Here is a 72,089-nt window from a genome sequence, read left to right on the forward strand (position 1 = left end):
AAACTTCTTCGTGGTATTTTTGTCAATTTATAAACAATCATTTAGAGACCTCTAGTGAGCTTTCCTTTTTCACAGCACTGCCAGTTTTATGAACTTCTGCAAACCAGTCCAGTTGCCTTTGGATCAAGCTCAGAACTGCTGCAAGGCACAAAATTCTCCTCATAAGAAACTGAGTATACGCTTTGAGGTGAAACCTGGGGATTTTTGTGATTATCATCAGCTGAAGGTCATGGCTCATTCTTCTTTATTTGTGGTGGATGATAACATACACGTCGTCTCCTTTGGGCCATTACTCAGAAAAAAAGTTCTCCCATCATTCTCTGCCCGGCATGCATATTTTAGTAAAAGATAGAAGGCTTGGCTGCTCACTAAAAGTCTGGGTTTAAACATTGATGGCTTGATAAGACTTTTACCCCACAGAAATGTTTTAATCAGAGAGCCCAGAAAGTCTTGTAAAGATAATGCTTTAAGGCCAGTTTCAGTTAATTCAAAGTTTTGAAATGTTTTCAGAAGTGTTGGTAAAGTTTTGTTCTTAAAAAGCCAGAGAAACAAATGATATCATTGTCATTTCAGAACAAGAACTACAGAAACTAAACTTATCTTGGTGGACAGAAAGCCTCTTAACAGTCACTGAACCATCTGAAGTTAAAGTAAACAAAAAATACAAAAATTGATCAGAGAAGCTGCTCGGTACAACTTCAGCACATATAATTACAGTTTTCTTGACTCTTGACCTGCCACACACCAACAAAGTCATTTTATGGCTTAGAGTCCCTCCCACCTACTCAGAAGTGTGTATACAGTGGACTCGGGACACTGTACAGACACAGACTACAGAGCAGACTATGGCTGCAGCTGCTGAGTGCTAGAAATGTAAACCTGTCTGAATGTATGGGATTAGAGATACTCCCTCAATGCCCGCCTGGCCTGGTGAAATATCCACTCAAATAAACACGCTCAGTCTCCAGTCTTCATTATATATCAGTTTTATTGTACGGAGAGAAATTATACAGTTTAAGAATGTGAAACGTTCCTCGCCTGACAAACGAGGAGCCAGACAGGAAATAAACGTGTAAAAGAGGAATAGAAGCAGGGAGGTGGTTGGGTAGATGGATGCACAGAGGGGGGATATGCTGGACCAACATGCTGAAATCTCACTTCTTGTGATGCCTGAGAAGAGAATAAAAAATATTTAGATTTAATTTTAATAACCCAAACCTTCCCACCAAAATAAGTTGATACATATAAGAGAATAAGAAAACTTCTGGTTATCAAGGATTCTTTAGTAAGAGAGGTTCCTGTAGCTGGCAGAATCTAATGCTCTACTGTGCACCTCTATGTTGCCAAATCAATGCAGATTATTTATCCCCCGTTATGACTTGTTTGCAATATATGACACATAAAGGCAGAAAGGTTCTGCCAATTGCTCAGCTATTATTGGAGCACAAATCAAATAGAGGTGGGATTCAGAAACAGTCGATTGGGCTTTTGAAGTCCCTGCACGTCCACACAGGTGTAACTTTTGGGGGAGTTAGTGAATATAAACAATCCTGAAAAGGCCTCTTGTTAGTGAAGGGCTTAGGGACAAGAGAACAAATATGCAATAAACAATGTGGCTTATGAACACTTTTCCTTGATGGGAACAGTGACCCTCTGCATGGACTCGGTCTCCCTAAGCACTTCGGCTTCCGAGTTGTTTTTTTACACGCAGACTTTAGCCATGGGCTTAGCCTGACAAAGATCTCTGCAGTGTTTAATCTGTCACACAGCACTTGAACCTCATAAAGACATGACAGAGTGTGCACAAGGGCCTAATTTGGTCATTGACACCTCATTGCACTCATCACAAACAGCATCATGGGAGGGAGGCTGCAGTCAATCCAACACTAACACAATAAGCAGCCAGGAACCGTTAAGAATCCTGCTTCAACTTCCAAGTGTAGTGAGAGGGTTTGCCCACTGAGACGGCAGCTCAGTTTAAATTCCTTTATGTCAGTGACGAGTGGAACTGGGTTATGCTTGGAATCAGCAGAACAGACCTGCATTGTGTGTTATCAGTAATCCCACGTTATTTCCACTACACTCTGACAGCCTGTTGGATTTTATTAAAACCAGAGAACAATCTGAAGATATGTCACCTGAAGTGTACTTTTAAATTGTGAGCAGTTTGATTTGCTAGCTGTGAATTAATGCCATACGACCTTTGAGAACACAATAGAAAGAATGTATAGAGTGAGAAAAGTGGCAGCTCTGGTTAACTCTGTTAGAACAAAACAGCTGCCGTGTTTTCTTAGAAAGAATCACTAGGCTGAGATGTGATCTCTGTTGGTATACCTTTGCTCTGAGAAGAAGTTCTACTCATCAATGTACTCAAAGGGCTCAGGGGGCTCTGGTTCCTGCTCTTCCTCCTCGATTTTGGGGCCGTGGGCTGAGACGGGCTCCACCAGCTCCTCCTCCTCCTCACTGGTGTCCTTCATGATGATGATGCCACCAGTGTGGAGCTGATAACAGAAAGGTGGGGGGGAGGGGGGGGGGAGAAAGGGGACTCTCATTAGAACAGAACTGCTGATGTACTGCAGGTATTTATGTTTTAAGTGTCCTTCCTTGAAGTCAAAGGAACACACTGCACTGTATTTGTTTATATATATCTCTTAAATGTGACAAGAAACTTGATGCTTATGTAACAGCTGGAAAGAAGGTGAAGTCAGCAGTTACATCGACTGCTGACTTCACTCAGATTGGCTGAATGACCAAGCAGAAAATAAGAAGGTAGAACTGGACATTTTCTAAACCCAAAATTCTCCAGTCCTTCTGGAACCAATCAACATTTTCTATACCAAGGGCCAGAGAAAGCCTCAAAAGAGCAAATGTTTTTGTTGGACCCCCCCGATAACCCGACTGTACCTCAGGTTTTCATGCATTGTGTGCGGATTAGTTTGTCTTGAGTAACTTTGGGGTACATCTAACAAAACTCTAAATGCTTCTAGAGTCAAATCATTTCAACCTTAGTCAATAACCTACAATTAAGAAAAATACGAAGCTAAATAAACCTTAAAGAAATATTAATGTTGAGGCACAATCCAGATCCTATTCAACATTTCAATACAGTTTCATGGAACAAAGATTAAAGAAAAAAAAAAAGTGGACAAATAAAGAAAAGTCTGAGAAATGATTCAGTTTCAATAAAAGTTCTTTCACACAATAAGCTTTCTATAAAACGGATTCCAAGAGGAGTCTATAAAACCTTTTCACTTCCTAAACTCATCTTTGAAGGTTAAAAGGAAAGTATCCTAACACGTTTAGAGACACAGACACCATATTGTCACTTCATACTATATGTTGTACACTGCAGTACTCCAACCTTAGCCTGCTAGACTTAAAATCATAGAGTACTTCCTCTCTACAGGACTGAGGTGAGCGCTTATTGGGTGACTGCACATCGTCCTGCAGTTTACTGCGGAACACTGTCAACATTTACGGCAGGGCAGCCGGCAGTCTGTTTATAGACTTGAAGAGAGGAGTTTCTGAGCTTGGAGACGTTCCAGAGAGGCCAAAATTAACCAGCAGGTTCAGATAATTCACATAAAGTATGATTTCTTATAAAGTAAAAAACACATTTCAAAGATACTTTTTTTTTTTACATTATTAAATGGAGTTTTAGAGCATGTTAAGATGATGAGTATAGTCTAAAGTTAGGAATATGTCACTATTATGCTAGAATCAAATTATCACACTGCTATAGTAAAGTGGTCTGGTAATGTAATGCTGTTGTTACCGGTTTGAAGGGCTGGTAGCGGCAAGTCTCTGGCATGTTGAGGACTTTGAGCTGAGCGGGCATCACTCTGGCCGGGTTCTCAAGGAGCTGGAAGTTTGGCTCTGCTTCTTTCTTCTTCTCTTTCTCCTTCTCTTCGTCCTTTTTCTCCTTTTCTCCCTCCTGGACTTCCTGTGACAGAGAGGAAGCATTTTCTACATTAGGTCAGAAATCTTTTGGTGTGTTATTTTCTGTTGTGATTCAGTGCTTCATCTCGCGTGTATGTGCTGTTTTAATAACATAAGTGCTGATAACAGTCAATGGAATAAAATAAGATTATCATTATTTATAATGAGGGAGGATAAGATTAGCATTTCCAACACACCACTTCCATCTTCTCCTCCTCCTTTTCCTTCTTCTCCTTCTCCTTCTTCTTGGCTTTGGCTGTGATGGACAGAACAGCCGTGGATACCTAAAGTGTAGAGATAGAGAGGACATCTCATTTTATCTTACTATCTACAAACAAGGCTTCAAATACAAATACAAGGCTACTGAGAGAAAAAAAGGCCAGAGATGACAACATCATAAATATATAATTATAAGTCTGATAGGAAGGGCTCACATTATTCACAAGTTTATATGGAGAGAGGTGAACTTTCCCAACTAAAAGTATAGAAGAAAAGAAGTGAAAGAAAGAGGAAAGGCAATGCCAATGAAGCTGATGTATTGTGGTGCCTCAGCCCCTCAGCTCTCACCTTCTCCTTCTCTTTCTCTTTGGGGACCTCCAGAGCGGGTGGGTAGGCGAAGGTGGAGGGCTTACAGTTGGATCTGTACTGCACCTTCGGCATCTGAACAGAGAGACAAGAGGAGTTTTTACAGATTTTCACCTTGTTCTGATCTACCTCAGAAGGAACAGATCTCTTAAGCCATGCTTAAGGTACCGTCTCTTTAAAACACCTTTATATCGTAGAAACTGATTTTAGATTCTGCTTCTCTCTGCCAGTCATTTCCACTTAATATGAAAATGAATGTATCAACATAACAGCTGTACACCTCTTTCACACCCGGTTCTGTGTTATCTGAGCAGGTGTTCAGAGTTTTCCTTGTGGAGTTTACTTGAAATTCATTGAAACTATTCCAGTCCTGCCAGTATCATCAACAGCATGCACACAAGTGAAATGTTGATATGGCAGACAGAACTTCCTTCAGGTGCACACTAAACTTAAGACAAGTGCTGCGAAGAGAGCGGCCACTGAAAATGCTGTACAGCTTGGTTCGTTTTAAAGTTTACATTTATGTAGAACTGGTGACACAAAAAAGGGAAGCGCTTTTCCCAACACCTCTTTGCTTCACATATAAATGAGAAAGTGCTCCGTCATGATTACTCTGACATGCATAAAAGATCTCCAGTCAGCGCAGCAGCCTAAACCTCCTGTTTAGTGTGAGCTTTCACACCTTAACAGCGTTCTGAAACCAAGGGACAAAACAGTCCCTACGATCAGAGAGGAGCACAAAATGTGACGAGGGGGGACTTCATTTTTTTTTTATCACCTCATAATTCAGTCTATTAACTGCAGAGTGGAAGCAGAAAGAGGAGCTGTGAAGTGAAACCTGTATTCTGTTAGAAACGTACCTAAAAGTTTGCTTGCTAAAACTCAACTGGTAAAAGAGGAGGATACTTTTGGTGCTTAAATGAAAAAAAAAGGTGCTAACAGGTGCTGACAAGCTCTGAGAGCAGCACAAAGTCTGTTAAACCCTGCTGTTCCCATCTCCTTCTGCACTCTATCCGAGGGGTATTGTTTGGGGGTTTTACTGGAAGTCATTTCTCCAGATTATTGTTAAACAGGGGGTGCACAGCTGCCACACTTTCATTTGCATCACGGCTTTTTAAAATGTTAGAAACTCAGGTATACAGATTTCAAGACACAATATTATATTCTTAGAAATGCACTCATTAGGTATATTCTAGAAAACTCTCTTTGGTGGTAAAAAACATGCATGATAAAAAGATTTATCTTTGCTGGGTACTCATCACAGAATGTAATATTAAATTACATTTGATACCAAACATAAACAAGAAATCCAGCATTTTACAACTTATTTTGCTGGAAAGAATCCCTTATTTTATTCTTTTCTCTTACCTGGTGTTGAAAAAGGGGTCTTGTTATGTGGTCTTAATCTCACATATACACAAACACACACACACCAGTCTATAGCCTTGTTAGTTACCTTGAGGTCCTTGTTGAGACCAATTATGGCAGTTGGTGTAAAGGCCAGTGACAAGAAGTGTGAGAGGGGGAACCAGAACCAGAACTGGGTGAAGACCAGCAGGCCAACCATCGAGGGCATGTGTGTGTGACCGGTCCTAGACTGCAGAGAGATGGTCACATTACGTCCACCTGGACAACAGAGGACAGAAAAGGTTCAGAGGGTTTTAAAAATAGTCATAAGACCTTCAAAACAAATTATTCTGTGATTAAGTTAGGTCTTTGTTTGGTGTTTTCAGTGTATTTGTGCGTTTGTTATGTTGGGTGTAGAGTGTGTGTGTGTGTGTGTGTGTATCATACTGAACAGATTTAAAAACGCAGGTCAACTTGGCATAAGAATTGTTAGATAAAAGAGTTGGAGGTTAATTAGGGCACAGACCAGGATGGTCGCCACCCTTCAAATGTCGTCTTTTGGCTTCAACTTATCTGATCTTTGATACCAGGAAGGATTTATATTACAGGGACAAAACAGTGTGTCAGCTAAACCCAGGAATGCATTGTCTACAGCATCCTGCATTTAAAATTAAAACTAAACCTTATTCATTATCATGAGATGTGAGCGACACAACTGATGTAACTTATTCACCTATGTGTACCTAATAAACAAACTAAGAAAACCCGTCCATTTAAAAAAAAATAATAATAATTTGGGCCATTTTTGCTTTTATTGGATAGGACAGCTGAAGAGAAGACAGAAACATATTGGGACAAAAGAGTATGGAATGACATGCAGCAAAGGGGCCAAGGTCAGATTCGCACATGGGGCCCACGATATAAGCGCCAGGCCACCCGGTGCCATTTTAAGCTTCTGTTCCTGGTTTGTCATCTCATTTGATCAATTTGCTCATTCATTTGCTTTGAAAAGAAGGTGATGAACAGGGGACAGGGTTGCTTCTTGTAGGAGTACAAAATAAATTACAAGGTTGAATTTCTGGGACAAACGGTAAAGGGTGTTGGCAGAAGGGAAGACAGAGGGAGGGGGAGGAAGAACAGATACGAGATAAACAGGACCACTCTAACATTTTTACAGGATTGAATAGAAAACTTTCCGTTGAACAAAGTTATGTTACCAGGGAGTAGCCCTTCCATCTAAAAACTGAGACAATACCAGTTAAAATCATTGTTTTCCACTGATGATTTAGTAACGGGGTGACATCTGAACCAGTGTTGAAACCATTCCAGCCCCACTGATTGAACATTCGCCAGAATGAGTCACAAGTTTCGTTCTCAGCATCTGTACTTATGGGTCTCTTTAAAACTTGACAAAAGGTTGAGAGCACTTGACAGAGGGGTTCCCCCAGGCCTGCTGTTTTTGCCAAGTTTGGCGTGCAAATTTTCATTGAAAGGAGTTGGCTAGGGAGGCCGGGGAAGAGGAGTGATTTCTCAATGTTGTGATGAAAGGACAGACATAAACCTGCTTGCTGTGTCTTTTTGAAAAGACAAAATGACTGAATACAAGTATCTAGATAAGGCATGTTTTATTACATAATGAGAGCGAGGGACAGCTAATCAGTGCTAATTAATGTATGATATGAATTATTGAGGGGAAAGTCTGTTAAATGCAGCCTGAGAGCATGTACGGATAAGATGGAGAGAGTGTGAGAGAACCAGCAACAGAGACGGATATTTCCTGTGTAATGAGCCCTAATTGCTTCCGCCCGTCAAATTAAATACAATTACCTGTGCACCTCAAAAATGCTCAGTCTAGAAGAACGAGGAAAACGTTCACAATGTGAGAGCATTAACATCGCTGACATTCAAACAGCAGCGGCAACTGTCCTGCCTGAATGTTTCAAACTGTACGCTGCACACAGAACTGTCCCGAAAACATTTGTAACTGGTAGCCAGAGTTCAGAGCGAGGGTGGGGGTGGGGTGTGTGGGCGGGCGGGTGGGTCTCCTGGTTGCAAAATCGCATCGTGGGCAAGGAGTCGTCTGGATGGTCTCACGCAGAGTCATCTTAGCATCTTGGCTAAGTTAATTACAGCTTTAACACCTGATTTGATAAATGATTCAGGTTCTGTCTGTCATCAACATGGTTAACCTAATCATAACAGAAAAAATATTAAATAGTTCTTCAGGAGGCCATTTTATAATTCCATGATTAACACACTGAAGTGATGCAAACACTCCACTTTGTGCAAGTTAACCACACCTGGTAGTGTATTTAGACAGGAGTGTAAACAGAGCTGGTTTCTCTCTTGTTAAACACACAGGGTTTTTATATTAGTGCATGAAAACTGGTTTCATGTCATACCTGCATTTAGAGTTTGTATAAATATGTGATGAAAATGTGTGTGTGTGTGTCTAGCTCTCTACGTGATGATGTGCAGGTCTTAAGGACCTCACACACATACAAAAACACGCAGCATGCTTGTATCCACAAACACTAGCGCAGACACACAAACACAGAGATTATCGGACAAACAGCAATCACTAGGGGGAGACCGACAGGCCATATGGCCCCCGAGCAGAGCAGAGGTGAGGTAACAACATCTGCTAATGTACCTTAGCATGATCTGTTCCAGAGACACAATGCACGGGGGTGGTCAACCAAAGAGGGATACTGTGTTTGCTAGAGCTTTGAGGAACTCTAATTAAGACACAATCGCACAAACCCACAACACAGTAATGGCAGTTAACATTTTTCATAATTTCTGTATTATTGCTTCGCTCCTGAGGGCTAAATGATCACAGGCAGGCAGGACTGCGTACCAGATTGAACTCCTTTGACTTGGTGACAGACTTTTGCCTACTGAGGAGATCGAGCTGTTGACTTTCAACGTAAGAGTAAACCAGTTAGCGAGCAATCAAACTAATAATTACATTTTGTGACATCATGTTAGGGGACTCACCTGCATCAAGAATTCCCTGGGCAAGGATGGCGCCAAACTTTGCCATAACATCATCGTGCTTGTCATTTATCACCTTTGAATAAAGCTGCCTGAACTGGTTCACCTAAAACAGTGGGTATAGATAAAAGTGTTAAAGTCCAGTATATTCCAGCAACCCTCTGTTTTTTCATTTACATTTTACATGAAAATTTAATGATGTGAAAATGTAAACTTTAACATGAACATGATTTACAACAATGGTTCTTTATCTTAAAATAAGTCCTGTCCTCAACAGCCTTGTACCTGTGCATTTAAACATGCAAAATAAAATAACTGGGTGTAAAGCTCAACTCTGGGGAGCTCAGCTGAATCAAACATCTTTAAGTGCGTAGTAGTATTTTTCATTGTGACTCCATTATGTGAATTGTATTAGTAAGCATCTCTTCTGGCTTTTAAATACTGCAGAGAGGGTGTATGGTGGCATCTTTTCTCCTCCTGAGCGTCTTTGTCAGAGAATTTTTCATCTTCAGGAAACATTACATAAGTGATCTAAGCTGTCAGCCCGATCATGATGTTGCGTGAGTGGAAACACTACCAGCAAATGTTAAACTTTGAATAAACATTGCTGGGTAGTTATTGGCTTAATCGGCCCAATTTACCACCATAAAACTAGAGGCCTCAGATGTCTGTATTCAGCTGTGAGGCATATTTCAAAGTGAAGAGGTCTGCTGCTTTGAAATGAACAGACATGGATGTCATACCACCTCACATTCCAGTATTTGTAAAAAAAAAACAAAAAAAACAGCCTCTTGCACAATCTAGCATACCGATTTGAGCTTTACGAAGTGTTGCTGAGCAGATGAGGAGTCTGAAAACGTGTCTGGCAAAGCTTAACCTTCTATGAGAAAGCAAGAGGGGCTCTGAGGCTGCTATGAGTGCATGCCTGGACTTTTCCCACTCCAGTCTTCTGTGACAGATGGCTTTCCCCCTGCATTTACAGGTCTGGGGCCTTTTGTTTTAGTCAAGTCTTTGCCCTGTCCCCTTTTTCTTTCTTTCATGCCTAACTTGCTCAAAGCACTGGTCTCAGTGGTATGAAGCATGATTTTAAGAGTCACTGAGGCATGGTGTTATTCTACAGACAGTCAACTTGCCACTTAAACAAAAAACTAAGCAGCACCTCTTTGGCTTCATACATTTTTACAAACTGCTTTTTATTTAAAAAGAAAAAGAAAAAAAAAACAACAACATTTTCTGTTCTGTCCTAAACCTCTAAAAGAGGCCAAAAAGGCTGGTAAGAGAAATAAAGGGATATTGCACTTACCTTGGGACAAGTGACTTCAGTCTGCTGGATCATGATGAGGGCAGAGGCGATGAGGGCGCCCTGTCTCACATAATTCACTGGGTCGTTGGTCATAGGCTCCAGCAAATTGATGGCCTCCTGAAGAGGGAAAGACAAGCCAAAACAAAAAAGGAATTGTTGCTTAAAGTTATGCTTTCTCCGACGGTTATTTACATGGATTAACCCTGTTTTGCTGGTAAACAATCATCTACTGACACATTCCCAGCCAAATTAGGAGACAATTAATAATATAATGTTTTATTGATTTGGAGCAGAAAAAGTTTTGTCTGGTGTAAAGGATAAAGGGTAAAGGACTGCTTTTAACTCCTTTAAAGTAAGTTTTTGTAGTTGGGAAGTTTGTTGTTTTGGCACAAGATCAAAGTAAGCGTGGGTCTGCTATTTAGATTTTTCATCTCAAACACGTTTTACATTTTCTATTTGCAACAGTGCTGATCAGTTCAACAAGGGTATTTTCATTTGAAGAATAACAGGAAGACAGATTATCAACAGAGGCAACCAGACCACACAAATTAATGACATTAGTGTCATCCATATCTGGTTGCCCGGGACAACTGCCTAACAGTTATGACAAGCCCTGCCAGTTTCCTCCCATGAAGCAAATGATGTGAATGTAAGGAGTAAGGGAGGAGCCACTGTTTCCTCCTTGTATTCTGCTCTCTCCTCCGTTCTCAGCTGAGCAGTAATGGCCGTAAACCACACCAGGAGACTCAGAGGGAGGCGTCAGTCCCGCCAGGGAAAGACAAACAAACTAGGATGATGACAGTGGAGGTAAAATAAACCATGTTTCATCAGTGCTCTCAGCCCAGCTGGCTGAGACAGCCGTGTACTGGGAAGAGAAGTCAGAGTGTAAAGCCAACACCAGCCAACCACATCCTGTTCCTGATTGGCTGTCGGGGAGTTTAATTGAGAGTATTTACTGTCAGGCCCAATCAACAGTGCAGGTCGACACATAATGCAGCTGCTTAAGATCCTCTTAATCCATGTTCAGTTGTTTTCCTTCAGACTTATAACTCAGCATGAGATGAAGTTTAAATTGGCTTCAATTCAGCACCGCTATGAACAGCCAAAAAGCTTGTGAAAACAAACTCAAACAGTGTAGAAACCGTGTTACCACCGCATCATTTTCATGTTCAAACAAATGTAAAAAACTGTACCAACTGATGCTATTCTGAATGGTTCTTGGTATCTATTTATCGCAGATATTTGGTAAATATATTTTCAGTCCCATTTGATTCTTAACATTTTTCCCTGCATTTATGCACACCCATTTTTAATCAGCATAAAACAGAAAGAATGGGCCAATAATACAGCTTTCCTCTTTTGTTTTTATGTTGAAAATAATAAGTACTATCAAGTTCATCCATCCAGTTAAAATATGCAAAGCCCAGAGTTTATGGATGATGGGAAAGGAATGCTCTGAATAAATAGGTGACCCACTTATCTTGCCACAACAACATTACTCTGACTAAGGACCTAATGGGTTTGAAAGGTTTGATCATGGTAAAAAACAAGCAGTGAGAGTTTTGGATCTCCGTACCATACCTCGGCCTTATCTCATTAAAACAGTCACTTTTGAACTTCAAGGCTCAGGATGCAATGAAAGACTCTGATTGGGCTTCACCACCTGAGACCTGATCAGCTGCATACAGACTCCAATGAAGCTAACTGGGATGACAGGGTATGGAAAGGTGACTGTCTCCTCATTTGGACCTTTTTTTTAAGCTAATCTCTCAAGAAAATTACAAAAACGTATGAGCTCTACGGTGCTGACAACTATTACACTAAGAGATCTTTAATCTAACTGCAACGTATTAGCTAAGCCTTATTGTACACAACCAGGAGGAATATTCATTATATTCATACTAAGTAATGATTCCAACAGAAGTATGCTGTTGTGCATACAACTAGTAAAATACATACAAAATATATATATTTTCATCTTGGAACTAGGATTATTACAGAAAAGCCTAAACCTATTTATATGGTTGGTTTATACACGGCTTGTTGAACAGAGTTAAAGGTATTAATAGATTGTTTTTGGATTATGAGACAATGCTTTGTCGGAAAACGAATAACATGAGCTTTAAAGCGCAAGACGAATGGGCTAGGTAAGGTACCTGTACCTTGTGATAAAGGGGAGGTACTCACCTTGTTGCCTGACCCAGCACAGCAGATGCCTAGAGCCATGGCAGCCCCACAACGCACATGAGGGTTGTAGCTCTCTGACAGAAGAGACACCACACTGGGACACTGCTCAGGGGTCCTGAAGAGACACAAAGTGAAGGAGATAAGAAATGTATTAATTAGACAGAGTAAAAACATGACCAAAGAAAAGAAAGAGAAGAAGGGTTATAACAGCATGAGTATGAAATGCAGGGCTTCGTCTTATTGCGGACATTTGTTAAGTCCTTAAAGCAGTTTCTCTCAGTGGTGCTGTTGGATAACAGGGGGAATGAAATATCTTAGCCAAACCATTTAAGACAAATCTTTGTGTCAAGATTGCAATATTGCAAATGCTTAGGTTTCACATGACATACAGAAATTAGAAAAAACTGTCCAAAACAACATTTGTCTTTTAAGCACTGAGTAAGGTTGTGAGTGAAGTTGCTAAGATACACGGACCACAATCATTTGGCACTTGAAGTGGCCTTGAAGTGCCAAATTGATTTCAACAAAAACATTTGAAATATTTAATAGTTAAGCCTTGAGCTGTCTATACATTTTACAGATACTTTTGGAAGAAAGGCAAAACAAAATAACAAACAGGATTGGAGTAAACTCATACTTTCACAAAAAGTTTTGATCTTCCTGAGAAGGCTTTTTGGAGTAAAGAATTTAACAAATAAGGAAAGCAATTATAAAAGTCTCCCAATTAGAGTTTTGCGGAATCAGTCAAGAAAACAACATATGAAGAGGCAGCTAAAATCACAGTAGATGGGATACTTGTTTATAAATCCAAGATAATCCCAATTTATGTTGTGGAGGGGTTACAGAAACTACAAAGGTTTGTGCTAAACCTCCATCTGATTTGAACCAATAAATAGCCTCAATAAAGCCCAGAAAACAATGTCTTAATGAGCAGAAGCTTCCCTGGGTTTTGTGTTCAGTCCTTTACAAATATATAAAGCAGCATGTTCTCAAAACATAATCTCTCCTCGCTTGATTATCCATTTGTTATCTGAATAATCCAAATACCCTATTTGAGCTGAGGTTCTGTGTCCAGTCTTCGGGGGATTTAGATCACTTTTTCAATTATACCCACAGGGATAGTTTAGTCTATTCTGGTGGTAAAATGATGCGCTTCAATTCATACCTTAATGTGGATCAGATCCTGAAGCAATGAAACAATGTAATCTTTAGGCTTTATCTGTAGAACTGACTTCATCTGATCAAGATCTTGTTTGTGAGTTTGAGTTCATTAAGTCTCTAATAGCCTGCCTTTGCAGCTAAAGCATAGCATGAAGTCCATTCATTTATTTTTAAACAGTGCAGCTTTTGAGGCTTTCTGTGGTAGTCTATTCAATCATGCCATACTCAAATCAGATCTGAGGACCAAGAATAATAAATGAGCTAAGAGTCCAATATGACCAATCCACAAGAATCACAACAATATCTTCTTTGAATGCCAAACAGTACCAATAGCTTCAACAGTTAGGGTCGATTAAAGGCAAAGAGGATACAGGTGTGTGCCTAGGGCACCACATTCAGGAAGGGTGCTGCTTAAAAACCCAAATGTTTCACAGAATCCCCCTACATGATGTTACATACAGTATAAGCAACTTCTTTGCTTTGTCTCTTTTTGTCTTGCACGACCACTTGCTCACTACGCAGCGTCCGACACAACTGCAGCAGGAGAAGAAATGGCCGAGAGCCTTCAGATACAAGAGGGACTAAAACTATGAAGAAAAGAGTGGGTAAGGAGTCAGCTTCTATAGTAACTACTCAAGACTGAGAAGTTGCTATAGAGGCTGATTGTAATGCCTAGATTGCGCTTCATCGTGATCATTTGTTCTGTTGATTCACGGGCCAAAATATGTCTGATCCCACTGCAATCCAATATGTTTTGCTGACAGATAGAAAGACAGGCAGAAGGGTTTGAAGGTGATGAATGCCGTAGAGAAAGTGACAGTTGGTTCGACTTTTACAGTGCAGCATGACATTGCATGGCCTGTATCTGAAAATGTGTATTTTGTTTAATAAATACATTTTATTTGTTTTAAAAAAAAAAGGGGGGGGGGGGGGTCAGGACAAAGTCTGGTGGTTTTAAAAAGTGGTTTTAAAAAAAGTGTTTTTAAAAAAGTCCCTGAAAAAGTCCCTTGGGTATCTGGTAGCATAGTGGTTAGTGGGCATATGGAGGCTATAGTTGTTGGGTGGGGGTTGTTGCCGCTGTATAAATTCAATGATGAAATCGTTAAACAGACTGTGGATTATAACGCGGTTTAATCGGTCGAGGTCAGACAGTTGTAACAGAACACAATTTGTTAACACTCACGAACCGACAAAGTTTCTATGTTCACAGACTTGCTTATATTCTGCTAGAAGGTACATCCTACAAATTCTTGGCTACTTTGGTACATCTCAATAAGGCAAGAAAGAAGACATCTGCTTGACTCATTCTTAGCAAATATTCGCTTACAACAGACAGTTGGCTCCAAACCAAATATAACTCTGCTGCCATGAGATGCCTTACATAGATATGGTTACATCTTGAACCTGAGAGAAGAGTTACTCTTAGATGGTAAAGACAGATTTAAATGGTTCATTCACAAGCTACCAAAATGTATTCATATCTGTTCAAATATGAATTCATGAAAATTCGTACTATCAATAGTCCTCAAAGCTTCTTCACGCATGTCATTCCCAACTTTCGCTATCCCTGATTACCGACTCTACCCCCTATCCTTTCTTTAAAATAAAACTATAAAATCTGGTAACAAATTAGAATTTCCCTTGCTACTCCCTTATCGTAACAGGTGAGCCTTGTGGGGGTAAGGCGTTTTATAATGAGGCAGCCAAAACCATCTGAACAAAACCATTTTTTTTAAAGCTTGAAGGCTCATAACTAGAGAGCAGGAATCTCTCTCTCTCATGAGCTCCTGCAGAGCAGTTTCAAAATAAGCTTAGACTAAATAATCAGGTACCTTGCAATGTAGGTACAAGCCTTTTCTATATTCATATGGAAATATTAATCTTTTTAAAAATATATTTCTATGTCATTATTATTTTTTCTAACCATAAGAGACTTGAACACTTGCACTCAAAGACTTGAGACTTGACTTGGACATGCAATATGTGACTTGTGCCCATCTCTTGGATGAAAAACCCATCTATCAAGACAATTAACCTTTTCACAGTGCACCGTGTAGGTCCTGTACTTGTACCCTTGTTTTATATGTACACATTGTAAGATTTTATCATTATTTACCTAAGGGATCCAAATACACAAAGCTTTCACCAGAATGGTTAATGTACTGTATAACCACAAGTGCATGCCTCATATTTATTTATTATGATGTGAGTGATACAGCTGCAACTTAATAACTCCCTCTGTCTGCAGGTCCCAGGCAATAGTCTGAGAAGTAACACACACATGAAAAGGTCCGTGAAAGAAGCAGGGAAAGCAAAAATACAGATAAACTAAATCAATTGTAGCTGTATTTTGACACATGAAATGTGATTGCAACAGTTAAAAAACTAAAACATTCACACCGTAAGCAGACCTAATCTGTTTGCATCCTGTCTGTTACAGTCACACACAAAAAGGGAAACAAAGGGACATTGAAATACAATTGTTTTCTTTAATTATTCAAATTTAACAAATGCCATGATTACGTAATATAACCTATAACCACTTGCCAAAGCAGCTTAAAAATGTGCAAAACTATAAAATCTGAGATCTAGAGTTGCAATCTGCAACCAGCAAGAAATTGGTATCATTCAAATATGTGTGGCATGCATTTAATGTCAGAAGTCAGCATACAGTAAGCAACACAATTTTTGCTGGGCAATTTCTTTGTGAGAAAATGACCCATGGTAGAATAATCACAAAGTCCTGGGATTAAAGATACTACAATTTTGAGTGGAGCCAAGACAGGACAGAGTATCTTGCGATAGTATTCGTTGCCCAATTGTATTCAAGAGCAAGTTTGTTTCTCTCTTTACTGGGAGAGTTATAGGCACAGGAATCCAAGTTGCGGATTACTGGCTGCATTTCTCACATTTTCTTGTGAAGAGAAGAATCACTCACCATCATCTGGTTACTGTAAACTCCAGGGATTGCTTATTTCTAAGTCTTTAAATATCATAAGCAGAACAATGAGTGCACAATGGAGGAAGAATACATTTTGACTTGTTAAGGCAGGGAATTTCAAGAAAAAAATCATAATGCTCTGAATTTAACCTTGAAATAACGATTGTTTCTAGCGACGTTCTCTTTGGTGTACAAGTGACTTTTTTTGAGAGCCATACCACATGGAAGGTTTCACACCATATACCAATTCTACTGCCCCCACCACTGCTGGCTTCGTATGGAGAACAGAAAGTGACAAATATAAACAGTGGGACGGCTGTGTTGAGGGAAATTACCTCCCAGAACCACTGGCATGTTGCCAGCACCAAGACATTCATCTGTTTTGTACAGACTGACTCACAGGCAAGACAGAGGGAAGGGAGGGGGGAAAAGTCAGAACTGAACAGGACTGGAAAGAGTGTGAGCTGCTCACAGTCTGCGTGCAAGGGGCAGCAGATGGGAATGGGAGAGAGGCAGAGGAGCCACAGCAGCTGAAAGATTTAAACCTGTGACCACGGTATTTGATGCGAAGCAAGACTGGGGGTTCCTCCAACATGTGGAAGTAAAACAATTTCCACATCATGGACTGCTTCAGCCAGAGACAGATTTAGATTTTGCAGCTGAGGGGAGGCATTCCCTGTCACGTTCTTATTTGGATAGAGAGGAAATTATGGAGTTTATTAGGAGTTTATAAGATAAACTACGGAGGTGTGCTAAGTTCTAAATGCATCGGATAACAAGCTGTACTGTTCCTCCAGCACAAAACACTGCTGTAGTGTTTATGGAAGTTGAGACGTGGCGGCTTGGAAAATTACTCCAAATGACAACCAAGAACTTGAATGTTCAACAGACGTTGCCTTCTGGAGCAGGTAAGAAACTTAAGTAGCATTAGGATATGGCTAATTTATTTTGTGTAATGTAAAGTGATAAACATCTTTGTGGAGTGTATGTGTGCAATAAGTTGAGAATGTGTGGGTTAACCATGCATCTCACATCTTTCCCTTTTGAAACTTAACATGTCTTTGTCTACTTTCTAAAAATCAATCTTACATTTTAAATATCAGAATCAAAAAATTATCACTCAACAGTTTACTACTTGATTAAATTAAATGTCTCATTATTTTGCTATCAAAAAAATGTAATCAAAGAGTAACACTTTTCCTTTGACATCTGTTTGTTCTTTAAAGTTGACGTGGTGGATGAAAAGAGGTTCCAGCCCCTCAGAAGTTGAGGACCCCTGCTAACATTTCCCTCTGGAGATATAGATCGCGTTGGGATTATTACCACCAGTGGACTTGAACCTTTTTTTCTTTTTTCTACTTTTCTTTTTTAATTCACTGTATGTCAGCTATTACACTTGGTTTGAACACGGCACAAAGGATGAAGCATCCTGTGCACTGATCAGTCCTACCCTGTGTCCTTGCCAGCGGGACCCAGTGACCATGCTGGCCGAGTGTCCATCACCAGAAAGATCAGAGACCCAACCAACGCTACAGCCTGCTGTAAGCTCTGCAGCACCATGTCTCAAGCAGTCGCTGCTCCTCTCCAGGCTAACAGCTCACAGTCTGGAGAAGTGCCCGGGGCTCAGCTGAAATGGGCTGCCTTGCTTATTATCATGGTCATCATCCCAACAATTGGAGGAAACATCCTGGTCATTCTCGCTGTGTCACTAGAAAGGAAGCTGCAAAACGCAACCAACTACTTTCTGATGTCCCTTGCCATGGCTGATCTGTTGGTGGGACTTCTAGTGATGCCCATCGCTCTTGTCACTATTCTCTACAGTAAGTTTAGTAAATGACCTGTGTTGGACTAACTGTATCTCTGAAACAAGTCTGTGCAATCAAAAAACAATAAATGGTTGACTCTACAGGGAAAATAGCCCATGGCCATGAGATTAATAGAACCAAGTAATCCACTTCTTACAGATGCCAGAGAAACGATTTGTGAGTGTGAGTGTAAAAGCAAATAAGAGGGGGCATAACAAACTAAGAATGTTTCATGAGAAGTTTCTCCATTTCAATGTAAAATGTATCAGCCTTCCTAATCTACAGAGAAAAACAAACTGACAGGTAGCAAAGGAGGATAATAATAGTGTGTAGACAGCACCAGATACAATCGGCATTATCTTTAAACAAATTATTCAAGATGAAATATAACAAGATGGTTGACAATAAACATCCTACTTCCTCTCATAGGACTATTGTAGCAGTTGCACATGCCCTGATTTTCGTGTATAGGGGATCATTATCAATAGGCATAATTGAAAATAAAAACTTTCGATGAACAGTCGGGCAAATAATAACCCGGATAAGATTTATGTCTCGGGTAACATAACATTGGAGTGTATTGTGGCACAAGGCTTTTAATGATTTCTCTCTCAAAAATCTATTTTTGCATGAGAACACTTACGGCCAGCACAAGTCAACATTCTCACAGGTCCTGATTTCATCCAAGTTTTGCAGTAGCTCTGCAATTAATTTACTATTACACTTTCCTAATAATAGTTCTATGACTATGTCTTGAACAAATTAAGTACAAACTTCTCTACTGTTGTCCAGACAGCAGACAGAACATAAATTACATCAACGTTCAGGAATAAAACCCCAACAGACAAAGATGAAAACACTTCCATTGTATCAAATGTATTCTGTAAGCAGGAACATATCCCGTGGTTACTGGCATCAAAGGTATTCAAATGGGGGTTTAACAGGGAAATCATGAAACTAACTTTGCTGTAGGCTGAAAGGAGTGTTGTAAGGAGGATTGTTCTGTTGTTGCAATGACGTGAAACCAACTTGGCAGGGGATTGAAAGACATTTGTTATAATTGTGGGTTATGTGTTTTAAAGATAATAAATCAGTGATTAAGTTGTTACAAAAATTCAGAATGCATTACATTAAATAAATCTCTATATTAGACCTACAGAGTAAGATAGAAAAACAAAAAATGATTACAGTACCACTTGTATTGACTGCCAGTTGTTTCCACATCTGTTTGACAGATGAATTCAAAGCAAACGGAGAAAACACTCAAAATGTAAAAGATCTGCTTGTTTAGAATATGAAAACACTGCTGTAAACTTAAAATCTAGAGCTGCGTGACTAAGACCATTTAAGAAGATGCTTTTTTAAGCCAGACAATTTGGTATTGCTAACCCAAAGTGATCACCATCATTACACGGCCAAGTCTCAGTTTATATCCCTCCACAAGCCAAATTAAACATCCATTTTCACCACGTTTTTATTTTCTTCTGTTTCTTTGGGATAATTGTAGGTCAGAGTTGTGCTATGAAGTGTTCTGCATGCTTATACGACAATGATTTTTATAGATACAGAAAAGCAAACAATAAGAAAATATTTTGAATAAGAATACAGTGGTGCAGAATTGTAACATTCTCAGATCTCTTTTGAAAGAAAATTTAAAAAAATTACTTTTTGACTTTAGGAATAATAATAACTTTGTTATAATTGTACTTAATAAAACTAAAGTAAATTTTCTATAATTGTAATACACTACCCTGCTTTAAACCATTACTATATGATGAGAATTGTTGAAAAAAATTTTTTTCCAAAGTAAATCGTAACAATAAGTGTTGGGCAATGGCTCTGAATCTGCACACAGTTTACTGTGATGGAAGGAGACATGGGTGAGAGAAGGGGAAGGCAGCGTAATGCCAGAAAGTTTCTTGCTAATTCTGTTAACGTTTCCTTCTACAGCTACTTGCAAGTTACACTATTTATTGAATTTGGCATGGGACTGCCTCTGCTTTGAGAAGGAATTAAGTATTTGTCAATGAATAAGTCGTCCAGAAGGAACCTCAAAGTAAACTATGACTCAAAATTTCCCTCAAGTGCGAAAGTGGGGCAAGGGTTAGAAGAGAGGCTTTAAAGATATTCTTTTTAAGATGAATATTTCCAACAAACAATCTTTTGCAATCTTAATGTTCAACAGGACAAAAGCCAGGATAATTCCTTGCCTTTTTTTTTTTAATTTTTTTTTTTTATCTGGAACTTAAAATAAACACTGTTTGGAGAAAAGTCTCCAGCACATCTTCAAAAAGAGTTTTGACCTCCATAAACAGCCAGTGAAGCATACTTTTTTCCATTGAGCATTCCTTTAAGGGATAAACAAACGCCAATCTTTTGCTCCTTTATCTGGTCCATCTCCCTAAACTGATAGTGTGGAAGATCAAATTATTTTTTTAGAGTGAAAATTGGTTATTTTTCATGTATTAAATTACAAGTTACTCAGAGTAAAAAGAAACAGCAACAGTTCTCTGTGTAACTGGACTTTTTTTCCTTCTTATCTTCTCTTTAGACTCTGACTGGCCTCTTCCAGAGTCCCTCTGCCCCATCTGGCTGTTCCTTGATGTGCTGTTTTCTACAGCATCCATCATGCACCTATGTGCCATTTCACTGGACCGCTACATTGCCATCAAGAAACCAATCCAGCACAGCCAGTACAAATCTAGAGCCAAAGCAATGCTAAAAATTGCACTAGTGTGGCTCATATCTATAGGTAAGCAAAAAGACTTCCTCCGTGAAACACATATTGTCTCAGCTCTGCAGTCATCTTTATTTAATAATAATAATTCAGAGTTTTCTTTTCTAGACACTGGATCCACAGCAGGCCTTGCCTATAGACAGAATTATTTGAGGACACAATAAAAGCAGGGAATAATCAGTAAATACACAGAAGACTGCCTGCTATAGTGTATTTAGGGAGGAAAAGATCGGGCTGGACAGTAACAATACTTAAATGCTGTCATTAAATCAAATTAGAGATACCACTAAGATTCCCTTAGGAGAGACTGGAGTTTGTCAAGAGCAATATGGCTTATATATCTAAAGCAAGCTGCACTACTGCTTTGGCTTTTAGGTGTATAGCACATACACCAAACACAGTTTGTTACCGGAGGCAAAACTTAGTCACCACTAAATAGGACTAAAAACAAGTGCTAAACATCTACTGCTACAATTGTGGTTATGGCAGGCTTGTTCCATGCCCGTTTTGTTAATAAATTAGAAAAACGCAGAAGACAGCTGATAAAATGTAAAACAGAGTGCAAATGAGTGTTGGATCCAACTGTAATGATGGTCACATGAAGTTCTTACATGAGTGTTCGTGATTTTTTTCGGATATACCAATTATTTGAGTTTAAGCAATCGGAAAACTAAAAATACACATCTTTATTATGTTCAACTTAAAAGATTAAAGTGTGTCCAGCACTCAGACCAATAAAGGTACAGTGTGTTTGTCTGGTGGGTTTGGTTTCATTTGACCTTCATGTCAAGATCAAAGCCAGAAGATCATTAGGAAGGAAGAAAGCAGCACTTAATTCACTGAATGCACAAGAGTTTTTATTGTAACTGTATACGGGAGTGCAGTTTAAGAGAGTTCAAGGCAGGCCATGGGTGAAGAGGATATGCTGCAATCAGAATTTGCCTCTTTATTACTGACACTATCCTTTCATCAACTAGGATTTATTTTCTCTTACTCAAACCCAGGTATGTCTTTCCTCAGATAAAAAACAGGGCTATTGTAGATGTTGTTAAAAAAAATTCATCTGTCAGACTCAGGAGTTCATTTATGTCCCTAAAAAATAAATTTTTCTGATACCAATGGTTCCTGTTATTTTACAGGTATTGCAATCCCGATCCCGATTAAGGGGCTTAAGAACCAGTATCATCCCAACAACATCACCTTCAACGGTAACCACACGTGCCTGCTGAAAACAGACACCTTCCGGGAGTTCATCATGTTTGGCTCCTTGGTGGCCTTCTTCATCCCTCTGACCATCATGATGGTCATCTACCTTCTTACTGTTCAGGTGCTGCGCAAAAAGGTTTATTTGCTCAAGTCAAAGGTGGCTCAGCGCTTTAACTACCAAACAGTCTCCACAGTTTTTAAAAGGGAACCGGCTTTTACTCTGCCTGAAGCTGCAGAGCTGAACATGCTAGATAACAACATTTCATGGATGCGAGAAAAAACTAATTCAGGAACAACACACTCTCCCACAAGAGATGAATTGTGCTTTCGGAGAATGTCAACAATGGGCAAGAAGTCGATGCAGACTCTGAGCAATGAGCAGCGCGCCTCAAAGGTGCTGGGCATCGTCTTCCTCCTGTTCGTAGTCATGTGGTGCCCTTTCTTTATAACTAATATCACCTCTGTGCTTTGCACCAGCTGTGACGCACATTTAATTTCCCGACTGATGGAAATATTTGTTTGGGTAGGTTATGTGTCATCAGGTATCAACCCGCTGGTCTACACCTTATTCAACAAAACATTCAGGGAAGCGTTCACACGTTACATTACCTGTAACTACAAGACCTGTGCTAATAATGAGCCAGGAAGGCACCCATGGGCAGCAAGTACAGATCGGACCTTTTCAAGGATTTCATTCAGATCTTCCATGGCAGAAAACTCTAAACTGTTCATGAAGCGGGGAATGAAAAATGGAATTGGAGCAGTGGGCTACCAAAGTCCCCTCAGGTGCCAGCAAGAACCTGTACAGTCACCCAGTGGTGTCATGTTAGGCACAATGCTTCTGACGGAGAATGTAACCCAGAGGCATGAGGAACATGTTAGCTGTGTGTAGTAACGACAGACAAAAGAATCCAGGTTAAAAAGGGAGAAAATATTTCAGATCTACAATGTCAGAGTTTTTTTCTCAGTACAGACAAAAGGCTAGCCCCTCGACTATTATTAAATAAATACTATCAAAATACAAGATGGCAATCTGTTTTCGATCTCAATTTGACTGACAAATTCTGAATACTGGTGCAAGGACAATATCTAACCTGCTGCTGTCTTATTCTGCTGCTGTTTGTTTACAGCAGTCATTTATTTTATATGAGAGCAAAAGAGGACAATGTTTTCAAATAAAATCTGAAAAATAAAGACGTACAAATTGCTCCTCTTTTTCCAACTCCTCAATAATAAAGACAACTAAACAATATTAGTAATCAGTAGACAGCAAAAAGTTTGAGTTTCAAGTGCTATAAAACTCTATGAAAGAGTCAACGTTGAAACGTTCCCGTCATAGGACAAAATGTTACGAGTGAAAACAAGATGATAACCTGGAAGATGAAACTCTGAACACAGTAAAGAGTATTTTTCTATATTGCTGCATTGCTCTTGAAAATCCTGAACATGTCGTCAACATTCTCAGACTCAGAAGCTTCTTTTTTTTTTTTTAATTCTACCTTTCAAATCTCTCCTGCAGCAGAAACACAATCTTGTGCACTTTTGAAACAATAATTCTTATACATGTTGGACCATTGGAAAACACTCTTGCATGTGTATTGCAGCATTAATGTTTTGATATGTTTAAAAGTTTTGGATTAAAAGACTGTATATAAGAAAGAACAATATTCAAATCAAATGTAAATCTGAAAATGTTTAATAAAGTTGTTTCTTTGTTTCTGAACTGACAGAAAACTCTAAGCATGAAAGCTTGTTTAATGCTGACACCTACACTTGTTTGCTATTTCTCTTCTCATGACCCAACTTTGACAAAAGCACTACACAACAGCCAATGAACCACAAGAATGAGAGCCTAAAAAGGTCGACAAATACCAGAATAACAGACATTATAGACAATGAGGGAAAGTGTAGTCTTAGTACTTCCTTTAACTGTCGCTTTATGATAAAACAATGGCAGTTTGTATGCTTTGCAAAGAGTACTGCAGATATCCACATTTTTAGGTTAGGTGAGGAAGGCAAGATATATGAGATTTGGATGAGACAATGTTGGTATGTGGGTTTGGAGTGTTGCAGGGTTTAATTGTTGTCTAGACTGACCCTGTCTCCCTGTCTGTTGATCTTGGAAGAATAGCAGAGACATGAGAAGTTTGAACTCAGAGCTGTCTGCATTATGACATTCAAGGATGCATGTTAGAGGAATGGAGGGATTTATCATTTAGTCATTAGGCTGGGAGGTAGGAGGAGAAAGCAAACTGAATTGTTATGGTTCAGAAGTCTTTCTAAACACAGTGAAGATTTACACAAAGTTTATCTAACGGCCAATTGACACCGCAGCATATCACACAGCTTTTTCTGGGCTTAAAATTGGTACCCTACAACAGTTTTTTAAACAAGGAGGTTTCAAAGGTTCACAAAAAAGCATTGCTGTGTGCACATTGTCCAGCTGAAGTCATGATTATCATTTGTTATAGACTAAACATATGGACCATCAAAGTATCATCCATGATTTAAGAGTTTAAGATGTAAAAAATACAATTAAAAACCCATGAGGTTACACTGAATATTATATCATAAACTCAAATGTTGATGTCTAATAACCCTTTAATTGTTTGTTAAAGCAGTGTGAAATAGTTTAGGGGGAGATAAATAAACCTGAACTTTTGTCCAAGAACTGAATGCTTTAAAGAGAGGAAGACCCCTGTTCCTTGTAAATAAACTTAAAGAATTTAATGATAAAGTGATAGTGTGGTCCTTACCTGAACAAGATGAAGCCGATGGACTCCACGGCAGCCCTTCTGACATCATCGTTAACGTCACTAACCTGAATAAAGAGCCAAGCAGTCAAACAACCAACATTTACAATGCAACTTGTCAAACCTGCAATAAACTTGAATGATGTTGCTTCTTTGCTGTTCACAGTAAAAGGAGAACAGTGCACTCCGACACCATGAAATAACTTAGGCTTGTGTAAGACGCCACCCACAGGACAATAATTTAAATCACACTTATGTGCCTTCAGTGGCTTAATTTGAAAATTCAATAGACTTCATTGAATGGCATATTCGTACATGTCATCATCTTCATTTTCAATTTGTTATGTTTGCAAAGTTAGCCTGACTTTGAATACATGCAGAAATAATAATAATAATTGGTATCCCTTTATTTAAAAGATGACCGAGTTAAATGGATTGAGAGGATTTGGTACAACTTCAGGCAGGTTTATAAAACAAAAAAAAAAACCTATGCGCTACGTTAGCCCTGGCTACCAGTATCTGCTTCACTGGCAGCATGATAAACCTGTCTTACCAACAGTGACTTAATGTGTTGAGAAGAGAGCCAAACAGGAAACACTCACAGCGACATGAAGCAGACGTCGGATGGCCTTGTTGTTCCCGGAGCCACAGTAGGCCATACCCACTGTGTACATACCAGAGCGCCGCAGGATGGGATCCTGCCATAGACAATGAGGGAAAGCAGAGCATTGAGACTTTGAGTCTGGAAAAACAACTACGATCAACATAGCTAGTTCTTACAGAGTGATTCCTGATACATGGTACAGAGAAATAGTCTTACTTTTAAGATGAACTACATACCCTCACCAGCAACAAATAAAGCGTTCAAACTCCCCATTATGCCCCTTAACTTTAAGATTTTTTAATTTCCTTCATACCTGGTAGGGTAATATATCTGTTGTTTTATCATATGCATAGGCTACATCAATGTCATAAAAAGAAAGAACTGCAACCTTCTGTTTGAAAATAAATCAGCCCTGAGCATATTGTATATGTGGCATGCTTTCTAATGGCTTTTCAGCCTTACCTTGTCTCTGCAGAGGCTTTCAATAAGGGCATCAGCCTCCTCCATGCGTCCATACATGACCAGAGCAATTCCAACTGCCAGACCGCGCAAGATCTTCTCATGCTGCGTCTCCTGAGCATAGCCTACCATGTCCTCAATGGCCTGGGCAGACTTGGAGCCCAGCATGACAAGACCCAGGGCCAGGCCTGCAGCTTCACCTAAGGGGTTACACATTATTCAGTAAAGCTTGTGTTGTGATATCCAGTAAACAGAGTACAGACTTTTTAGACTCACTGCAATTGGGAAACATTTTGTTTGAGGCCTACTCACCAGTAACAGCATCATCCTGGTACAGGTTTGACTTGAGGAGGTCATAAACATCTTGTCTAGCGGTGCCCAACGCAGCCAAACCAAGGCCAAGAGCACCACCATGACGGACAATCTGTGAAAGATTGTAAGAAGAAAACAGGTTAGGAGAGATGAATCCTTAGAACATTTATTTACGCACTGCCAGAGACTTAGACTAGCTGCTGGAGTCAGCCAGAAACTTCAATTTGAAGCTTTTAATAGCTTTCCTCTCATAGTAGACATACATTGTTTTGGACAAATGTCTTGAATGAACCAGCATTTAAATACATGTGAAATACTCACATCATTGCTGGCGTTTTTGAGCTGACTGAGCAGGTAGTCGATGATGTCCCCTCCATGGTTGGCATGAATGAGTCCTAGGGCATATAAGCCTCCTCCTTCCTGGTAGGCTGAGCCAGGGGAGGTGTCTTTTGGCAAATAGGTTGCCATTAACTGGAGAGCCTCCTTCTCGTGACCCTGGAAAAAAAGCATTTAATGTTCAAAATCGAATATGGTATAAAACTATAACTGATGAATTACTTTTCGGATCTGCAATATTTTATTATTTGATCACAGCAGCATAAATTTACCTTGTGTATGACACCCAGGCTTGCTGTGGCTGTGAACTTTGCCCAGTTGGTGGCTCTTGCAAGCCATTCCAAGTTTTCTCTGAAAGGTCCAACAAAATGTTTGCATACATTTCACTCCTGAGTATGTATGTCTTTCATTATCTTAATGCAGTCTATGAAGAACACATTCCCATTCTAACATCACATTTACAGTACCTGAGGAATTGGTCGCTTGTGGTTCCTGTGTGCATGAAAGAGTTTGCTATTACTGTGGCTGTGTGGCACACCGAATTTCGGACTGCATCCTGGAGTAAAAAAAAAAATGTAAGTGAGTTTCAAGTAAATGAAAGAGTAAAGCAGTAAGCCATGAAAGAAAATACAGTGAGCATGCAACCTGCAGCTCATCTGATTGTGAACAATGGTCATTTCCCTAGCCAACATTACCTTTGTGTTTTTGAGGATCATCAGATCTGTGTTGTTATTTCGGATTAGGAATTGCAAGTGCAGCTCAATGGCCATCTCCCCGCTAAGGATTTTGATCATCTTGGCGTTCTGATCTTTAGGTTCATCTTTCTGCAAAAAAACAGAGAAGCAATATGATGAACTGAAACTGAAAGACAAAGTTTTCTCTACTTCGAGAAATATAACATGCACATTGTATAACACAAAAGGGCTAGGGTAAAAAACTATTTAAAAAATCAAGAGCTTACAGTTTCTGTTTGCTTTCCAGCAGGGGAGCTGCCAGCTTTTTCATCTGTCTCCATTGCATCACTGTAAGACATAAAACATATTTTGTCATTTCTGAATAATTTTATCAGAAGTAAATACGAGGATGACTCAAATAAGCGATTGTACAGCTTCTGCTAGCTAGTCCAGGTCTCCTAACCTAATCACTGTAAATGTGTGTTAGTTTCAAACTCTTCCATTCACTTGTTTAGTGAAGCACTGTTTTCCACACACACAGGAAAACAGTGCTTACACCAAACCTTCTTCCTGACTTAAAGTTTCACAGAAAGTTAAAACAGATGTTTTCTGCAGTTTTTAATCAAAATAATTTCACAGTAAGAAAGCTGATATGATCTGTGTCAGTAAAACCAGGCACACTGCTTCAGGCTAAGTATTAGTGTGCCCTTTTGTTTCTCTCCTGCCCACCTGTCTTTGTCTGGTGTGGGCACAGTGCCTGTGTTTGTAGAGCCTGGGACTGAAGGGATGGGTGTTCCAACGGTTCTCAGGTTCTGGATGACAGAAGACAGGAACTGCTGGCTGGCGCTCTCGTACAGATCAAAGCAGATCTGATAAGCCATCAGCAGGTTGTCCTCCTTGACTAGCTTCTCCAAGATGTCACTCACAGCCTGCGGGTCATCCAGGAATATCAGGCACTAAAGAGGCGAGGAAAAAATAACAGTTATTCAAAGGGGATTTGTGCTTCTGGTAAATTCAGAAAATGTAGAGCTCAGGTTTGATCAGCACTCTTTTCAGCTGCCTAATAGGATGTAGAGTATTGAGACTTTTTCCCCCCGTAGTTTCTGTATAAAGTTGAAGATTTCATGCAGGCCTGTGCCAAGTTCAGTAGCCATTATTTTAGGTTCACCTGACTCAACTTGAGCAGTGTGTCCTTAAATAACATGCAACATTTTAGACATGTTCAGTTCTTCTTCAGGGAGGTTTTAGTTGGACTTTTCAACCACTGGAGGATATTGTTTTGGATGCTGTTATACTGTACTGCATTATTGAGAGATGTGTTTCAGTTATTTAGCCTACATGTATTTGTAACTTTAGTCATTAAGTAATTGAGCTGATTAATTTAGTGTTCTAAAGGTTGTTACCTGACAGACGTTGATGAAATCAGGCTTCTCCAAGTTCATGTAGAGCTTGACCAGCACACGCAACACCTCATTGCGGAACTTCTTGTTCTGCATCAAAGACATGCAGACCTTCAGGCTGTAAGCAAGAAGGCCACTCACGTCGTTCTGCATGAAAGGTGAAAGAAGAAAAATTATACATTGTGCAGAAAAGGAATTATACACCAGGGCAGTTGCAGGGATTTAAACGTAATGTTTTAAAAAATATGGTCATATTGTACTGTGATTAAGTTAATTTAACCACAAAAACATGAAGTGTATTTTACTGAAGTGGTTCTCTACTCATCTCTGAATCACAATAGTGGCTTACCGACTCCAAAATGGTCTTCTCAAACATATCAAGCCTCCTGGTCTCCAGGGCGATGCCAATGGCCTGCTTGTACTTGTGATTGTCTAGGCAACGCAGGAACATCTTGTTGACAATACCCTCAAGACGGGGGTCGATGCTTTTCTTCTCCTCGTCCTCTGGCAGCTCGGCATTCTCCACCCGCAGTTTGGTGTAGTGGTCGATACATTTGGCTAGAACAAAAATAAAAACCATGTAAAAAGAAGATTCCATTCACTTCTGAATACAAGAACGTAATTTAAGTTAGCACCACAGAAAAGCCCCAGTAGGTTTGCACACATCAATTACAAAAACATTTGTTTTTCATGTAAGTTAATTACTGACATCCAATCAAAGTATTAGGGTCTGGTGTTTAAAAAAACACACATCCGAAATATCAAATGATAACTAACAAAACAGAAATGAAAAGGTCAAGTGTTTCCTATTAGCAACTCACCAATGATGGTCTCCACATATTCTGAGTCATCTGTGACATTGAACAGATCTCCAGCTCCAAGAGCATAATTCAGTGATTCCTCAAAGGCTCCAAGATGGTAGAAAACCTTAGAGGCCACCAGGGCAGCAAATGCTCTGCTTTGAAAGGTCTCATCCTCATACAGGACCTCACTGTGAGAAGAAAACATGTGAATTAAAGAGACTGAAAATCATGTTTATACTGTCTTGAATAGTTCAACACTTGAAAGCACAGTTTAATGTGTTGCACATCGGGTATACTTTGAGTTAAATTAAAAATGAAAATATCAGATGACGTCAAGATTTAAAAAAAATAACTAGGAGATTAAAACTTTTGGTAAAAAGTAATATTCTTATATTGATGCCTATCAACAATACTTACATTTTATCAACTGATCCTGATATCTCAGCCCAGAAGTCATTCACAATGGAGTCTAGCTTGTGAAGAGCAAACTCCTGCAAGTGAAAGACATTTTTTGCAGACACACATTAGACAATATTTCTGTATTTACCATCATTCATAAGATGTACAGTTATAGTCAACTATGTTTGGGAGCAACAGTTTAAACAGCTCTTTTTCCAAAAAATGGACTGTGGTGTGTATTGCATTAACCCTAAAAGTTCACTTAACATTTTCAGAGTAATTAGTAATATCTATCACAGGAGTCTCCAACAGGTAGCTCGGGAGCTACTGGTAGCTCACGGGCAGGTTTTCAGTAACTCGCCTATAGGTTGACCGACTGTATTAAAAATAAAAATCTGAGGACGGTAAATGCACCTCTTCCCACTATTCATATATTTAGCCCATAAAAATGAAGTACTAATGTTTTCTTGGAGATTGATGTGAATTTAAGATTATTGATAAGCATTGGCTTATTGCAATGTCACACATGTACAAACAGCAGCTTAATTCAGCTGAGCTGTGTAAATAAATGCAAGCGATTTGATGCAAGTAGCTCTTGGCCACTTTCATTTTTTGAAAGTAGCTCTCAGATGAAAAAAGGTTGGAGACCCCTGATCTAAAGAGTAACCAGTGACTTACAAGTGTGTGCATATACAAATAAACAAAAAGCTGTTTGACATGATATTTAATTGTTTCTAGCCAATTACAAAGTGGTAAACACGCTGCATGGGGGTCTCACCTTGAGCTGTGGCTCCTCCTCATCGAGGAGAGAAATAATTCCAGCTTTAAAAAAGAAAAGAAAACAGAATTAAATCACAGGTTTTAGTTAATATCCATTCTTCATTATCCAAAGATTAATGCAGATAAAAACAACATCTAGCTGTGTGTTACATTTCTATACTGACATGAGAAGAGATTCACTTATTACATGATAAATACACCATAACAGGAAAGTGTTATACTTCAGGTTCCATTCATGTATTTGGACATTATCATCATCAATACACAGATGTGATTTATTTTGTAATTTATGAGCTCAAAGTTAAGCTTTCAAACTCAATCAAAGCAGGATTATTATTTTGGGACAAAGAATATAGTGAAATAATTGTGTTTGATTGTCTGTGTTTTCTCCGTAATGAGCAGTCACTCTTTTGTTTTAGTTGAACTTGAACGCACCACTTTTGTATCTGAATAACAAGGAAACTACAAACTACGATGTTTAGTGCTGCGTTACATTAAACAGAATTACTACACTACGAAAGACAAGACAGTAAATACAATGTTGTGTGGTTAAACAAAACAAACATTGAAATACATAAAAGTCTTTCTTAAGTTTATTTTTTTGGTAGAAATAGAGATTACAGGATGAAGGCTAAGTGCTAAGTTAGCTTTGTGACTCAGCTAATTCAATGGCAGATAGCTAAAGCTGCGGCTAGCACAATAATACACTTTCCTCAACTTACCGGCAGATGTAATCATAATTGTTTGTGTTGACCCTCCTCAGCCCCACGAACGCGGTACGACGGGTGGGATTCCGTGCAGATTTCGGGGTATTAGAAATAAAAAATAGTCTCCGTAATACAAAAGCAAAACTGTATTACCGAACGCCGCCGTCGCTAACCTCTTTTTGTCCAATACAGCGATGCACCCCTCTGAAGGACCTCTTGGCTATGCTAGCCTCATTAAAGCCTGATCAAAAATACACAAGCATATTAACATTAGAGGTTCTGTTTTCAAAGTATAGATCAGTTTTTAGTAGTTTGCTGTTTTAAAAAAATACAATCATATAATATCCACAAATGTTTGTGTCAGTATAAAAAAAGGCAGCGTTGATTGCGTTTATTTATAGACAGGCTATGCGTAAGATGGCCAGTCGTGAGTCAGTCCTTTTGCCTGTCGGTAAGAAAATCGTGCTGATGAGAAACAACGATGTCAAAGATACCTCTGTGGCTATCAGGCTAGTAGTTGAAATAGAAAAATACAGTACGGTGATTAATGAATTAATACAAGCTTCCCAAACGTGTCTCTCTAAATCCTATAATAATTAATTTAAAACCATAAAGTTAGAACCCTTCCAAAAACAAGTTGCACACTGCAGCAGGGTTAAATTTGTTTATTTACATGTTGAATGTGCAGACCTTAGTCTTATAAATACATACAAAGTGAAAGCAGTTATGCACTTATTCTATTATAATTTTATTTCAATAGTATTCATCTAAGGCACATAACTGGAATACATGAAAGCTGAAAATTGAAAACATTTTCACTTAGCAATAAAAAGGTTGGATTCACTTTGCTACTGGGTGCCTCAGGGAATAATTTAGCTGGGCCCCTTCCCATTGGGGCCTTTGTTATACAATTTTATGTTTTGTTTAGGTGATTTGTATTCTGATATAAATCGTGAATGAAATTAGCCCAAACTTCATGAGACACAGTAAGAATGGACCTTTTTACGGCTACTTGAGTTCTGGGACCAGAAGGTTATCCGGCCCCTTAGCCGGAGAATGAGTCATGTTAAAAGAGCACTTCTGTTGCGAGCATTCAAGTGCGTCCACTTTGAGTATTAACATTTCCAAAAATGACAGAATTAGAGGCCCATGTCAAACAAAGAAAAACTGATGTAAAGTTATGTGAAATTGTTCTTATCCAACCAATTAAAAGTTACTTTAAACAGAAAGAAGGCAACAGTGGCACAACTCATGTTGGCTCAGTGTGGAAAATATCGAGCACCAAGAAGAAACGCTGTAACATTTAATACGAATCTGTAGTACTATAAGGCATTTTTCTTCACAGTTATCACATGTTTGTCTACAGTGATATGCCCGCAGCCACGGGTTATAGGGTCATAACATCAGCTGCCTTGTCCAGCAGATTTCCCTTTCACAGGAGGTCCAGCAGGCAAGGAAACAATTTTCAGAGGGATGCATTCCTCCATACTTCCAGTTTCACCTTAAAAAAGAAACAGGAAACACAATTAAAACATTGTTTGTGTCTTTGATATTGAGCCAGTATACATCAATATTATATATGCAAAGTTTCAAACACATATTTGTCTAACTCGATTAACAGCATGCACTTCATGAGATCTGATCCAAAAGAGAAACCCAGGAAGCGTAAGTGGTTTTGTGAGCATGCTGACCCTGTGATAGACTGCAGTAGCCTACATCCGTGCCTCAGCTAAACTGAACTATGGGATGATGCTTCTACCTCTTTGCCTGCTGGTGGAAGAGTTGTTGGGCTGGCTTCTGGCTCCCCCTCTCTGAGGCAAGAGCAAACATTGAAGTGGCCAGAAAAGGAGCTTCTCTCTATCCCTGGTATTATCTGGAAGGCAATAATAGGCCTTTAACAATTTGGCAGCTTATCAAAAGGCTTGCTTGTTTCATGAATGCTCCCTTTATTCCCAGGCCTTTGCAGCCATGCCTGGGAAGAAAAATGTGTGCAAAAAAAATTGGATCCAGTGAGTTACATGGATTGAGCTACATAGTGGTGTTCAAACCACTACAGGGTCTGTAGGAACTCCCACTGTGACTCAGACTGTGAGTTGACCATAATCTTACCATTAGCAAAGGTATTATCCATACCTTGATATCATTTGAATGTGCTTTACAATTTAATGCTTATGGATTATATGTTTCTCTAAATCCGTGTTCACTTTATGTCCAGTAAGTATGTGGATGGTTTGTATTTCAAATGAGTGTCTGTAGTTCGTTTTGGCTACCTAATAGGCTACTTGGTGCATCTGCATGGTACTAAATACACTAAAGTCCAAACTTCATGTAAACAAAGATTTGACCTGCTGAGGTCTGCTTAAAAAAAGGGGGGATTTGAGTGAAGAGAAAAAACAGCGTGTTAACATCATCCTGGACTAGTTACAGGACCCAATAACCAATAATAGTGTTTGCTGTGGTTTGATTCCTCTTAAAACTCAGAGAATACATATGCATGTTGTTACACCTGCTGTTTGAGATGAGTGAATCACTTTGCAGACGTTTTTCTTGATGTCGTTTATGTTAGCTTCTGTCTTCGGGATGAAACAGCCGACCCACACTGACTCAGGCGAATGTTTGTGAAACACAGAGCGGATCTGACCCTCCAGGATTTGCGCACACTGAAGCGTCTCGGCGCTCTCCTGTCTGGTGCGTATTAATCCAATCAGAGCTGGTCGGGCGATTCCTGCACGTTTCGTGCGTGCTTTCACGTCCTCTAAGATCTCTCTTAAACATAGTTCGTTTGAACGTTTCACGACAAATGTCTGTCTGAAGATGAACACTATGAGGGGAGAGTCTATGGTTCGCTTTTTGCTGTAAATGTTGAGCCTCCTCGCCGCTGTTCTTCGAGCTTTGTCACTGAGCGTCGTTGGCTGCTTCTTTCTCGCCACCTTCACCGGACTGGCTTTCAAATCCAAATCCTTAGGCCTTGGTGTCAATGGAAAATCATTTTTAACAGTCTCTGTGCTGCTGCAAATTTCACCTGCAGTGTCGACGTGGATGCTTGACGGAGAGGACGTGGGATGTCCGTTTATGTCGGTCAGACTGCCAGGAAACATGTCCCGGACGAACTCCTGCATTATTCCAGCGGCATCACCGTCTGCCTCTTTACTTTCACACACGTCCCCCACCAAATAAATCCTCTCTTTACCTCCGATTAGAGTGACAATCCTCTCGAACTCCTTGTCCACGTCGGGAAGAGTGTCCTCGAGGGAGGCCGTGTCTGTCATCCTTACGCAATTACGGATGCGCGTGTCCGGATTATTTACAAACGAACCGTAAAGCAATCACTACCACCACCGTGACCGGTAAAGTGCAAAAAAAACAAACTTCCCAACGGTCATCAGAAACACCCGTAGGGGGTGTGCACATAAAAGAGCCGGCGTCGATTTCAATTTGCTGGCCGGGTCGGTGGGCGGGGCCAGCTGTCAGCGGCAGCACACATGTAAGACATCCTAGTCGATAATTAAGTTAATCTTTAATTGATGAATAAACACAAAACAACAATGACAAGCACAGTTATATTACCTTAGTCTCACTGAATTCAAGAAAAGCGAGATTTTTTATTTATTTATCAAACATCTCAAATTATCCAAAGAATGCTTGTAATGATGATGACATCAGGATGTTGGGGTCACTTTCTTTATTCCCACTATTCTCATGGAAAAGAGTCCATTCTTCCCACCAGTGTTGTAGATTCTTGCCTTCTCAAAGACAAAAAGAAACAAAAAAAGAAGGGAACATTATAAGCACCAACTTCAACACAAGAGCGTCACTTGCATGCTTTCTCCATAGGCCTAATTGCTACTTCAACTTCTTAACTTCATTCTAAGATCAAAAAATGCTTTTCACCATGAAACCTTAAACACTTCATCAGAAGTCTGTGGGAAATTCTAATCCTTTAATCCACTTATGTCCGTTGTTAAATTCTAAATTGCTGTTAGACTTAGGCTAAATTCCAGTGAGGTTATAAGTTGAGAGATAATTTACTACATAACTACCGAGAGCCCTGTGGGCTTGCCTGATTGTTTACTGATGAATACATGATAAAGTCTGACTAAAGGCAATTCCGTTCAGCCTTTGAACTTTAGACTGGCTAATTATCGATTTGGTGTTTTCTCTGTGCACTTCTTTGTCAGGTTAATACAGTCCAACATACTGCCTGAGCCAACTCTTCTGCAATAATAATCACATTTATAATCCCTCCCTACTAAACACACTCATATGTTTCCCGACTAGATACTGTACCACAAGGTAAAGCTTTGAGCATTTTTTTATTTTAAATAAATGTCTTTATTGATTGGATTAACTCAGTTTGTATGTAAAGTCTTTTAAAGTTGTATAGTTGTTGGTTAGTCTGCTGACCTCTTTGCCCAGGGAGAGGAGGAGCTCGGGGTCGAGAAAGTCACTTGGACCAGTGAGAATTACACGGAGACCTAAGCGAACTGCAAAAAACAAAGAAAGAAAGAACCCATTTAAGGGCCTAAACGTTTAAATGAGAAAGCAGCCTCAGCGGAATTGTCATAATTTCCATCAAATCAAATCATTTCTTTATCACTACAAAAAATTAGGCAAAGGCCTCTGCCTTAAAGCTCCTTTGAAGAATTTTTAGCCAGTTATGAAACATTTAGTAATATTCCAGCCTGACTAACATGTTTACATGCCTTTTAAAAGTCCAGTTTTAGAACACTAACACAAATAAATCGAGTTTTGCAATTGCATGTCAACGCATTGAGTATCTCTTTTTGAAACAAAAATGTCATCCTGCTTTCTTTAACAGCCAAATGTATCACTCATAGAGAATCTTTGTTATAAATGTCACCAGGCTGTTTCTCGTTGTGCATTTCAACTCATCTGATATCTAAGGCATCAGTTACAGGCATTAACAATAACAATATAGACATTATCATTATTGATCCTCATGGTCTTGTTTGCTTTTGTAGGTCATGTAGCCCCTGAGTAGTTCCAAGTCCCCTCACAAAAAAACAAACAACAGAGAAAAATATGTTTACGGCTTCAACTGCACTCCCCCTGCCGTTTGTGTTCTCATGAAGGAATTATGAATTATTCAACTAATAACCTCAAGCAGATTACAATTGTTTCGTAATTTCTTGTAATCAGTATAATTGCTTTAAAATGCTTTCAATAATTTAACAATCAGGCGTTTTATAAAAGCCTAAATTGTAATATAATCTGAGGGTTAACCCCAATAAGGTGATTAATATTTATTTTGCGTTACAAAAACAAAAGTTGATACTGACTCTTGACTTTGATTCATTGATTCAGACCATCCCCTGCTCTGGAAAACAATGCATGGAAACATGTTCACATTACAATGAAAATCCAGACTGAGTTTATGAACCCTTAAGGCTATATTCTGTCTCTGTCTCTCACTGTTTCTGACCAATATTTGCTGCAGTTGAGAAGTAAACCTAAAGTTTCATCTGATCGATATACTTTGTTCATAAAGCTTAATGCTAAGTGATGCTTCTCTCTAAGCTTATTTAAAACACACTGTGGAGTGTCTTGGAGGGTATAGACAGTCATTTGACAGAAAACTAGGGTCTCAATTCCACAATCTGATTGGTAACAATATTGCCACTACACATTCATAAAAACTATGGAAAAAGAGTGAGCACTGAATAGGGAAAATAATCCGTTTTTTTTAAAGTAGCAAGCAAGCCAAAATCCTTTCTCTTCTTTTGCTGCCATCTTGTGGTTAAAATGTTGCCCAGCAGTGGTACACCAAAAAGGCATGTGACAAAGCTTTTCTTTCCCATTGTGAGCACGATTAGAGCTGACAAGACTCGGTTCTCCAACTGTTGGATGCAGCTAATATTAGTGTGGAATTAACATTTTTACAGGATTAATAGCTGTAATAGTTTGTGTCTGTACCAATCTGACACTAAGGTGCAGTGAAACTGTTGAAGTGACTTTGTCAGAGTGTATGCATCTGCCTATTAAAGATCTATCTTTTCTTGTTTCAGTTCAACCAGGGGAAATAGCTCAACCTGTGATTTTCTTGTCAGACACCAGATGTCTGAGAGAAGAAAGATGAGAGACAGTCAGAATGTTTGGAGGCAAAGCAGAGTCTTCAGTGTGAGCCACACTATCACTATTGTCACTTCTTCTTCTTCTGACATTGTTTGTTGGCATGCTGGTGTCATGTGGACTCTGCAAAACAGGAAAGACTGGAACCAAAAAGACAGAACACTTACTGTATTTACAATCATTTGGGTTTTTGTGTTATTAAACGTATCATGATTTTGCTAATAGGATTCAATTATATTAACTTGACCTAGTTTCCTTCTGACATAAACAGAAACACTGATAACCTGTAGTGAAGGAATTCTGAAGGAGTGGTTGATCCTCCAATGAGTCGGTCTCTCTCTGTGGCTCAGCCTCCCGCAATAAACCTGAGAACCAGATATAATACCATTGCAAAACATTATCTCTAATCCCACAATAAGCATTGTTTAGAAATCTGTTTTCATTGTTTTTTTCCCCTTTTTTTCTTTGACAACATCACGGTCGTCACAACACTTTAAACCCTTTGGTTACATTACTATAACAATTGAAGAACAATACTAATCACATTTATAGAATCAACAAGAGCAGTACCTGTGATGATGGTCTTGTTTTCAGTTTAGTTTTATCCAGTTAGAAAACTAAAGTTGGGTCTAGTTTTTTTTTTTTATAAATGAGTCCTCATGTGACAGTTTAAATTCCTTACCAACAAATGCAGTTCCAAGAAGCAGGAAAAACAGCCAGCAAGTAAAACCAAACATGGTCCAACTTTTAAATTGCAGAGCCACAGAATAAGCTGTAATGGACATCATTGTAAGCGGAAAGAAAAATGCAGAGCTGGTAGAAGTTGTTTCTGGGAAGAAACATTATCATGCCCCAGTTTTTGACAACACACAATAGACCACAACTGGAGTGATGGGTATTACATTTCAGCAGGGTTTGTGTCCTCACAAAGAGTGTAACATAGGGGAGGGGTTGTTTGATAATGGAAACAATACAATTGAAAACAAGATGTTTTGTCTGAAAGATTGTATTTAGAGATTTCTTTAACACACACTAACATATTCCTGTTGAAACTGACCACACGGGGTAAGCTGAAGTGGATTTCTTTACAGACTATTGGGTCCAAATATGCAATATTTCGCTGGTTATCTTTGAAATGCTTCCCAAGCCATTGTTTTTTTACTCAGAGAATCAAGGTTATAAATTAACCAACAGCTCTCGATCGTATTGGAACTATTGAAGCTTACATATTGCCAGTTCAAGATGGGATATGTACACTCCTGTTACATCTCCCTTCAAAGTGTAACGCACAGAGGCCAAATGTGGTAGGGCAAAGTCGTTCCATCCCTGATCTGCCATCAGAGGTAATAAAAAAGGTGCAAGTACATACCAATATGATAGAGAACTCCCATTTTACGCTCTGCTTGTGGATGTGCTTCCACATGCTTGCAGTTATTGAGTTTCTCCTCAAGAGGGCACTTCAACAAAGGACATTTCTTGTTCCTACAAAGTTTTTAAAAATCTTTTGACAGTTACCAATCTGCTCACTAATCCTGTCCCCATGATTTTTGAGTCAGATTTATTTTTGGGTTTATTTGAGCGCCAGGACTGTGGATAGAGTTGGAAATTCAGAGAAGAGTGCAGAATGACACGTTGCAAAGGAGCTGTAGGTCAGACTTGATCCCAGGAACACTGTTTTGAGGACCCCAGCCTCTTTACATGGGGCATGCAGACTAACCACTAGGCCACTGGCGCACCCAACTTCACATTTTCAATTGTTTTTTCTCTGTATCCATAAATGCAGCACTTAACTGCATATGATTTTATGTTGTTTTGTTTTAAGTACATTGCAGCCATGGCATAGATGTGGTATGAATGAGGCCGAGGCACTTACCATTGCAAGTAGGCTAAATGAAGTAAAGTAAAATGATCAACAAAGTGTGAAATATTGGCAAATTACTGTGAAGTTGTGCATGTCTTTACATGTGATGAGTTGACAGATCATTTCTACTCTCTATCTGCTCTCAAAATTCCCATGTTGGAGTCATACCTGTAAGGACAGATTTTAGTCTTTAGTTTTTAGATGCTAGTAATGCATTGGTGAAGCACCAGTCTTAGGCACAGTTCAAATTAGGTAATATAAGGATACCTGCAGTGTATTTCATTCTGTGTGTATGTTCTCTACATTATATCACTTTGATGTATACTTCTCATTAAAACGTTGATCTTTTCCTGGTGAAAATGTGATTCTTACTGACAGCAGGTACCATATTAGTCTCCTGAAAGCCAGTTTATACCTGTGTGAAAACAGTTTCCTTCTGTCTACTGTTTTATTTAAATATATTTAGTGTCACTATTGTTTATAGAATCTTAACATCTCTGATGTGCTATAACTCTGACTGCATAAAGACAGTGCAAGAGTAAATTACATTCCTTTCTCAAGCTCTAGGCTGAAATTCATTTATTGCAATGAATTTACATGAAAGCTTTTCCGAAGCTTTCTGTAGTATTTGGGCCTAACATGTAGACTAATTTTACCATCTAGTCTGTCATAATAAGAATTGTTTCTAAAATGTTTTGACATGTACATTTTATTGAGTGATCAAACAGTTAAAGTAACAATACATTATAACATCTACATTAGAAAACGATTTCCCTGGAGATTATTATTTGTGTACACAGAGAGTTAACGTATGATATCAGTTTGTTTACTTATAGGGAAATCAGAGATTATCATTGGTCACTGTCAGATCTTTTTGTAAAATCAGTCATTGGAGTAATGATATAAAAGATGTATCTATACTTCATGTTTTGCGACAAACATGGCATTGCTATTGTTTGTTCACTCAATCTTTATGGACACCTTCAAAAAAGTCTAAAACAGAAATGAGTCCTTTTTTAAATTAAAACGTACTTAAAAGTTGAAAATGAGAAGATGCAGAAAGTAGGTGAGTGTGTAACTGTACTGATCTCTACCTTATCAGATCTCTGAATCGGATTATAAATTAATACCTTTTTATTATATTAATGTCATAAGTAGTTAAAAAGTAACAGTTCAATGGGAGAATTTTAAACATTTGCAAATGAGTTACTTCTCAGCAGTAATAACGTGCAAGCTTTTGTCCTCTAGGTGGTAGCATCCCCCTACTAAAAGTGGTAGATTGAACTTGTCTCTGATCTGAAACCTTTAAATACTCACGTACTGCCACCCAAGAAGCATCATGTACTGTGTGCCACTAAGTATGTTACCAAAACCCCAATTCTCTGCACATAAAAATCTGCATTCACTGTCAGCATGTCAAAACAAAATAATTTCCCTGAAAGAATAAATGATTAATATGAGTGTCTGGGCCGGCTCATCTTGTCTGCTTACGTCTTTAATACAGGATGACACATCACTTACAGAGGGCATCCTCTGTAAGTGATGTGTGAGGGTGAGGATACCACAGCCCCATATGTTAAAACTTTGGGACATCATTTTGCTGGTTAAGTTGTTGATTTGTACATCAATCATTGGAAATTATTCAAACCACACAGAGGTCACACTTTTCAATTCCACAGTCTAGCTCTGGTGTCAGTCAGACATCAGCAGTTTGACACAATGTTGTGGCGGCCTGGGGAAACTTCTGGGACTCAAATACCTGGAAAATAACTGACAGTGGCGGTTTGCACTTGTACATTTGCTGGCATTGCTCTTCAGCTTGAGCTTGATAAGATTATGTTGCATCAGTAATGCTGCAGAGTTCACCCCACCACCATGCAGGGCCTTCTCCATGCTTTAACCAAGGTGTGGGCAAAGCACACACGCACACAGAGATACCTCAGAGGTGAGAAATCTGAAAAAAAACATTATAGTGAAGTGAAATTAGAGTACCTTCATTTGATGAAAAGTAAAACTTCCACTTCATGTGTTATGGGTTGTGTTGTCTGTGTGTGTCTCCCCTCCCTCTCTGAGTTCCTGGATCAGGTTGGTGCTCCGCCCCTCTCTGGGGGAGACTGATGGAGAAGTGGAATCACCTGTGTAGGCATGCAGCCGATGAATAAAAGGCACTGGGTGCAGGCTGCAGGGAGAGACAGAGTCATAGCCGTGTGCTGGGATGCAGGCTGCTGGAGTGCCAGATTGTCTCTGTTTCAGTTGTTTTAAGTATGTGTACCTTTGTGGGTGCACCTAAAGCTGGTTATTGCTTGTGTGTTTCCTGTACAATTAAATACAGCGACTATTATTTTTGAAACCGAACTCTGGTCTCCACCTTGATTCCGGGTAAATATAAATTTGTTGTTCCCCGCAACTCCTAGAACTACGGGGAACGTAACATCATGCAACATACAAAATGAGATTTAGAAACATCACGTTTAATTTAGAAACATTGTTAGAGATTACCAAGCAAAATACAAAGTAGTTTAAAATGACTTCTCAACCTTCTTCATTCATACGTGCATCAGGAAACATAATTCCAATAAATAAAATATATAAATATTATCATTCTATAAAGGTACCACTCTTTGACAAGAACTTTAATTTCAATGATTAACAGACTATCATGCTGTAATAATATTACAGTATTACAATATTATAGACTTTTAAATGAAAGGGATTATTATTCTAGTTTTACTTAATTGTAAGATTCATTTTACACATGTCCTCATAGACATAACGATATAAGAGACCAGAGAAACAGTGAAAGCTCTGTTTTTACATCTATTTCAACAGTTCAGTTCAGTTCAAATAATCAAATGCATTATCAGTACTAAAACAAGCTAAACATTTATTGTACAAACAAAGTTGTCCTTATCTTGTAACTTCTTGGTCACAGGATGTTTTCATCACATTTGGATGATTCTCAATTGTTTCTAATGTAATTGTCACTCAAAGGATTGCTGTAGCCTCTCTGGGTGTTGCCATTTTCAGAAACAAACTTCAAACCTGATTAATAACAAAAAAAAATGCAACATTGTTCGGTTAAAAACAAAGTTCTTTTTCTCTATGGATTTTAAAGTGCTTTTATAAACATATTGGTATTATCACTCAATGGCCTAAAGAGTTTTCTAAGCTTGTGTTTAAGGCTTGCTCTAAATTAATGTATTACAAAGAAAGCTGATAGTAGTATTGGCACTATAGAGACCTCTAGTGGGGACTGTGGGGTACTACAAAGACAAGTAAATGTGGACAAACTGCTGGGGATTAAGGGGAGTTCATTTTGGAATTAAAGACTGTGTGCAATAAGAGAGTACTATTTTTTTTACAAGTTGTTTTTGTTGCAATATTAGTCTTTACTGGATGACAGTTTAAGAGAGACAGGAAACGTTGTGAGGAGAGAGAGGTGGAACACATGCAGCAAAGGGGCGAGATTTGATTAAAACCCACAGTTGTGGGGGCACGCGACATAGCCCCCAGGTACCCCCCTACATATTTTATTCTTGAGACCTATCTCATACTATGGCAAAAGGGAAACCAGAACATTTTAACCTTACATTTTGCATACATGTCTGCTTGTTGATTGGATATTTGTATTTGTCTCTCGTGTCTTGTATCGCAATTTCTATGTCACTAGCAAAAGGACGAGATAAATGACCACTTGTTAACTCCGGCATATTCACATTTTGATATGCACTCATGTCATTAGGATGCTTTGTCCCTATCAAATAAACAACCAAATATATTCAAATGTGTTTATTTATTTCTTGGCTTGCTAAACAAATCAGTACTGCAGTCATTTCCCTTTAACCTTAAAATAGAAAAGTTGAAATACTGATTTATCTGAAGTGTCTTTGTGTTTGGTCCAAAAAAGCATTGACCACAAAAATGTGCATTTATTAATTATTTGGTATTTTTATGTGGTATTTAATGAAAATATGTTTTTGAATCTGTTTTCCTGACCACTGCTGGTCTTTCTGATGTGACACACACACACACACACAAACAAACACACACACACTTTAAGTTTGGACACAGCCATTGTTCTGTTTAAGTACACAGAGTCAGAGGTCATGGGGTTACAAATTAACTTGTAGACGTAGAGAATCGCAGCCCTCTACAGCACCAGAAAGAAAAGAGAGAGAAAAACACTGAGAGAAACAGGGCAGAAGTGTCCTTCAGGAGCCCTGTGACTCCTCTGTTCATCTTTTCTCCAAGCTGAGACGTTTACCAAGCCAAACAAACAGTCCACTGTAAGCAGTTTTTCCAGCCCGGTGGGTCTGGACACAGAGGACTTGTCCACATAGAGACACCAGGGGTGGGGGGCACAGATGGTTACACCTTGAATACGTCAAGCTTAACCCATGGTGCATGACAGGTCAGAGGTCACCAGAGCGAACAAGCACCACAGACACCAGTGGCTGCTCTTCCAAATAAATAAATAAGTAAAAACAGAAATGATCAGGATTCTTTGGAAGAAAAGGTAAAACAAATGTAGAATGTTGATAGATTGCTGCACATTACAGCTTTTCTAGTTTTGAGCTTATGATTAATTGAGCAGACTGATGTCTTCACACTTACTTGAGGAATTGGTCGTCTTCCCTGCATCTTCCTCTCTCAAGATATCTGACGTTTGTTTTAAATTATTTCAAAGAATGATCTGATAATCTTTGTGTACAAATGTTCTAATTCAGAGCACGCATTACAAACTTCATGGTTTCATGTGTGCAGTAATTTATTTTGAGTAATCATCAAGATTACAATTGAGTGAAAAAACAAAAGTTTGACTGAATCAAAATCAAGTAAAGTACGTTTTGGTATTTTGAATGTAATCTACGAGTTATACATGAAACATACTGCCAGAGCGACTTTCATGTTACAATTGATCAGCTTTCTGTCTGCTTTCCTTTCTTTATTATTCTATTATTTGTGTTATGCCTTTGAAGTAAAAGGTGTTACATGAGTTCAATCACAAAAAAAAAGAATGGAAACATATTAGCACCTAAAAAAGTCTCTGCAGAGCATTTTCTTTGACAAAACAATGAAGGCACATCTGGCTGTCAAGGTAATGGCCTTGTTTAAAAAATTCAAACATTTTTAATCGTTACATTTTAAAAGAAAAAAAAAAAATCAGAGGACCTTGGGTTGTGTTGCAGAGTATTATGATGCAAATCGGTCAAACAAAAAGGCAAGGTTTTGAAATGCAGGCCTTGGTCGCATTAATTGAATTATCTCTGACCTATACGTAAAGAAAGGCGTCATTGAGAAATAAAAAAATGCAGAGAACATGGCCAACCTTTATTTAACCACCAAAATATTTGAACAGTCACTTTTGTCTTTTAAGCGGTGCACAGAGACAGAAATGATGCAATCAAACAGAAAATGAATGCACTGAGGCATTGACTGTTGACTGAAGAAGGTGCAGATTGCAGAGGTCCTCGGATGCTTGGCTTCTAGTCTTCCAGCATTCTAAATAGAGTAAGAAAGAAGAAGAGAATCCATGTAGCAACACTGCTAATTCTCCAATTACTACCACTAATTGCTGCCTCCTGAGGAAAGGTTAAGGAGACAAATCATTAGCTCCCGGGGTGCAGATGACTGGCTCTCTGCCAAAATGTCATCCATCCCGGAGCCTAATCAAGTTATCATATCAACAAATCAGCCATCAGGGGCCCTGGGGTTGACACCCGCAAAAGACACCCAGAGGGGGACAACAAATTTTGAGCAGCAGGACACTTGGGGAAGGAGTGACATGAAAGCTACCTGCAACTTGTGTTGAAGATCCCCTCTGTGATGACAAACTGGACTCTACAACCTCAACCCTGCAGCAATGGACATCCCCTGGGGTTAGTATGAGAACTAGGGGACGCAGAAAGGCACATTATTGAGTGCTGCACACAATAGTCCAACGGGAACACAATGTGGAGTCTTGCAGAGTTTGGAGGAGAGAGCGGTGACTGCGGACCCCCTGTGGTGATGTGAGGGAATAGGGGGTCAGGGTTTAAGAGGCACGCTGGCCTCGCCCAGGGAGAGGGTAAATGTACTGTTAATCTGAGGTCAGAGATGCTCCTTCACACTCATACATCACCACTGACAGCAGCAATCAGTGATGATGACCCGCGTCCATCCTCTGTCATAAACACTGCTGATGGCTAAATGACTGTGTGCAGAAAAGAACACTTTCTTTATCCTGCACCTTCACTTGACTAATTAAACCCCTCCGGTGTTTTAACATTTGACGAAAGAAAACTAAAAAGTGTGAGCTGTTGGAAAAAAATGTTAAGAAATAGTTGAACAGAAGTTGTCCATGAAAAAGTAATTAATTTACTACGGGGTAAATTTCCAAAATACTTACCACCTTTCCCTTTCGAAAAATGGTTCTGGATAAAATGATTGACCTTTCTAAAATGGTGATAAAAAGTGTTCTCCAGCTCTGCAATTGTATATCAAACCTTTTTAAGAAATCAATTACATTTTAAAAAGAAAAAAAAAAGAGGAGGGGACTTACATGCAAAAAGAGTTCCACCCAGTCATGGGTGACAAGAAGAAGATGAAGACTACTTTTTCAGGTACTAAAGGGATGTACAATAAGCAGAAGAGCTGTAAGAGCTGCTTTGTGTTTGACAAGCTGACGGTGCATGCAGGCATGAGAGCAAGCATTCCCAGGATGCACAGGGGTGTCAAGATAAGGCGATAGGGGTGGGATCTGGCTCAGCACAGATCCAAATGTTTCACATGTCTTTTCACCATCCCAATGTCCCTAAAAGCTTTTTTTTTACCTACACGCATGCACCACCTTATACACACCTGCATCAACAATGCTGATAGCTGAGATGTCATCAGAAAGTTTTTGTTATGAGTGTGTGATAAGAGTTTTATCCTGCTTAAGTGCTGTGACGCAGCCTTGTAAAACTCAGAGACTCGCCTCTGAACTGTTCTGGCTCGTTATTGCCTCTCATATGCCCATTAATCGAATTACCTATTCATCGAAAAGTGGAGAGTGCACTGAATTAGTCTCTCCGCTCTGCTACCTCTCAATCTTAAGAGTTTTCTTAGTGGTGTGTTGACTGGTTTCCATTGTGTGTAGCTCAGTGAGGGTGGAAGGGGGAGACGGGGCACGGCAGGTATGGAGCAGCCCACAAGGGGGGCTAACCTCTGACCCTGTTCTGGAGAGGGACTCGGGTCTTTCCAGCAATACAATACTTCCAGCATACAGCCCCTCAGTGGCTGCCTGCTGCTCCCCACAATGAAGCGGATTGCCGGGGTCTCCCTGGGCAGAAAGGCCCCCTGGAGCGCTGACTGCTTTCCGGAGGTCTTTCACCGCTTTCTCCCCTCTCTACCTCCGGCCGCCTCGTAAGAGAGGAAAAACTCAATAACAGAGAAGATACAAGGGGAACAATGGTCTTTAGAGGGCACCTTAACCCGCAACAAACAGTGTCAACATCTGTGGGGAGTGGATGGATAGATAGACACTGTGTCCACCGCCGACAGAAAGGACCCTTTCCTTGTGGGCAGTCACACTGAAAAGGCTACAGTGTTGTTTTGTTGTGTATGAGAGGGATTTGCCCGCCGTCTCTTTTCAGCTGCAGTTGAACCGCACTGTGATGCCGGCGAAACGATTTTGTCTCGCTGGAGAGCCGGGGCAAAAGATGAAGCAAAGCCTCAAGAGCGAGGCCTTTCTTCACATGGCCCGCTCTTTTGGAGGGGTGAAAAAGATTATTGTCCTACACAGCGAGTAAAAAACTGCATCAAAGTCTGCAGGGAGTGTGGACCAGATTGAGGGAGCAAAGGGTTGATGTTATGAAGAGGGGATGAACATGGACACATGTGGCGTGTTACGGTCTGTGTTTTAGTGTGTGTGTGTGTGTGTGGGTGCGGTGGTGGCGGCCACACACAAGCCGAGACGCGTGGGAGTGTATTGGACTCTCATGGGCTGTCTGGGAAAGACACTGTCCCTCTCTCTCTTATTCTATCTCATTCCCTCTCAAGCGTGTGGTCTCCTCTCATGTGAACACACTGCCAGTATAAAGGATCTCTTCATCTCTTCTCTTTCAGCTCTCTCTTTTTTGCATCCTGATGTGAAAAGGGTTCATTCACTGGGCCCTGCAGTCTAACTCCCACTCATCCCAATTTATCAGTTACCGCCAATTGGGCCTAACTGGGAGCTTGTGGGAATCCAGGTGCTTATCATTAATGCTGCTGCATTGTGGTTTGTGAGGATACGCGGGAGGAACTATGTGTCATGTTCCTGCTTGTCTGTAAAGGCTTTGCCCAAACCATTCTCTCCCTCTATATATTGTATGGAGACACACACGCCCTTACATGCACTCACATATAGAGTGCAAATGTGTGGTAGAGCTTCTGCAGAATGTCTTTTGTCATGCCAGAACTTACAGTAGCACATAAACTGGTAAAAAATAAGATCTATTAAAGTTTAAACTTCTTCCATCTATCAAGTGACACATGTTTTTGTTCATATTATCATAATGTTGTGATATCATTAACTCCTTTCAACTCAGTATTAAGTTACACGTCTGAGTTTTCAAAAACACATTGCATTTCAGAAACCATCAAAGAAATAGGGGCTAATGACAAACAAAGACAGTCTGTGGCTTTCTGTATCATCTGAGATCTACCCCCTCCAGGAAAACCACATCCCTTCAAACTCACTGCCTCGACAAATGTAAAACCCTGGCTGGACTTCCTGTCAGAAGTTTCAGATGTGACACAAATAGACATATTCATGCAGGGATCAAAGCACAAAAAGTTCTGTGGGTGTCTGAGCAGACAGAGAGAGCTTGTGTTTGGTTTGTACACTCAGCATATTCACTGTCAGACATACTGGTTGACTTTCCACAGGCTAAATGAGTTTTAAAAATAGCACTGCGTCACACATGACAGGTATCACAAATATTGGTCTTCAGTTAGTTCAGTCCTCAGATTTGAGAATGTGTCAAGATCTGTGAATGAAAGCTGTGACTAAGAATATCCTGCTGAACTGAAGAATTTGTTGCTGAAGCTGACTCAAATTATAGAAATGTAAGGCATCAGGTGGCCTCTCCTCCTTGAGAACTCAACTCTTGATGACTTGAAAATTATCTTTCAAATCAAGTCTACTTTCCCAGCAACAAACAATCGAAGTCCATGGTGCTTATAAGTGTTCTTTGAATTAAATAAAAGATGTATGCCTAGAGCTGGGCACAACTCTGTTCATCCGCTAACCATTAATTATCAGCGTACATGTTTTAAAATTAACTTTTTAACGTTGACGTTATTAAGGAAACTTTTCACTTCTGTTAAATTTGGTTTCCGTTATTATTTTTTTTACTTGAATTTTTGCAAGTGAGCTGCCTCATTTGCTCCAGACTGCTGACCCTGTTGTTATCTAGTTTTTGTAACTCGCCCATTTGCATCATGTGTGATGCAGCCACGGAGGGGAGAGAAAGAAAGTCCCTTTTCTACTAAAGCTCTCATTGGCTCTAGTAGGCAAGAAACTGTGAACAGAAGGTCCTGATTGGTAAAATAAGGTGTCAGTCGAAAGGTCAGAGTGCATGAAATACTGTAGAGTAAACATTGGAAGTTTTGAATCAATCCTTGGATCTTTATGGATGTAATGATTTCAGATTCTTTTACTGGATTTAGATCACGGGGACGCTTGCCAATGCAAGACTGGAAGGGTACAGTAGACCTACAGAGGGTAGGAAAAATGAATCAGAAATCAATGTTTGTTTGTCGGTGCTCTGACATATGCGTAGACTGTGGCTGCTGTGTTGGTTGGATCTTGAAGTGGTTTACACGATCAGAAGTATGGCATGAGTGACATGCTGGATAAAGAAAAGCAGATGTTTAAATGATGGTGATAATGTGAAAAAAAAGTATCTAGTCCGCTGGGGGGCAGGTGATAAAATGAAAAAAGTTACTTTTAGATTTTCAACATGTGTGCTATTAAGAGTTTTCTCAGTCATTTTAGCCTTATAAGATATTTTTTGATAATACTGGTATGTTATTATGTTTATTTGAACTTCCATTAAATATTAACAGAATTAATGTATTAACTGATATCGAAGTTAACGTCTTTGTTAGCAGATTAATGGTTACCATAACAGAGGTACATTTTTAGTTTAACTGTGCCTCCTCTGCGTATGCCCTCTATATAAGTTACCTCACCCACCACATGGCCCTAAGTGGCTTCCACAAACTAAACAGCATTGCTACCTTCAACAGACCCAGGCTCCATTCTTGTGAGCTCCAGTTACTGACATGGCTCTAAATGGCCCCAACAACCCAAACGTGAACACAGATGGGCAGCGAGAGCCAACACATCAACACGGTTATTAAGTGGGCGCCTCCCTTCACCTGTGTTTTGTAAAGTTTAGCCAATGACACATCAGAGAGGCTCCACAGTTGGCTCCTGCATCGCCCTCCATACTAGCTCTCCCTGCCAATCAAACCAACACGCAGAACTTCTTTGTGCTATCATATCTTTATGAACAAAACACAACTATTCTGAATTACGGGTACACATTAAAAAAGGAACGGCACAGAAGGAAAGAAATACCCCTAAGTTTGATTTGGCCCCCAACTACTAAAAGGGCTGATGCTCTTTTTTTAATGTTCTGAAACTGCTATCCCATAAAAAAAAGTAGTTTGTGGGTAGCAGTTCATTTACATCAAGGCACTGTCTGTGTATTGAGTTGAACTAGAAGGAACTAGATTCATAGCCAAGCAGTCTTCATCACAAGCCGTTGCTCTGATTGGTTATAGGTTCCATCTGTTGATAAAGTCCCTCGAAATTTCAAAAGCTGAACAGAGAGTTTCCAGACTAATTGGCATCTACAAAATATGGTATCACACACACACACACACACACACACACACACACACACACACACACACACACACACACACACACACAATAATGAATGAAGTAACACAGTTAAGTTGGGACATCCCATTTCCTGTTACATGGGCAATAAGAGGATGGACACTCCAGAAAGTGAAAGGCCTGTAAAAGAAAACACTTTCTTTGAGGATCGTCAACCTCCTGAGAACCAGAGGGGGGGAATGAAAGCCAGCGGCAAGCACCTTTAGCTTCTCAGTGAACCAGTCTGTAATGTTCATTAGCCGACATGGGGAGAAAGTGGAGGGCATGAATGGAGGGTACACCTTTGTTCTGTTACCCAGTGCCAGGAGAGGTCCAGTAACATTAGATATGGCTGACCTGAAGTGAATGTTGGCCTCGGTGAAGGAAAGAGAGTGCCATAGCAGGGGGTGAGGAGAGGAGGGGAGGCAGTACCCTCCATAGTTATAATCTCTTGTATTCTTTCCCCCATGGTGCCCCTTATTTCCAGAACTCTGCACCCTTTCCTTTCCATCGTTGGTTAAGCTACTTATTGCCAAATTACAATTATTGGATGTGGAGCAACCCTCCTCCACCAAACACACACACACAAACACACACGCACACACACGCACACACACGCACACACACACACACACACACACACACACACACACACACACACACACACACACACACACACACACACACACACACACACACACACACACACTGTAGGACGTTCTTTGCTGATGAGCAGCCCCTAATTCGCAGAATTCCCACAGCGCCCATTTCCCTGTGACGTCACACTCGGGAAGTAATTTTGTACCACTGCATTACAGGCTGAATCATACAAATGAAGTGATTTAGGAAATCATAATTCTGCTTCTTTTTAAATGAGCAACAAAAAGAATAACACAAGAAACACTGCTATATCTCAAAGTCAAACAACATATTTTCACAATCAATAAATAATGAGCTGGCGTTGACTAAGAGCTAATGCATTTATAACATAACAGTAAATTACCGTATAACAGTATTTAAGCACTCATTGGAGCATGGCTAAGAGGAGAATGGCAGCTGTGTAAATATGTATGACCAACATATGATCAGTGTGTTGTTGAACTTGTCTCAATGGTGACTGGCTCAATGAATGAAGAGATCACAAAAAATGGAAACTAATAAATCCCCCCCTCTTTAGTTATGCAGAGACAGTGTTTGGATTATACCTGTGTGTATGTGAAACACATTAAAACAATGTCGTTGCTCATGCTAATGTAAAACACCCGAGGAGAAAGGAGAAAAAAAAAACAGCAGTGTAAAAGGTCACTTACACAACAACACAAATTTGGTGGTCGAGCTGCCTGTAAACATTGTACTGTAAAACCTTGTCTCACGTTAGGAAGAGAAACTATAAATGCTTCAGTTGTTTCTGGGGGTGTTTTATTTGCCACAAAAAATGCTAATTTAAATGCCTGAGCATGACAACCAACCCAATCTCTTTCCTCTCTTGATGCCCTTCAAGGCAACGCAGCTCGCACTTTAATGTGCATTCACACAGGCTGAAAATACACACTCAGTTCAAAAACCGCAAAAGAGCCCTCCTGTTCGGGCCAACCTTAATGAAGCAGGCAATGTGTGTGTGCGTGTGTATTAATGTGTGCTCAGGCAGAGGGTAACACCTGGACCAGCTGCTAGCTATAAAGTACTAGCGCTGTTGGGGACTATCAAAGCACCTTGCGGGCGGCCATATTTCTTACTTCCCCTCCATCTCCAGCGATGCCTTTAAAAAAAACACTTTACAACATCCTTCTTTAATTGGCCTCTTACCTCTGTCAGGCTATGAACCATTTTGTACATACAGAAATGCACATTTTACCAGAATGCTCTCACACAAACATTTAACAGCACACACAAACACACACCCTCAGGTGAGTCAAACCCTGCAAACACAGATCTGCTTTTCTCTGTATTTACTTTCTCACAGCAGAAGCAGCATGCTTTGGTTATGAGGACAGAATGTGTGTTTAAGTGAGTGTGTGTATATGTATTAGAGGCAGAGTGTGCAGGCTTATCTGGCTCAGCATCAGCCCTGGGATGATTTGTTCACCGTCTGTGTTGTGCGGGCGCAGAGAGAGAGCGCTTTTGTCTTCTTGGCAGAGGGCAGGCTGGGTTCCTGCCTCGACAGCCACCAGCTCACAGTCATTTATTTATCTAGTACATGTGCAGGAATTAATCTGGATTGTGTTGGTGCAGAGGCATGCAGTCAACTAATAATGAACTGTAATTCTCTTCCTTTAAGGATTGCTAATATCACTCATAAAGGCCTTTTACCATACAGTAAATGCACTGCTAAAGTGGATTAGCTTAACAAAGATGAATGGGAAACACTGACTAATCCTCTTTCTGGAAAATAATGGAGTTAAAATGTCTCCAACATTAGGTCTTAAGCGCCTCAGTTTTGCAAGATGAAATCATTATGAGAGATCATTTTGGCCTTTCTATACTGCCAGTGCCACTAACGAAATTGTTGTTTTTTGGACCAATAAAAGAAACTACATTGAGACAACTCTGCATATATTACTTTTGGAGGCACTTTATTTTTCATATGACAGAAAAAAGGTAGCAATGCTTTTGTAAGCTATCAAAAAGTTGTTGTTTCATGCTGTGTAGGCTGCTGACAGTGGACAAAAAAAAATGAAACTTGTTCCTACAGTATAAAATCCATTTAAGTGTTGCATTACTAGCTAACCCAGTATTGTAGAGTAAATCGAGTTGAAGAACATAAAGTTACAATTGCAGGAACAATTTGACTTAACAAACAGTTACTTGAAAGAGAAAAATCCCGCACACTACTCTTGCACAACGTTTCGCTTCCCTCTGAACCGACACATTGTGATTTTTCTCATAGAGAAAAGAAAAGAAAAGAGAAGTGTGCAGGATTCTTTTCTTTTCAAGTAATAGTTTGTGGCCCTACACACATACTTTATGAGATGGTTGGATGTGCAAACACCTCCTTAAAAAAAACTTGAACTGTTAAAATATTCTCTGCAAGAACATGTTTTGCACTATTATGATTTATTTCACTTTATCAGGTCGACATGAGTCTGCAACAAAGAATGAGTGCTAAAAACATTTAGGGCAACACATGTACCAGCCTAAATAATAGAGTCAGAATACTTTGCTGCTGGTGTCTGACACTTGACCTCATGTGAAATATGATAAACCCCGTCCACCTGGCTCTCCATTAGGGAAAAACAAACACTGGGAATCATTTCCACAGTTGTTTGACTCTGATCTGCTCAGCAGCTCGTCTGGGTGTACGCCATCCACAAGTACATGTCAACAGGAGGAAGATTTACAGCATCTGAGCCAGGGGCCCGTTTAGCCTGGGAGTGTGAGGCTGATTGACTGAGTATGTGTTAGCATGGAGTGTATGTGTTTGTGTGTGTGTGTGTGTACATGTACACCTGTGACAGTGAACAAGTGTGTAAGCGAGTGTAAGTCTGTGGCTTATGTATAACTGTACGTCTGGATACCTAATGGTTTTGCTGTAAAATGTCTTTCTCATTGAATGTTTGCATTCCACTGTGTATAGGTGTGTGTGTTGGTGTGAGATTGCGTACATTTGCCGTGTCTTGGAAGCCAGGCAGGAGGGGTTACTGTGGCGCTCTGGGCCCGAGCAGAGTTAACAGCTCATTAACACCAATTCATTATGGGCCACTTCTCCCTCCCTCACTGTGCTCTGCATTGAGACACAGCCAGCCGCACTCTTTCACACACAATGTAAATCACTCAGGACAAACTCACAGGCACAGAGGGGGATCCCAGCCAGGGAGCCTCCTGGTGAAAAATACTACCTGTGTATTTGTGTTTTTTAAGGGCAGGAGTGCTGCTAGGAATTCTGGGCCCCCAATCAGAAGCACACTCGCGACAAATGAGGTAAACAGGCTGGAGAAATGTACCTGGCTCTGCAAACCAGAGGGTTGATTAAGGGACTGAAAATGGTTTTCTATAGCTAACTGAAAATGGGATTTGCAAACCAGTCTTTCAAGAATTGATGAACAAAAAGCCAATGGATTGACTTTCCTTTGATAGTATGATTAAAAAAAACAATCAGAAGAAAACATTAAACGGATGCGACAATTAGACCAACAGTAGCACTGCTTGATACAATGCAGAGCCCTCAGCCATTTCAATGAAGCTTCGGTCCCATGGTGTCACAGGGCTTCCAAAGCAAATACGTTTTAGTAACTTTTGGTTCAACAGAATGTGATATGATTCGGAGAGCATGATTTTGTAGTGTGATCGAGATATGACTTTTACTCCAAGTTTGTCACAACGGTCATGATAAATAACAAAGAAGTTGCTGCCACCATTGCAGCAACTGTGCAGCGTTTTTGTGGTTTAAGAAAACCTTACATACTGTATATTAAACTGTTCATCAGACTTCCTGGCTCCTCAAGTAACTGGATAGTTATAAATTGTCTAGTTGCTTAAACTCAGGCCTGCAACAAAGTAGACCCCTTGGCGGTTTTACGCAGGACTGGGTTCAGTCTCAGTCCCTCTGAAGATGTGTCTTCTGGTTGCAAAGATTTTAATTCTGCTCGATAAGTAGTTAATTTGAATCCCTGATTTGATCTGCTGATCTGATCATATACAATTTGATAAACAATTGTGCTTCGCTACAGACCAATCTTAAAAGCAGTTAATTATTCATTAGATATCATTTTTCTAGCATAATACGTTTGATTTGAAATTATGCACATTGTCAGCAGTCTTTTGGGATTCCCATAATGGCTGACTAATCACACATTTCATTATGATGAAACAGCCAAACCACATTGCTTCTACTTGTGTTATTTCATGTCAGTAATCACCAGACCCAACAAGCCCATGTTTGTTACAGCCAAAAAGGAAACAAAGAGCGATTTGGATATATGTGAAAGGCCTGAGAATGAGATAATACGGGACAATTCTGCACTGAACAATCATGATCTTGAGGGGATTTGTGGCACAGCTGCAGAGTCTCGGTAGACAAGCTCTCACAGGACGAGTGATGGCCCTAAAACACAGCTGCTGGAGGTGTGGAGAAGCACAGAATGAGTTTCTCTATCCGCGTATTTGTATGTCAGCAGTGTGGCCCTTGATAGTTTGACCTTCTCAGCAGCTTCATTTGTAACATGAGAAGGGTCCATATAGAAGAAGATGGGGGTGAAAGAGGTAAAGAGGAGTTTCTGAAACATCAGTAAATTTATTATCATTATGTGTTAAATACATAGATTGCTAAGCACAGTTCAAAAGTGAATAATTGATAAGATGTAGTTTTATCTATGGGGGTCATCAGGAAAAAAAGAGCTCAAGGGTCAGGCCTTCTTGCCCCAAGGGAGAACTGCGGCTGGCTGATAGCCACATTCACACACTTCTTACCCACAATGCACTGTGGGCTTTGTATTTCTGTCATCACTCCTAAATTTTAGAACATCTCTCATTTCCTACAATGGGACCTGATGCAGCTCCATCATCTGTTCCCACTTCAAAAGCTGCCCATTGTGGAGGGAGTAAAGAAGAAAGAGACACAATCCTCTTATTATCACGCTAATATATAGCAGGGTATGGACTTGCCGCTCACAATCCTTTCCTATCTGCTTTAAAGTGGGCTTTGGGCACAATTTGGGTGCAGAAACGTATTTGGGCTTTAGCAGAGCAGTTGATGAGGTGAGGGATCGCTACCTCCTCAGGATTTTCTTTTGAAAGCTCCATTTGACCTCTAAAAACGGAGAGAAGAAAAGCCATAAAACCTATTTTCCATTACGTCTCTTTAAAGTGGTGCCCGCAAGTGAAGGGATGGAGGGACATGGAGAGTGGAAGAAAGAAAAAATTGGCTTCTGGATACTGTTTACATCACTCACATGTCAATGCAAATAAGGTGATCTGGCGGCTCGGCACTCCGTTTGCCCCAAAACACATAAAAACAACAACGTTCTTTGTATCTTAGGTGGTCTGATGAATGTGTTTTTGCCCATATATCTCATCTCCCTTTTAATTACAATAAGTTGGTGCCATAATAGGATTGTCAACTACCAAGGAGTGACAGCTTAAAAGAAACGCTTTCCAGCTGAAATGTGCCTTTGAGGGCCGATTTTCCAGAGCTTTCTTGCTTCACTTTAAAGCTCCATCCAATTCAGCAGTCCTTTCAGTGTAGCTGGGATACAAATCCATGCCACTGCAGCTATCACAGGCCCAGAATGAGCATAAAAAAGCTGCATTACATCTTGCTACGTTTTATAAAGGTTCTCTTTGGCTTCTCATGTGATGGGGTGCCTCTATAAGCGCAAAGCGTCCCACTTTGGGCTGCCAAGTGTCTGTGTTACTGGGATTTGTCATAGGGAAGTCAAAGAATCGCAACCAAGACAATGCTAGCAACCACCATTTCATCGTAGCTCAAGCTTCTCTATCTCATTTTAGAAACTCTACTGTCAGGCTGCTGAATGCCCAAACAACGTACCTTCAGCCAGCTACCAATCAGCCATGCGCAGAGCTGACTGTTTCAGTTAGCCATTGTGCTTTCAATGTGTTTTACTTTTACTTCATTATCTCACCCTCCCACTTATTTTCCTGTTGCAGCTGACACTTTGACAGATCCCAGGAGTGCTGCTGTTTTAGCCAGCGTATCTTGGAGGCAATGGCAGTGGATGTAAGTGATAACCATCCCCAGCCAAAGGCTACTGCTGTGCTTTGAGTCCCTTTGTTGGTGATTTCAAGGCACGCTCACGCCGTCTCGCACATCCGCCCTCCTACAGCCTCTACACGAAAAAAGGGACACATTTTGCAACCTTCCCCTCAGATGTTTCTACACTTTTGTTAAAAAAAAAAAGGGTTGGAAAAAACCATGTGGTGTCGCCTTAAGGAAACCTGCTTATGATTTTCACTGCAGGAAAAAGATTTGAATCAGATGTAGAAAAAAGAGGCAATAGGGCATACTAAAGATGCCCTATGGTCGTTCCTGTTGCCGACCACACACATATGAATCCTACAGAATAATAGTATAGGTCTGCATTTTTTGAGGAAAATGTTTCAAAAATAGATCTATAACTCAGCCAACAGATAAACAGGAAATTAAAAACGACTCAGTATCCAAAACCAATACAAAATTAAGCAATATAATAAATTCAAAAACAAAAAGAAAGTTTTATTAGGAACAGTATCTGAAAAATCAAAACACACAAATGTTATTAACAAGAGCTGACCTGACCATTCACTATATTGACACAGAAGACTTTTTCTCTGACATCACGCCCAGGGTGGGAAGCTCAAATGCTGTTGCACTTCTGCATTTCATCTCTTCAGCTGTAGAATCCAAAAAAAAATTGCGAATACTGATAAACCGTTATTATCTGACTAAATGAGCAACTTAAAGGATGACTAATAGTTACTGTTGCTGTTAGCCACTTCCTATATAACAATTACTTTATCTGGCAAGTGGCTGAATGCTAACAGAAGATGTTGTCTAACCTTCATAGGTCATCAGTCTAGAAGTATAATGGTACTGATTTGCCTTACTTTATTCAACTTAGAACCTGTAACAAAGGGAACTGGCTGTGAGAAATGGTCAACTGAATAAAATGGTATGGCTTCAAGAAGCTGCCAATTTAAAATGCTGTTTATTAGACTTTACCCTGTGGGTAAAAATAAAATAAAGAAAGCAGTGAAATTGGCATAGTTTGGAGGAGTTGTATTCTGAAACAACCCATATGACACATGTTTCAGATTACATCTTTCTATCCAGTGCCTGCTCAAAGACAAAGAGGATTTGGGGGAGAAAGTTCCCAGCACCTCATTCACCTCTCCTCACCTCTCGATCCCCTCCTTCCTCCCTGTCCACAGATCTGATAGAGCAGAGAGGCCCAGCGGCAGCACTGTTCTCCCAAATAAGCCAGACCTGGGAACGAGAGGGGAACTTGTAAAAGATAATCACGCTTTATGAGGGCCCCTCAAGAGGTCTGCTCGGGGAAAGCACATTTCTAAATTTAAGTTTTTTTTCCAGTCTAATGGGGAGCAGGAGAGTGGAGTGTTGAGGTGAACAGGGATCAGTCACACAGGGACGAAGTATTCCCCATAAACAACGTAAACATTTCTATTTTAAACATACATCCAGTCTGCCTTTCCACAAATATTTTTTATCATCACAGAGGAAGTTAGTCCGTAGCTGAAAATAGTGGAAATTTGTCATTTTTAGCAGGAAATATTGACAGAATGTAAGGTTTTAAGAAGATGCCTAATTTATCATGCAATTGTTGATTTTACAGCAAAGTTCTTACTTACATACTGTTATTCCACACTCCTCTGCGGATATAAAACTAATTTTCTAAAATAAGGGTTGTGATGGGTTGATTTAGATATGAGACATTTATTAATTAACACTGCAAAAACTGAAATCGTACTAGTCAACAAATATCTCATTAAACTGAATATAAACCTAATTAATCTGGCAAGTCAGAATTTTATCATCTTACTTCAAGATATTAAAAGAGAAAATAAGGCATGAATTGCTTGAAATGAGTATAAATGTAAAGCACAATGTACTATAGGTTTCCTGAAAGAAAACATTTCATCAAGATACAAGTTATTTTGGAACAATACCATCCCAAACAATAGGTGACTTTATAAGTTATCTAACTGGTTTACCAATTATAAAACACAAAGCTATTTTATTTGAAAAGCAGAACTCCAATAATGGTTCCCTAGTGAAATCAATTTGAAGAAACTTCCATTTCACTTGCAAATTACAAAGCAGACAAAGTCTGTGTTTTGGTGGAGTTCACATATTTTCTGGATATGGACAAACTTCAGAAAAGTCTAAAGATGACTGAATAAAGTTGGATTTAAAACGGGTAATACTTTCCTTTGAACAAATGGCTATTGGCAGCACATAACTTCTATCAATCCATGCTGCACCATTTGCATTTGAAATGGACCTTATTCACGCCCAATCAAGACTGATAAAGAGAGACAAAGAATAAAAGGGACAGGAGGGCAAAAATGAAAGGCAAGACTGAGAAAAGACAAGCAAAAAGGGAAGAGTTAGCAGGCAAAAGAACGCGAGGGAGCAGTAAACAAAGAGAGAAGCCAAAAAAAACAGAGGAATAAAAAAAATTGACTGCGTGGGTGAGTTGGTGGTGCTGAAGAGAAGCCAAACCCTGCGGCCCTCACCTCAGCCACATCTTCATAAGATGCAGCGCCTCCCTATCCCCAGTGAAGCCTCTGGCCCTGCAATAAATACATTTTCAATTAAAAGCACAGGGGAACAAAAGGGAAGAGGAGGAGGAGATGATGGAGGAGGGAGGAGGACCCTGGAGGAGTCTGAGTGAATCCTCTGGATGACACCTCTGGCCACAAGGCTGAGATGTGCTCACAGCAGAAGCCCCGGCACACGCGTGCAGTCTAATCACTGGCTGGTTCTTTGCAGCCAGTCAGGCGCTCAACAGAGCCAGAGTCTGAGTCCAGAAGTGCACCAGTCAGCACGTTGATAGAACACCTGCAGTGAAATAAGATCTTTACTGGACACGCTGCAACCTGAACCCCACACACATGGAGGGGTTTAGGTCGGGGGGCATGAGCCTGAGCTGGACTCCAGACATACGACCACCAGTGCCTTTGAAGATTATTATTGGTGGCTGTTGTCAAGGCTAATATAAGGTTTATGTCAGTGCAACTGGTGTAAAGGTGATACCAGAGTGCACTAAAACCTCTGACACAGTGTGCACCCCTGCAGCACCCAGGCCAGGGAAGAAAGATAATCTGGGTTTTAAGTCTCAAAATGCTTTTTCTCTGCTGTGACAGAGCAGACCGGCTACAGACCCAGCACTAGGAGCCTGATCAATAGCAACGGGGACAGACACATGCTTTCTCCTTTGGAAAAGAGGAAAACTCTTAGCCCATTTTTTCATTGTGTGGTAATGCCTATCCCAATATATGTACCGGGTGTCAGTTTGCTTTTGTACTTTTGAATTGATCCAGATACTGGTCTCACTGGCTTGAAAAACAAGACATCAGCTGTCTGGAGAAACGCAAACAAAAAAACAACGTTGCTTGTTCAGTGCATGATGACACAGCAAAGATGTAAGCGATAGACCTAACTGCTATAGAGGTTCATACCTGGAGGCAAAAGCAACAACAGAATTTACTGAGCTTCAGAAAGTAACACTTAATGTGGATAAGACAAGATCCACAAACACTTACACGCCTGTACATGACTTTGTATGAACCCTAATTCTACAAACATATTTAAAATAAACTGCCAATCCCATTCAACCCTAAAACTTTTAAAAGAACTTAAAAAAAGGAGACATGGGAATAAAGCCATAAATTCACAAGTGACAACTTATACGGCAAAGTCATTAAAATTGGAAATGATTGACTAAGCTTCATAGTCAAAACAACTGAGCTTCGAGAGTTATGGACACATTTATCAAACCTGCTAAACCAGCTGCATGGTTGCCAATAGACTCCTTGGCGTTTCCTTGGCTTTTGTTGGTCTGTTGATGTCCAGAGTTCTGCAAATACCAGACAAAGTAGAAATTATTACATTAGTGTCGAAGGGTCCTTATTTTATCAGGAAACTATTAACCTCAATGGATAATGGGTTCCAATATACAAAATCTAAACTTCAAATGAGAATGTTTCCAGAATGGATTAGGGATAGATTGATGAAAACCTTTTGTCATGTTTGAGCTTTTAATAAAGGTAAGAAATAACATACATATAATCAATTGGAAACTATTATTAGGCTCTATGTTACCCACAAAGCAACATTTCAACACAGTCCATGGGAATGCAATGTATCCCTGACGTGACACAATACGACCGTTGGCAGGCATTAAAGCCACTAAATATGGGCTTCTACAGAGAAGTCAGTGATGAATTTGTCGGCAGGTTTGGTTGCGGCAGCACAAAGCAGTGCGCCGCCTCAGCTACACGGGCTGTCACTGTGCACCGCCCAGGGTCACGGTCTTTGTTCTGAGCACCGTGACCGCTGCAGTAATTACCCAAATTGGTGAAGAAAAAAAGGCTTCGGCATTCCTGGAGTGTCACAGGGGCCGGGGTTTGTGTGGGCAGAGTGTGTGAGCTGGATTCTCTGATTCCAGGGTGGATGTGAAGGGATTTAAGCACTCAGGAATTTTCCCCTCTCCTTGTGCTCTCCTGTCACCATCCCCACCCATCATCCCACCCACTCCTTGATCTGCCTCTGGTTCCCAACAGGGGAAGAGAAAGACGGTGGGAGGGGAGAGACGAGCTTGAGGTCAAGAGAAGTATGCGGTGGTCAGAGTGGGTCAGTGGGTTGAGTGACCTGAAGGTCAGTGGATGTTGTCATAGCTGCTCATACTGTAACGAGAGAATGAGGAGCTGTCTGAGGTCAGATCAACTTATTAACTCACTGTTAAATAATTGTTTCATCAAGCTGTTGTTTGGCGTACAGCTGGGAAAGAAAACTGCCCCTGTTTCAGTTCTTGGCCCCAGAGCTGTTTCACCATGTTTCACCATGTTTCACCTTTCCTCTTTCAGCATCTGGGCAGTAGCAGCAGCAGAAGTCAAGCACGCTCCCCAGAGATGACGAAGCTAGCTAGCGTCATCCAGGCTAACCAGGACCACGCTTTTACTGTTTCCACCAGGCCTGCCAACAGTTCCCAGACAGGGCCCCATTTCACGGCTGCCTGCTCAAGGTGTGGGACCATACGTGGGCCCCATGGCTGGTTGGGGACTGTGAAAGAGAAATAATGTGTTTGGATCTTTTAGCAAGCAACATTTGAGTGTGTGTGTGTGTGTGTGTGTGTGTGTGTGTTAATGTTGTAACTTATTAGACTGCTGTAGATAGTTTTTTTTGTGTGCTTGGAAGTTAGTTGTATGGCTCATAGTGGAATTTCCGTTTCATTTCCCCCTTATCCAGTCAGCAGGCTTGGGGGCCTCCAGCCTAGTGAGGCAGGGGGTTGTGGGAAACACGGACTGACTGTGGGAGCTGATGTGATTTAGGCCCTGCTTGAAGGGAACACATGCCTATTTTGACAGACGCTGGCCTCCTGCTCAGGCTGAGGTCTGCAATTACACAGGACATAAACACGGTGTGCTGGGGCCGGGCTGGAGCTGTGACGGCCTCTGGGAACGGAAAATGCTGCACAGCTTCGCAAAGGCCGCAAAGGCCTTGGCAGGCGCCCACAGACAGCCATCGCGTGACTGCGGGAGAGCGATGACTGTGGAGCTACGCTGAGAGGGATTTGCTGTCGGAGAAACCTTCAGAGAAACACACACAAAAGGGGTTACTTGTGAAGTGAAGTAAAACGGTTATGTACAAATAACTTAACATTAATGCAACTCAAACCTAAAGGCACATATATTCCAGTAGTACCTGAATAATAGATTATTTTTACATATAGTACATGCAGACACTCTTCCAACACACTCCCACTCTTAATAGGCTGAATTCAAGTTTTAACCAACAGAACTTTCTCTTTCCCAGCAGGACACATGCTATCTTTCCCCCTTCATAACCTCTTCAAACCTCCTTCCCCCAAGTTGCATACTTGTTCTCTTCCTCAATCCCTTCACTACTGTGCCAGAGCGTGTGTGTGTGTGTGTGTGTGTGTTTGAAAAAGGGGGGTTATGAGTGTGCCACCACGCACCGGGCTCTGTGTTCAGTTTCCAGAGAGGAAGCATCACTTGTGCCTGAAACAATTACCTATTTAAGTGTGCTAAATCAACTCTTATGGGGAAACAATGCAAGGGCTGCCACTGTTATTTACTGTAATGAACTGGATACATTGTGAGCATGGCGCTCTTTAGGGACCTCTCATTGAGCCGGGCTGAATGCAACAAGCCCTGAATGGATGTCAGGCCACATAAAGGTTTTTGAGCAACAGTGAGAGTGTTGCCTTGTGGATAAAAAGAGTGGCGGTGAGATCATATTTACCCACCATTCAGCATGCTTTATGTACGCCTATCGGCCACATCCTATTTGGATAAATCAGGGACAGAGGGAGCGGTCGGTAGGCTAGAGTGTGTTTTCCACAGTCAATTCAGAGCGGGACCTGACACAAGCATGGGAAAGCAAATAACCCGGATTATGCTACTTCAAAGGCCTGGCCCCGTGAAGGATGGGAGCAGGAGGAGCAGACAAAGGTGGGAGTTAGCGACACAAACACACACACACTTACTGTTGACAGTAAGACACACAGAAAGTCGGGATGGTTTATGAAACTCTATCCAGCTGATGTGTGGGTTTGTTTGAATGTCTTAGACCTGATCCTAAGATAGAGGATCAGGCCCATGAGGGAGAGGATGCTAAGGTGTGTGTAAGGTTTTTTTGTTTTGGGGGGGGGGGGGGGGGTGGTAAAGATGGGGGTAGTGTAAAGGTTGCATGTTGAGGCAGACACACAGCAGGATCAGACTTCACCTCACTGGCTCGGTGTGATTGAGTCTAACGCTCACTGAGGCCGAGCCAGGCTTGCCAGACTACCACTGCCAATGTGTGCGTACACGTACATTCATTTGAGTGTGTGGAAACTTCTTATCCTATCTTTGAGTGCAACTGAAGTTCAGCTGAGGATGTCTGCGTTTCATTAAAACCATCACTGCATCTTGCAGACAAACACAGGTCATTATGTGATAGTTTCCCCCCTAAACGTGAGGGAATCTGACTGCTGCAGCTTTGTGACACTCTAGCTGAGACCCTTCACAGCAATTTGAAAAACAGTGTAGCAGCACACGCTAACATTACTCCAAACCACAACAATATTAACGGTGCAGCTGGTTAATTTCTCAGTGATGGGGCAGTTAAGCTTGCCAGTGTTTCCCTGACATGAAATCATGTTACACACATGTGCTACATACCTCTGGACACAGTCTTTAGTGTTGACATGACTCTCACTCAAATAAAACCCTATTCAACAGCAGGAATGTTCACAACTGTGTGTGTGTGTGTGTGTGTGTGTGTGTCTGTTTGTCTGTGTGTGTGTTTGACAAGTCAATTTTTCTTTCCTTCACTTTCTTCATATTAAAATGCTCACCCTCTTTTTCCCTCAAGAGTCACAGTAGCCTCCCAAATGTGCACATGCACACACTCACTAGCATGCAGAGGGAGTACAAACACACGCACACACACTTACACATGCAGGCACACAGCACTCTGCTCCCTCAGGCGGTCTGGCTGTAAGATGATACCTCGTCTTGGAGCATTTCGCACATGCCTTCCCGGACAGTTCCCACACTCTCGGCTGCCTCAGCCTGTCTGACCTTTGCCAAGCTCGCCACCCTTCCCACTGCCCCCCTCTTCAGCCTCCTTCCCCTTCATTTCCCTCCTCCTCCTCCTCCTCCTCCTCCTCATCTTCTTCATGGGGCCTGTGGTTTGGACAGCTGGGGCCAAGCTGGCTGTTCGGCTTGTGGAAAACATCCGCCACACATGGAGGACTGCGCTGGTCCTCCCTGGCCTCTACCGGCTGGCTGTGTGACTGACTTGTTGCCTGATCCCATGAACACATTATTTGACCAAACACTACTGACATCCCCATGCCCCAACTCAATGATCATGCAAAATAATGAGTGGGGGATTGAGGAATGTTTTAAGTTGAGGCCAACAGGAAAGCTGTGGAGACAGATGAGAGACTTCCCATTTGACATAAATTCGCCCAATCGTTGTGGTTACACAAGTTTCACTGCACACCACAAAAGCAACCAGCATGACCTTAAATCCATAAATCAACCTTTATACACAAAAAAAGGCTGATCACATGAAACTTTCTGAGAAATGAAGAGTTTCCCTTTCACAGTGCCTTTCTCAAGAGAACTTTACACAGAAGTATGGCTTGTTTTCAAAGAAGTTAACTGTAATGAACTGTCCGAAAATACAACTTCCAGTTAGTGCAAAAAAGAATGTAATCTTAAGTCCACTTGTGGAGTCTTGGTTGCAGTTTCACTCCAACACTCATTCATTGCTGAATTTTGTCTTCTCTCTCTCTTTTGACATTTACTGTAAATTTTCAGCTTTCATTGTCAATAAAGGGAAAAAATCCAAAAAATCCTCCTTTTTCAGTTTCAGAAGCTGCACTACTCTAGTCTAAATGACAGACTTGTTTAAATAAAATTATTTCATTAGAATGATTACAGGGCTGAAAGTCCTGTCAAGGTGAGGTTTTTGTGCAGTGCACTTCAAATCTCCTGCAGCATGGCTCCAATTTAAGAAATCCCAACATAGAAGTGCAAACAGGCCTGAGTTACAGCCCCACACCCCCAAAATACACTCACACGTTCACACACAAACTCACTCAAAGCTCCACAAATGAGCCTGATTTTGTGTTGGATCTACACACACACAAACACAGACACACACGCCTTGCATGCTGTTGACGGTAGTCTATATCAGTTTGAGTTAAAGTATTGTCCTGTGTCTGCATTTTTAATGGCAGGTACAGACACACATAGATACACACGCACACACTCAGCCTGTTAACTTTGTTCTTTTCTATGACTCTGTTGCCGGCGACAATTTCTTTGTTGCACACACAAATACAGTTGAGTCTTTCCTGCAGTTTCCTCAGCTTCCCTTCTTCACAAAGGGATGAAAAATGAAGTGTGATGAATAGAGGGAATGGTGTAAGGTGTAGGATTACACCCCTGGCTGGAATTTTGCAGGAAGTAGCTTTACTGTAAAGACAGAAAAATATAATCTTGATGGTGTTGCCGACACCTTGCATCACATTCCCCCACTGTTTGAGACAGGATTATGTTGGGGAACCAGAGTCTTGGCAGGGTTCTCTCTGCCTGACCTAAGAATCAGAGGATTCCTCTGTGTTTGTGGTTAAATTCAGCCACAGTGTACACATACTCTCTATCAAACAAACAAACCCTGTGTGTCTGCTGGGCCGCTTAGCCTCTCGCATCAAATGTAGGAAAGCAAAATATTGGACCCTGCTTTTTGTGTGTGAGCAATTTATCCGTATTTAGTTCAACGGTCAGGGTTCTTATGACACGTCTGTTCCAATCCATTTTTATGCTGATTTCATTTTGGCTACAGCTAGACTTCTAAAAGTTCAAAACTATGCACTTCACGGTGCTGCTTTGAGGTGGGGTATATTTATTTAGTCATTCTCGTCTTAATACAACTTAAAAGGCTTAATATCACATGCTATCATTAACAGATAGCAGAGAGTGCAATGTGAGTGTTATGCTCCAATTAAGTACCAAATCTTAAGTGGGGCTGTCAAATAATACATTTTTTAAATTCAGTACATCAGTACAAATCAGTACATTTCAGGAGTTAATTGGCATCAGTCTAATGGCATGCTTATAATTCCATTATTTGGCATTTAAAAACAGTATTGAAGTACATACTGAAAGCGACATGCCTGAGAACACCCCTTGACCTGAGTCTTCCACAGTCTTGACTGGCATGCAGTCACCTACCACCCATTTAGCAAGCTCTGCAGTTAACGTGTTAGTTTCATCCACTGCTTTGTGGCGATTGGCACACTCTAAAACAGTGCTAGGCCGGCTTCGGTGATGTGGTTGCCCACTCACATCACTCTGCTTAGCTGCACCTGTATGCTTTGCTTGTAGGTTAAAGCTCAAATTCAAAGTACTTTGGGGGTAAATACATTTGACAAAAGATGCAGATTCATTTTGACTTGGCTGTGATCTTTATATACACTTAATGGTCTGAACTGAAACCTTCTAATTGGCTTTACACCATCTATGAAGCATTTTTTTGCATTAAATAATAATATAAATACTCTCAATAAATATACTTCATGGAGATATTAATATATAGAAAGAATGATTAGCTTTGTTGCCTCCAGTGTATTTGTAGATGTATGCAGAAAATTGAAGACTATACATTTTAGGGCTAAAAAATGATTTAAATCAATTTGTTCAAAAATGGGATTTAGGAAATAGTAGCATTGAGGGCAAAACTGCACACCCACACTGAAACTGCATCCCAACAACTGGTACATACAAACTCACACACACACCTACATAAATACTCCATTCTCTGCCCATCCTTTTGCCCTCCTCCTTCTCCTTCTCCTCCTCCTCCTCCTCACCACTTCCATCCAGCCATCCATCTCCCACGAGGAGCTCTTGCTCCAAGGCTGTAGTGCAAACGTTCATAAAAAAATAAAAAAATAAACAATTGCTTGCCCTGATGATGGAAAAAACAGACACCAAAAAAAGCAAGAGGAGAAGAATGTTGTAGGAAAAAAGTGTTAAGTTGAAAAGCGAGCATTTTCTCTTGCTCTGAGCTCTTGGTCCAGGCTCACAGCATCCCTGGATGCCAGAGTCTTTCATCATTTGGCAGCCTGGCTCGGCAGTTCAGTTTTACCTCCTGGCTGGAGGCAAGCAACGCACCACTCGTTCTCCATGCAGCAAGCAAGAAAGAGAAAAAGAGAGAAGGAGACAAAGACAAAGAGAGAGAAGCAGCCTTTCATGCAAAAACAACCTCTGGAGTCATTCATGACCACGCATGGGCCTCTGTCTTTTTATTCTCTGCTCTTCCATCTCTGATATCTGTTTGCTTCATTTTCTGATGTGCTTTAGCTCCAGAAGTAAAACGCTCGTCATTATATAATCTGCAGCAGGGGATAGCTCCCAGTGATGGAGATGTTGAAAGCAAAGAGGGGGAGATGTGTGCTAGCAAGGCAGAACAGAGTTTGTTCCACAGAGTGACCTCTGATGTCCTGCTCTCCTTTTTTGGAATGAAGCAGAGACATGCTGGTATTACTGCTGAAAAAAAAAACCCAAAACAGCCCTATTGTGCGCTTGAAGACTGCATTGCCTTCGTAGGCGATTTTATAGTACACCTGCCACACTTGTTTTCTGAGTGAGGCTTTCTGAAACTAAAACTAAACACCAAACATCAATACTTAAGGCTCTTTTATCCTTCTTCACTTTAGTATTTTTGCTAACAAATCGACAGTTCTGCTCAAACCACCCTGATACAGAGCTGCAAGCAACGCATATCCTTTAAAAACTCTTCACGCATTTAAATAATGATCGAGATTATCTAGTTGCACTTGCACAGGGAATCCAAACGCAGGAAATAAGATCATAACCTCCTGCCAAGCGACTAAATGGCCCCAACTGCGCTGAACAGTCTTAAATGCTCTCCACCGCTGAGAGTGAACACAGGTTCCACTGGGCTTCATAAAGCACCCCTACCATGTACATTCTTTTGCCATGGATATGCCACCGTGAACAAGACTCTCTCGCATGTCAGGCCAGGCTGAGAGGAAGACTGATGTGTCTCATCATTAGAGCTGATGGCCTTCCCCTGTGGCGAGATGTGTGCTCCTCCTGTGGAGGCTCAGCAGGACTTTGCTGGCACCCCGCTAAGTCTTGTGGGAGCAAAGACATCTGCTGGAAAATGTCATACTTCCATTCAGATTCATCAGGCCTACATAGGAACACACACACACTTACACCCGAAAGACACAAAATTATTCCTAAGTTTGTTTGCACAGATGTACAATTTTGAACAAACACAAATGCACACTGATGCACAAAAGTCTGGTGCAAACCGGGTGCGATCTGGCCCCCGGGGAGCCTGCTCGCCGCCCCTAGCCCCTGCTGGGTTTGCCCAGTGGGAGCTCCAGAGCTAGCGGCCAGAATCTCAGCGGGGTGTCTGGGAGATTCGGTCCTGGAGACTATAAGACTAGTAGTGGTGTGGTGACCATGGAGGCCTTGTCCCTTAGACAGACCGCAAAGACAGAACGTTTCTCAGGCTCAGATGTATGCTCTTAGGCATGGATGATTGTGTTGAAGCCTTTGCAATCGCCGTTCCCATGAACTTAACCTGAAGGGTCCTGAGAAATTATTTTACAGCGCTTAATAGTTGTTTTCATCGTTAAAGGCCATGAAATAAAATCACGACTGAATAGACTTCAGATGTGTTTGAAAGCAACTGCTGGACAGATGTTTTATCTCTGATGAGAGATCAATTAATGTGCTTCGATTCAAAGTGAGAAGCAGCAAAAAATACGAGGTATACAGGGGTCAACCTGACATTATTTGCACCAAATCATAATATAAGCACAAGACATATTTCATAGATATTTTTAAAACGTTTAACTTAGAGTACATATGTGCAGGAAGTTTTAGAGGAGCTTGATTCTTCAGAGATAGAAAAATAACGTTACCTTAGATTTACAATACACAGAATGGGTAAAAGTACAGATATTGTTCTTTAAAGGGGCTGAATAAATCGTTTTTTCTCGCCCATTAATAAGCGAACGGTTTACTGATGTGAAAAAGTAGATGTTCACTGTCTATCTGTGTTGCCTGTATAAAAAGTTTCCCCGGGTCGTATTTTCCACGAAAGCTCCAGGAAGTGACATTTTATACACGTTCTTGGCGTCCTCCTCACTCCGCTCCGCTTACAGAGATCAACAGTACAAACTCATCACACACTCCGGCTACAGCCAGAGGCCATCTTCCACACACTTCTATCCGCCCTAGGAGCTCTCAAAGGCGGACAAACTCATCACACACTCCTGCTCTCAGCCAGTTCCTGCCGAGACTGTCGTTTGTAGGATGGAGAATGAATACAGACACACAGACTCCTTCACAGACTTTCACATGTGTATGACCACTTACCTCCTCTGTAAACATTATGCCGGTAAATATCCAGTGTTTCGCGGCCAATGATGATGCTAGTTTGTGTACGTACGAGCACGCGAGGGAGAGCAAACAACAGGTTACTGGTGCAGTTCGCCTAACGGCCATGCGGTATCGCTACAAACGCAGTATTTTTGAAAGTTACATATGGCCCCTTTAATTAGAATAAAAACCAACTAGTTTAAGAAATAAGTCTTGTAAAAAGTAATTATTTAACAGTTAGTTGAGTGCTTGGTAGTTTTCCATACAACCTCAGGCCCATCCACCAAAACCCATGAGTTATCAGCGGCCTGTGGCAGTACTTGCAGATGAATTGACATGACCACAAAGTTAGCAATTTGCAAATCTGGACTGTTTCTGAAACGATAAATGATGAGAGAAAACTTTGCTTTTGCTCATTAACTACCACCAGGGTGTCCCAAGCAAAGTGGTCATTCTCCACATGTGTAACATCAAACCTCGTGTAATTAGGCTATATCAGACTAGCTTATGACAGATCTTAGCTCATGTGTTTGGAAGCTCTTTTAATTTCCATTAAAACGTTTATCAGTCAAGGCTTGTAAAAAGAAACCCAACCAAAACAAAATGGAAGCATTTCCATCTCAAATGAAATTAGCCATAGTTTGAGCAACACCCTTACTCAACTCACATTCTTGTCTGTTCGGAAGATATCTAGAGGTCCATTCCCTTATGTTAAGCTTTAAAACAAAGCAGGTCTGGTCTGGTGTAATCAAAGGCCAGGCCTATTTATGTCACATGAGGTTAGCATATACTCATCAAGAGAAAACTCAAGGGCACCTAAAAATCTCTGCAAATCCACTGAAAAAAACAGAATGAAACAGAAAGAGCCTTTGAAGTGCACTTAAAATGTCACTGTGATATTTCTATGTAGCTCACCAACTTTAAACTGCTGAAACTTACACAACAGTTAGTGATAGACCACAAACTATCTACCGACATTTGTCGACCTCTGGGTCCTGTGCTGCCTGTGTCCCATCACCAGACAGGATTGGCTTGTGATTGATGATCTGTCTCATCATGGCCGCAGTTACCTGCCACTGCTCAGAGAGGACAAAACCTTTGGGCCGGGCCAGAACTAACTTAATTCTTGTCATCCGCCCCTTTGCAAGTTATGGGAAAAATGGCCTGGACTGAAGAGTTTAGGAGATGAGAGAAGTGGGACTTGAATAGACCTAAGAGGAGAAAAGGCCTGAAAGGAAAAGGAACTCCGTCAATGGGAAGGGGGCAGGATAGGCTGAATGCAGGATTGCGTGGTCGACAGTGTTGATATTTCCCTCAATGGTCGCCTCTAAACTGAGCGTCTTAAGCCACCCCGACACACTAAATTTGCCCTTTGTGCACACAGAGGCCCCTAGCTGTCGTGATGCAAGGTGAGGAGGCACTGAGGGCAGATGGAACCTGCTTGTCACCTCAATGGTCTCTATTCTCCCCTCTGTATGCCCTGGCTGGCCCGCCCCGCCTATCGCCACCATTCACCCGGCGCTCCAGTGGGAACGTCCAGGGACCCTGCGCATTGGGACAGCCCCACATAATGAGCCCCACTAGATGGCTTGAATGTGGCACCATTGTTCTACCCGGGGCCATTAAACCACCTCCTGGGCAAACAAGAGCGTCCCTCTTCCTTTATGGGGCCCAAGAAGGCAACAAAGAGAGAAGTCATCGAGACACAGAGGGGCCGCCCTTTGTTTGGTGTCCTTTTTGCTGCTCCTCAATGCCTGGGCTGGGAAGGGGAGGCTCCTGTTGGTCTTTAGCGCTCCTCGTATCGCCACAATCCCTTGTTTGGCCGAAGTGGAGATGTGAACTTAATTGACTTAAGTGGCCCCAGTGCACGGTGTAGCAAATAACCTGGACTACAGAGAAGGTATTGTGCATCAGAGAGTGTTTTTGGCCGTTCAAATAGTGGTGAAAACATGTGAAGAAAGTTTTACGGCCCCTGTGCTCCCAGCTAATGAAACCCTGGAGGATTTTATACCATCTGATTTCACCTGTGAATTGTAGCTGAAATGAGTACATGCCTGCATTGTAGTGTGATGACACCTTTGAGCAGGGATCACATGACTCCGGGGCAGTATATGCAATTATTAATGACAGAGAATACAAATGACTTTTACACCTTAAGTAACCTCCTCAACAGAGAGCTCAACAAACAA

The 72,089-nt window shown here is 40.6% G+C and overlaps 3 protein-coding genes across 4 annotated transcripts; 1 reads left to right on the top strand and 2 right to left on the bottom strand.

Moving 5' to 3' along the window:
• Positions 1-970: 970 nt before the first annotated feature.
• psmd1 (proteasome 26S subunit, non-ATPase 1) lies at positions 971-31,629 on the bottom strand. Its single transcript, XM_020639256.3, has 25 exons — positions 31,451-31,629; positions 30,727-30,770; positions 29,967-30,040; positions 29,568-29,737; positions 29,096-29,304; positions 28,750-28,893; positions 28,076-28,302; positions 27,634-27,694; positions 27,368-27,496; positions 27,140-27,228; positions 26,945-27,023; positions 26,658-26,831; positions 26,337-26,448; positions 26,028-26,224; positions 25,564-25,659; positions 24,965-25,029; positions 12,359-12,473; positions 10,172-10,288; positions 8,872-8,974; positions 5,981-6,150; positions 4,507-4,599; positions 4,137-4,223; positions 3,776-3,943; positions 2,335-2,501; positions 971-1,170 (listed from the first exon to the last, which is right to left on the bottom strand). The coding sequence occupies exons 1-24, from the start codon at positions 31,464-31,466 to the stop codon at positions 2,355-2,357; spliced, it is 2,886 nt and encodes a 961-aa protein (XP_020494912.1). The 5' UTR covers positions 31,467-31,629; the 3' UTR covers positions 971-1,170; positions 2,335-2,354.
• On the top strand, positions 16,693-23,942 carry htr2b (5-hydroxytryptamine (serotonin) receptor 2B, G protein-coupled). Its single transcript, XM_020639258.3, has 4 exons — positions 16,693-17,368; positions 17,687-18,280; positions 20,817-21,017; positions 22,142-23,942. The coding sequence occupies exons 2-4, from the start codon at positions 18,019-18,021 to the stop codon at positions 23,098-23,100; spliced, it is 1,422 nt and encodes a 473-aa protein (XP_020494914.1). The 5' UTR covers positions 16,693-17,368; positions 17,687-18,018; the 3' UTR covers positions 23,101-23,942.
• A 456-nt stretch (positions 31,630-32,085) lies between the features above and the next one.
• LOC109987977 (uncharacterized) lies at positions 32,086-34,817 on the bottom strand. Of its 2 annotated transcripts, XM_020639275.3 has the most exons (3): positions 33,942-34,817; positions 33,195-33,308; positions 32,086-32,936 (listed from the first exon to the last, which is right to left on the bottom strand). In XM_020639275.3, exons 1-3 carry the CDS (start codon positions 34,702-34,704, stop codon positions 32,839-32,841), a joined length of 975 nt encoding a protein of 324 aa, XP_020494931.2. In that variant the 5' UTR covers positions 34,705-34,817; the 3' UTR covers positions 32,086-32,838. The 2 variants fall into 2 exon arrangements, with proteins under 2 accessions (XP_020494931.2, XP_020494932.2); XM_020639276.3 differs by lacking the exon at positions 33,195-33,308 and having other exon boundaries at positions 33,942-34,815.
• Between the last annotated feature and the right edge of the window lie 37,272 nt (positions 34,818-72,089).

The sequence above is a fragment of the Labrus bergylta genome, chromosome 6 (assembly GCF_963930695.1).
Source record: "Labrus bergylta chromosome 6, fLabBer1.1, whole genome shotgun sequence".
NCBI classification, from domain to species: domain Eukaryota; kingdom Metazoa; phylum Chordata; class Actinopteri; order Labriformes; family Labridae; genus Labrus; species Labrus bergylta.

Bases quoted from the DNA above. Each gene is read 5' to 3' on its own strand.
- htr2b (XM_020639258.3), top strand. From the start codon at position 18,019: ATGTCTCAAGCAGTCGCTGCTCCTCTCCAGGCTAACAGCTCACAGTCT. The intron at 18,281-20,816 runs GTAAGTTTAGTA...TCTTCTCTTTAG, and splicing joins TCTTGTCACTATTCTCTACA to ACTCTGACTGGCCTCTTCCA. The intron at 21,018-22,141 runs GTAAGCAAAAAG...GTTATTTTACAG, and splicing joins AGTGTGGCTCATATCTATAG to GTATTGCAATCCCGATCCCG.
- LOC109987977 (XM_020639275.3), bottom strand. From the start codon at position 34,704: ATGACAGACACGGCCTCCCTCGAGGACACTCTTCCCGACGTGGACAAG. The intron at 33,309-33,941 runs GTGTAACAACAT...ATTGCCTTCCAG, and splicing joins TCACTCATCTCAAACAGCAG to ATAATACCAGGGATAGAGAG. The intron at 32,937-33,194 runs GTAGAAGCATCA...TTCTTTTTTAAG, and splicing joins TTCCACCAGCAGGCAAAGAG to GTGAAACTGGAAGTATGGAG.
- psmd1 (XM_020639256.3), bottom strand. The intron at 27,229-27,367 runs GTAATGTTGGCT...TTTTTACTCCAG, and splicing joins TGATCCTCAAAAACACAAAG to GATGCAGTCCGAAATTCGGT. The intron at 10,289-12,358 runs GTGAGTACCTCC...TTCCCTCTTCAG, and splicing joins GTGCTGGGTCAGGCAACAAG to GAGGCCATCAATTTGCTGGA.